General features: G+C 35.5%; 10 protein-coding genes across 15 annotated transcripts; 7 read left to right on the plus strand and 3 right to left on the minus strand.

Annotated features, from left to right (window-relative positions):
* Window positions 1–3,799: 3,799 nt before the first annotated feature.
* Window positions 3,800–8,409, plus strand: LOC125194722 (nuclear matrix constituent protein 1-like). Its single transcript, XM_048092956.1, has 6 exons — window positions 3,800–4,338; window positions 4,772–4,981; window positions 5,061–5,314; window positions 5,402–5,672; window positions 5,756–5,839; window positions 6,415–8,409. The coding sequence occupies exons 1-6, from the start codon at window positions 4,048–4,050 to the stop codon at window positions 8,407–8,409; spliced, it is 3,105 nt and encodes a 1,034-aa protein (XP_047948913.1). The 5' UTR covers window positions 3,800–4,047.
* A 1,028-nt stretch (window positions 8,410–9,437) lies between these two features.
* LOC125193241 (piriformospora indica-insensitive protein 2-like) lies at window positions 9,438–11,969 on the plus strand. Its single transcript, XM_048091004.1, has 2 exons — window positions 9,438–10,273; window positions 10,699–11,969. Exons 1-2 carry the CDS (start codon window positions 10,061–10,063, stop codon window positions 11,884–11,886), a joined length of 1,401 nt encoding a protein of 466 aa, XP_047946961.1. The 5' UTR covers window positions 9,438–10,060; the 3' UTR covers window positions 11,887–11,969.
* An 8,610-nt stretch (window positions 11,970–20,579) lies between these two features.
* On the minus strand, window positions 20,580–21,708 carry LOC125192861 (protein MIZU-KUSSEI 1-like). The gene has a single exon (XM_048090531.1). It carries the CDS (start codon window positions 21,482–21,484, stop codon window positions 20,783–20,785), a length of 702 nt encoding a protein of 233 aa, XP_047946488.1. The 5' UTR covers window positions 21,485–21,708; the 3' UTR covers window positions 20,580–20,782.
* Window positions 21,709–24,310: 2,602 nt separating this feature from the next.
* On the minus strand, window positions 24,311–26,054 carry LOC125197147 (nudix hydrolase 1-like). The gene is made up of 3 exons (XM_048095857.1): window positions 25,968–26,054; window positions 24,738–24,889; window positions 24,311–24,673 (listed from the first exon to the last, which is right to left on the minus strand). Exons 2-3 carry the CDS (start codon window positions 24,847–24,849, stop codon window positions 24,417–24,419), a joined length of 369 nt encoding a protein of 122 aa, XP_047951814.1. The 5' UTR covers window positions 24,850–24,889; window positions 25,968–26,054; the 3' UTR covers window positions 24,311–24,416.
* A 110-nt stretch (window positions 26,055–26,164) lies between these two features.
* On the minus strand, window positions 26,165–30,321 carry LOC125197146 (TVP38/TMEM64 family membrane protein slr0305). Its single transcript, XM_048095856.1, has 5 exons — window positions 30,128–30,321; window positions 28,322–28,567; window positions 27,238–27,474; window positions 26,923–27,140; window positions 26,165–26,642 (listed from the first exon to the last, which is right to left on the minus strand). The coding sequence occupies exons 2-5, from the start codon at window positions 28,559–28,561 to the stop codon at window positions 26,375–26,377; spliced, it is 963 nt and encodes a 320-aa protein (XP_047951813.1). The 5' UTR covers window positions 28,562–28,567; window positions 30,128–30,321; the 3' UTR covers window positions 26,165–26,374.
* Window positions 30,322–38,538: 8,217 nt separating this feature from the next.
* LOC125196578 (endoglucanase 25) lies at window positions 38,539–42,112 on the plus strand. The gene is made up of 6 exons (XM_048095150.1): window positions 38,539–39,110; window positions 39,554–39,864; window positions 40,091–40,543; window positions 40,872–41,007; window positions 41,105–41,277; window positions 41,368–42,112. Exons 1-6 carry the CDS (start codon window positions 38,741–38,743, stop codon window positions 41,767–41,769), a joined length of 1,845 nt encoding a protein of 614 aa, XP_047951107.1. The 5' UTR covers window positions 38,539–38,740; the 3' UTR covers window positions 41,770–42,112.
* A 117-nt stretch (window positions 42,113–42,229) lies between these two features.
* Window positions 42,230–45,721, plus strand: LOC125196579 (phenylacetaldehyde reductase). 5 transcript variants are annotated; one of them, XM_048095155.1, is made up of 5 exons: window positions 42,231–42,888; window positions 43,835–44,059; window positions 44,145–44,184; window positions 44,754–44,791; window positions 45,220–45,255. In XM_048095155.1, exons 1-5 carry the CDS (start codon window positions 42,409–42,411, stop codon window positions 45,238–45,240), a joined length of 804 nt encoding a protein of 267 aa, XP_047951112.1. In that variant the 5' UTR covers window positions 42,231–42,408; the 3' UTR covers window positions 45,241–45,255. The 5 variants fall into 5 exon arrangements, with proteins under 5 accessions (XP_047951110.1, XP_047951112.1, XP_047951109.1 ...); XM_048095153.1 differs by having other exon boundaries at window positions 42,230–42,888; window positions 44,754–45,391; XM_048095152.1 differs by having other exon boundaries at window positions 42,237–42,888; window positions 43,835–44,184; window positions 45,220–45,293.
* A 524-nt stretch (window positions 45,722–46,245) lies between these two features.
* On the plus strand, window positions 46,246–47,266 carry LOC125196580 (START domain-containing protein 10). The gene is made up of 4 exons (XM_048095156.1): window positions 46,246–46,458; window positions 46,536–46,694; window positions 46,780–46,926; window positions 47,044–47,266. The coding sequence occupies exons 1-4, from the start codon at window positions 46,246–46,248 to the stop codon at window positions 47,167–47,169; spliced, it is 645 nt and encodes a 214-aa protein (XP_047951113.1). The 3' UTR covers window positions 47,170–47,266.
* Window positions 47,267–49,656: 2,390 nt separating this feature from the next.
* Window positions 49,657–54,192, plus strand: LOC125196306 (uncharacterized protein YacP). 2 transcript variants are annotated; one of them, XM_048094762.1, is made up of 10 exons: window positions 49,659–50,030; window positions 50,146–50,217; window positions 50,300–50,424; window positions 50,514–50,674; window positions 51,448–51,517; window positions 51,814–51,868; window positions 52,291–52,374; window positions 52,975–53,013; window positions 53,132–53,178; window positions 53,924–54,192. In XM_048094762.1, exons 1-10 carry the CDS (start codon window positions 49,911–49,913, stop codon window positions 54,030–54,032), a joined length of 882 nt encoding a protein of 293 aa, XP_047950719.1. In that variant the 5' UTR covers window positions 49,659–49,910; the 3' UTR covers window positions 54,033–54,192. The 2 variants fall into 2 exon arrangements, with proteins under 2 accessions (XP_047950720.1, XP_047950719.1); XM_048094763.1 differs by lacking the exon at window positions 52,291–52,374 and having other exon boundaries at window positions 49,657–50,030.
* An 11,608-nt stretch (window positions 54,193–65,800) lies between these two features.
* LOC125193263 (NAC domain-containing protein 35) lies at window positions 65,801–67,447 on the plus strand. Its single transcript, XM_048091035.1, has 3 exons — window positions 65,801–66,238; window positions 66,360–66,628; window positions 66,756–67,447. Exons 1-3 carry the CDS (start codon window positions 66,025–66,027, stop codon window positions 67,311–67,313), a joined length of 1,041 nt encoding a protein of 346 aa, XP_047946992.1. The 5' UTR covers window positions 65,801–66,024; the 3' UTR covers window positions 67,314–67,447.
* Window positions 67,448–69,198: the final 1,751 nt, after the last annotated feature.

Consider the following 69,198-nt stretch of genomic DNA (forward strand, 5'->3'; position numbering starts at 1 on the left):
ACATTTTGCTATAGGTTGTTGACATTTGATATGCAGGTTATTGACATGTGTTGTATGATCATGATGCCAGAACTTGTGTCAAATAAAAAAAATTAAGATAAAATATTTGTTATTTTTTATTAAAAGAATTGTTTTTGAGTTGTTGACACTATATACAAGTTGTTGACATTTGATATACAAGTTGTTGACATTTTTATATAAGTTGTTGACATTTGATATGAAAGCTATTGACATGTATTGTATGATCATGATACCAGAACTTGTTTCAAATAAAAAAATTAAGAGAAAATAGTTGTTCTTTTATAATTATATGAATTGTTTTTGCGTTGTTAAAATTTCAATACAAGTTGTTGACATTTCAATACAAGATGTTAATTGACATTTGATATATATTACATACTACTAAGTTCAAAAGTCATAAACTACAATAGTTGTCCATAGTTTGTGTGGGTAGTGCAGGTTTTGGGAAAAAGCCTTCAGCAACCCAAAGTTTGATGAGTTTAGAGTCACGTATCTCACAATCTTCCGGGAATGTACCTAGGTAATAGAAAAAGCCATGAAGTCTAGTGGGCAAGTAAATTTAGCTGAGAGCCTAGATCTCCATGTAGGAACCCTCCCTCATTGCAGCAGCATCAGCAACATCTTCTTCGATCCTTTTCCAGAAATCATTATTTTCTTTCTCCTGAATGAGAAGACCACCAACCAAAACCAGTGACAGAGGAAGACCTTTACATTTCTCGGCGATCGATCTTCCAATTTCCTTCAAATGAGGAGGGCAGAGCAATGTAACATCATCATTATCATTTTTCAGCATATCACCGAAGGTAAGATAACAGAGCAACTGTCAGCTGTGCTCCAGCCCGAGCGGCTGCATCTCATGAAGTAAACTAGATTTTTCAGAAATTTTATCAGTGACCTCCCGGAGCCTAGTGGTGAAAAAAATCTGGTTGCCGTTCTCCTTATCCGGCAAGGCGTGCGCGATCCAATCCCAAGTATTAGTATCCCAGACACCATCCATGACGATTAGAAACTTGAGATTATAAAGCTCTTGATGCAGGCGCTGGAGCAACGTCTGCTCGTCGCCCTGGGTGGCATAGTGGCCTGCTTGGTAGTTTTTGCTTTCCATGATTACTAGCAGTTCATGACCTCAGCTATAATTTATTTACTACTATTGAATATCAAATGAACTTTGTAAATTTGTTAAATTTAGTCATGCATTAAAAACATTATTCCGATATTTCATACTGAGAAGCATGTTTTTACAGCGGGACGAAATTAATTGATATCAAAATCATAAAAAAATAAAAAATAAAAACACTTTGACGAACTTTCAGTAGCCAACTTCATTGATAACTTTCATCAAACGGTTGGCAAAAAGATTCAACACTTACATATGTCAACAGTATACAATATCATGTCAATGACAAATACATGTTGTTTTTAGAAAACACAAATATATTATTATAACCATGTCAATAGCTATTGTATAAAATGTCAATAATCTTAAAAATTTAAACAAATCCTTAACTGGAAGGAGATGATTGTTCTCTTCCTTTTTTATCAGCAGCAATGTTCAATTCCATCTCTTCCGTTCTACCATTGCTAATCAACAAAAAAAAAATCAGCAGAAATCAAATTCATAAGAAAACAAATCTAGATGTGTTTTAATACACTAAAATCAAAGAAATATACTTAAAATATGAATCAATTTCTTACATGTAGAAGTCGCTTCAACGATCGCCGATTTGGAATGCCTTTTTCCGGCGACAATCGGCGCTTCAGCTTCAACCGATTCGCTTACATTTAGTTCTTCGATCCTCATTTTTGGAAATTATTGATGTAGAAAACTGACTTCGTAGGTCTAGGACTAGGAGATGAATAACAATGTTTAATTGATTGAAGATTTGCAGAATTGTATAAGTGATTTTTGAAGTGTTGCATAATTGTTTGGGAGAGAAACTTGGGAGAGAAACGTTCGAGAGTTTTAGAGTGGTTTTGAATATAATTTAAATATTTTAGAACTGAAATGACAATAATACCCCCTTGTTGACATAAACTATATGTTATTGACATTTCATAAATATTTTAGATGAGTGGCTGAGATTGCATCTCAATTCTCAATTATGGCAAAAAAATCTCAACCTAACATGACCCTAATGTATTAAGATGACAACCCTCTTTATTGTAACATCATACCACCATTTTAGGTGGATCTGAAAATCGTGTGCTTGTCATGCTGCCACGTGTAAAAATGCGGAGGGGTAAAATAGGAAATTTCTAATTTTATGTTACCAGATTGCAGTGCTGTTCATTAAATATTGTAGTCTTACCACAAACAATATTGCAGTTTACCACGATCGCAATATCTAGTACATGAGAGACTGCAATATCTAATACCGTACACTCGCAAACCCGTGTTTTTTCACGAAACTTAATCCTAGGCGTCCATAAACGAGATCTAACGGACTATATTGGTGGTATGGTGTTATCCTATCTATGGTGGCACCCTAGTGCACCCATATATATATATATATAGGGATGTATTAAGATGACAACACTCTTTATTGTAACACCATATCACCATTTTAGGTCATTGGATCTGAAAATCGTGTGCTTGTCATGTTGCCACGTGTAAAAACACGGAGGGGTAAAATAGGAAATTTCTAATTTTACGTTACCAGATTTCAGTGTTGTTCATTAAATATTGCAGTCTTACCACAACAATGTTGCAGTTTACCACGACTGCAATATCTAATACAGTAGATTGCAAATCCGTGTTTTTTCACGAAACTTAATCCTAGACGTCCATAAATGAGATCTAACGGACTATATTGGTGGTATGGTGTTATCCTATCTATGGTGGCACCATAGTGCACCCATATATATATATATATTAGTTTTAAATGAAATGCGAGTGAAATGAGTTAGCGGAATGTGAGATCCTATTACCATTTATGGTAAAAGTGAACCGAGACTCTTATTCGTGGACAGAGTAAAATGAAAAACGGGACTTCTATTCACGAACGGAGAGTATATCATGACAAAACAAAAATATTAAAATACACCAAAACTATTTTTTTGATAATGTATATGTTATTGCGGAACATTGGTATCACTAGAAAATGATAATCGCTTCAATCGCACTGTCGCACAATCACATTTGTCGATAACTTTTAGTAACGACTTATTTAATCTCACTACACCACGTTGTTAATGATGTGGCGCCACCTATGAACAAGGGGGTACATCTACCCAAAATATTATGAAATATCATTTATACTCAAGAGAATGAGAGGCGTGAATAAAATGAATTGTAATGAATTTGTATATATAGATGTGAAATTAAAAAAATTAATATCGCACTCAGCCCACTCGACAACCGACCATGCCTTTCCTTGCGGCGACTGACAAGCGTCGTCCAATGGCGCTTTGTGCGCAATAGGCACCACTGGGGGCGTCGCCTTGCAGCGGGATGACACCCCTGTTGTAAATGTTGTAATGCCGTGCGGACGACGCCCCCTGTTGTGAATGCGAGAATATGTAATTTCCATATTTAACTACTCTTATGAAATACCAAAGTTACCCTTTTTAATTAAAATATACACCTTTGAAATTTGTAATGAGAATTAAGAAATTTTCCATATTTAACTTTTCTTTTGAATTACCAAAGTTGCCCTTCTAAATTCCCGATTGGAATAAGGTCATCCGCCAACTGCTAAGGGTATATATGTAATAGTAGCACCGCCAAACAATTCGAATATATTCCCACACTTCAACAGAAAAACTGAGACAGCTTCGCCTTTCCCTTCTCTACCATTTTGTTTCGCAGGCGCATAAATTTTTGAATATTCCGTCGCCGGAGCCCGAATATTCCGTCCATTGATAGCTTATCCGCGTCCCACTCAACTATCAGCACCCTCTAACGTCTACTTTCCGGCCCTATCAATTTTCCGAGCCATTGTTCGAAACATCTGAATTAGGGTTTCGTCCAATTTCTTCAAGAATCGGAACTAAGATTTTGAGCCTTCATCTGAATTGAAAGCCGCAATGTTCACTCCGAAGCGGCAGTGGCAGGGGCCGTCGAGAACGCCCAGGAGTGAAGCGCATAAGCCAAACCCTACAACCGTCAAGGGCAAATTGGTGTCGTTTATTGACGACCCTGCTCCGCCCCCGCCCCCGCCCCCGAGGGGCTTGTTAATTGACAATGAGGATAGAGTTGAGATGGAGAATATGGACGACTGGAGACGCTTTCGAGAGGTGGGGCTGCTGGACGAGGCCGCGATGGAGAGGCGTGATCGGGATGCATTAATGGAGAAAGCGCAGAACCTTGAAAGAGAGGTTAGAAAAGCTTAATTTGTACTTTATATGAGACTACTCTTGTTTATTCGTTTAATTTTATTCCAAATGTTCATTAGGTTGCTACTTGGTTTCGATTTAATTTGTGATAATGGCTAATTGTGTAGTTAGATTTTCATATGCATAAGTATGATGCCTGCTGGAAATTTGCCATCTCATTGAGGAGTAAAGTAGTTGCTATATACTGTCCTGGTGCAATATGAAACTATCTAACAGGAATTAAGCCCTTGTTAATATTGTACCATGCTAAGAGTGATAAATATATCGAGACGAGACGTCGGTGAGGTGAATGAGCTCTTGTTAAAGATGAAAGAATGGATTTTGTTTTGTGATTAGATTTGGTGTATGTTGATCTTGTTAAGATGCATTAGATAGTGGAACTAATTTTAAGCTTATTTAATCTTCTGTCTGGCAGCTTCACGATTATCAGTACAATATGGGGTTACTACTGATTGAGAATAAAGAGTGGACTTCAAAGCACGAAGAAGTTCATCAATCTCTTCTAGAAGTGCAGGAGCTTCTAAAGCGGGAAAAAGCAGCTCACTTGATTGCAGTTACTCAAGTTGAGGAACGAGAAACAAATTTGAGAAAAGCATTGGAGGTTGAGCGACAATGTGTGGCAGAGGTGATTCATTTTTTTTTCATTGTAAATTCAATATGTATGGTTTTTGTCCTCATGAAATACTAAACGTTGCTTTTGGCAGCTTGAGAGATCTCTGCGTGAGATACATGCCGAGCATGATAAAATCAAGATAACGTCTGATACGAAGCTGGCTGATGCCAATCATTTGGTGGCTGGAATTCAAGATAGGTCTTTGGAGGTGCAACAAAGGTTGCTTGCTGCTGATGCAAAGCTTGCTGAGGCCAGCCGGAAGAGTCTAGAGATGGAGAGGAAATTGCAGGAGGTTGATACGCGCGAAAGTGTTCTTAAAAGGGAGCGCATGTCCTTCATATCCGAGTATGATTAATGCGATGACTCACTTGCTTTTCTTATTTGATTGTGGCTCATGTTTTTGTTTATAAATATCTTTGTCTTCTGTTCTAGGCGGGATGCCCACGAAGCAACTTTATTGAAGCATAAAGAAGATATGCGGGAATGGGAGAGGAAGCTGCAAGAAGCTGAAGAGAGACTTTGTCAGAATAGGAGACATATTAATGAGAGAGAGGAGAAGTTAGTTGAACTTAATAGGATGTTGAAGCAGAGAGAAGGTGAATTTGTCGAAGAACAGAAGAAGGCCGAGTTGCTAAATTTAAACCTAAAGAACAAAGAAGACGAGATCAACAAAAAACTTTCCAAGCTGATCCAAAAAGAGGAAGTAAGCTTCTGATTGATTATATCTAGTTTTTAAACTTTACTTAATAACTTCTTATGTCTAACTTTGGTTTGACTTCCCTGCAGAAAGCTGAAGCTTTTAGATCTAATTTAGAGATGAAGGAAAAAGATTTAAGTGCATTGACTGAGAAGCTGAGTGAGCGAGAGAGAGTGAGTTGCCGTGCATATTTATATATTTTGCTGTGTTTTATATATTTATATAAACCTCAGTTTCCGTGCATATTTATATATTTTGCTGGGTTTTATTTGTTTAACCTGCTTTAATAAACCAAATAATTTACAGTTATTAGTAATGGTATCCAATAATAACCCTTGTTCTGCATTTCCTTTCCTCAAGGACGAGATCTGTTTTGCCTAGTGACTTCTCAGTGTTGGAAAATACGTTCTAGATTTTGGAAAATTCGTTTGTGGCTCACATTATTGATTTTGCTTAATCTCAGTGCCATAATATTAGACTTTAAATTGAATTCATATCTGTAACTCAAACTTAGGGAATGTAACAGCTATAATATGCATTCCTTCTATATAATATTTATTGTTGTTCCTGCAATCAAGCTGGCTAACGTGTAACAAATATAGTGGGATTGAAAAAGAGAGATTACTCTATTATAGCTTAATCCCCCTATTCATGCTGTTTCATTTCCTTGTATTTCAGATGTTTCTTTGACTAAATTTAGTTCCTTTCCATTTTATTAAGAGTTGTTAAATGTTGATCCATATTGCAGGTGGAGATTCAGAACCTTGTTGATGAGCACAGAGCTGCATTTGAGATAAAAAAGCATGACCTTGAAGTAGAACTGGAAGATAAAAGAAAGTTGCTTGAGGATGAGCTAAGAGTCAAAACAGATGAATTGGTTAAGAAGTCAAACGAAATTAGCCATATGACGGAAAAATTGAAAAAGCAGGAGCAGGCTCTGGAGAAGAAGTCAGAAAGAGTTAAGGAGAAAGAGAAGGATTGTGATGCAATGTTAAAGGGGCTGAAGGAAAAAGATAAGACCCTCAAATTGGAGGAGAAGAATCTAAACTCAATTAGACAAGAAATAGTTTCTGAGAAAGAAACTTTACAGAGTCTCAAAGATGAGCTTGAGAAGATGAAAGCTGAGATTAGTCAGACAGAATTACAGATTCGTGATGAAACAGAGAAGCTTAGAATTACTGAGGAAGAGAGGGAGAAGCATAACCATTTGATACAGGAACTGAAACAGGAGATACAGAGGTACAATCGTCAGAAGGATTTGCTTTGTAAGGAACGGGATGATTTAAAGCTAGACAGGAAGAGATTTGAGGAAGAGTGGGAGGTACTTGATGAAAAAAGAGCCGAAGTTACTAGAGAGTTGCAACAACTTGATGAAGACAAAAAATCTTTTGATAAATTCAAACACTCATTGGAAAAGAAATTGGAAGAAGATAAAATTGCAACGGAAAACTACATCAAGAGGGAGATGGAAACTCTTAGACTTGAGAAAGAATCATTTGCTGCCACAAAGAAGCATGAGCTGTCAATGTTATCAGAAAAAGCTCGGCATGAGCACGATAAGTTACTTCATGATTTTGAGACTCGTAAGAGGGATCTTGAGGCAGAAATGCGAGATAAGCAAGAGGAGTTTGAGAAATCTCTTCAGGATAGAGAGAGAGCATTTGAGGATAAGATTGAGAAAGAGCGTTGCAATATCAGTCATTTGAAGAACGTTGCTGATAAAGAAATGGAAAATATGAGGTCAGAGAGAAGCAGATTGGAGAAGGACAGAGAAAACATTGCCCTGAATAAGAAGCAGTTGGAAGAGCAGCAGCTGGAAATGCAAAATGACATTAATGACCTTGGTGTTTTAAGTAAAAAACTTAAGTCACAGAGGCAACAATTTATCAATGAGAGAAGCCGTTTCGTTTCTTTTCTTGAAAGGATAAAGAGTTGTCAAAACTGTGGGGGCATGGCAAAGGACTACATGCTAGCTGACATTCTTATAACAGAACTGGATGCAAATGAGGCTTCTCCTCTTCAGGCAATGGGAGAACAAGTTCTGGAAAAAGTTGCTTCATATGAAATGAAGGCTAATAAAACTCCTGGCGAGAATGATGAAAAATCTCCAGATTCTGGTGGGCGTATTTCCTGGCTTCTTAAGAAGTGCACTCCGAGAGTCTTCAAGTTGTCTCCGACCAAGAAAGTTGAAAACATGCCTTCTAAAAACTTGGACCAAGCATTGTCTGATACACTGGTCAGTGCTGCTCAAAATGTTGGTGAACCCAGCATGCCAGTTGGTGCTGCAACTGAATCCGATGCTCCTGAAATATGTCGTGCAGCACCAGAAGTTTCAGAAGACTCCAAGCATTCAGAGATGCCGAATCGTCGACGAAAATCTGCTCGAAAACCAGGGAATGTAATCCATAGAACACGTTCTGTTAAAGCAGTAGTTGAAGATGCAGAAGCTTTCTTGAGAAGGACATCAAAAGATGGTGAGACAAATAATGACACCCCTACTTCCATCAACGAGGAAAGTCGAGGAGATTCTAGCCTTGCTGGTAAAGGAGCCAGTTCTGTTTGGAGAAAGCGAACTCGTGCAACATCCTCTAAAATGAGTGATGGAGATGAAAGTGATGGTCAGTCAGCAAGTGTGAGTGTGGGTGGCCGCAGGAAGAGACAGCAAACGGCTGCTCCAGTGGTACAAGATGCTGGGAAGTCGCGTTATAACCTTCGACGTACCCTCCTAATCAATACAGAGTAGGAAACCTTCATTAATGTCCTAAAGCCGTTTGTTTGACAAATAATTTCCAAGTTGTCTTGAAATTATTCAATCTACCAATGTTAAGGTTGCAATTATGCATCTGCTCCATAATTCTTGAACCATATTTTTGTAGCGGCGAAGTCACACCCTATTCATTGTAATTGAAGCTAATTATTAGTAGTAACAAGTAGGGGGACCTTCTTCATGCACATGGCAAAAAATGGCCTGAAAAAAGAAGCAGGAAAAAGACCCAATTATTTTCATCAATCCCATAACAATTACAAATCCAGAAAAGCAATAGGCAATCACTTTCCCCTATTAAGTGACTAATCATCAAAGAAGAAATAAAATCAAATGCCAAATTTGGGAGCATTAATCTTTTTATCCATTTATAAAATAAACTTAGAGAAAAAAAGCATGAAGTTGAGAAAATGACCTATCACAATGTAAGGTCTGGAAAGGAGAGATTATAGAGTGGGCTAGCTCTCCCTTTCAATAGCCTTTTCTTTTGCCCTTTTCCCCAACACCAAAGCCTCATTAACTACCCATTAAACTGCATTTATATCATTGGTCCCCTCACAAAAAAAACATAGTACAACACACATTCGTGTGTGCTGTGTGTGAATGCATACATCTTGCATACAATATGCAATTATATTTTGGTTCTGCTGTTGTTACTATTGTTCTAACCACATAATTGTGCATGAACAGTTTCAAAAAGCAATAATTTAGCTCTGCCTTTTTGTGTAGTTGGGGTTTAGAATTGACATTACTTTGAAGGCTCTGTAATGAAATGCAACATATTAATTGAAGCCCACTATTAATTACAAGAGATAAAAAGAGTTGTGTCCAAATTTCAAAGACTCTGAATTCTTACCCACTCCTTTTGTCCTCTTTGATTACAGTAAAATCTGTTTTGAACCCAACAGCCCAAAGGTGAGAACTACTAATTCCCTCGAGACAAAAACTACCTTTGCCTTGCATGTATTTAAATGCCCATATTTCACTTTTGATTTCCAACCCCATCTCCCTAGAAACCCTTTTAATCAGAAGCCTAGATGCCTATATCCAACAATAAATCCCCCAACTGTTTATTCATTCATTCATTAAACTACCATCCCATTTGCTAGTTGCATTGGTTAATCACTTTGTTTTGGGTTATGTTAACCATATTATAACGGTTGATATTTTTGGAAGTAGATCTCTTTGTACAAACTAGAAGATGCAACTTTTTTTTGATCAATTTCTTGTTTCTTTGCCACTGTTTAGATCTTAGTATATTATTGAAGTTACCACAATTGCTCTGTATATTGTCTCTTTTTCGAACTGACAACTGTAGTAAGCTGAAAAGATGCCGCAGGCCTCCTCAGACTTCTGCTAACTCTGCCTCTCTTACAGTCTATGCCCCCTTTTCATTACTCCTCATTTACTACCTTAGATCTTCCTATAAACTCTTGCAAGAATCGAACTCTAGCCTCCACTGCTTTCTTGTTGCAATCCCACTTTGAAAAATCCCATCTTTCCACATTTCATTCCTTCCAAATCCCACCTTTTGCAACTCCCGGCATTACTTGATGCCCGAGAAAATCTACCATTTCTTGAAAAGCCCATTTCTTGCTTGCTGGTTTCTGGCTTCCTTTTCATCACAATCATGAAAAAGATTGAGTCTTTGAGCTTCCCAGTTCTTGTTGTGTGGTTGCTTCATTTCACTTCGCCATGCATCGGACAGGAAGACAGCAGCATCGGTGCTCCGATGAAGACAGCCGAGCAAGAAGCTCTGTATAATACAATCCAAGATTTTGTGGGAAAATGGTGGAATGGTTCTGATCTCTATCCAGATCCTTGCGGTTGGACCCCTATTCAGGTCTCCCTCTCTCTCCCCAAAGCTTTCCACACATTTTCTTGAATCTTTTGTCCAGTTTCAAGGTTGTACATGAAGTAGAATGCCCATCTTTTTTGAGTTGCAAGAGTAGTCAAATTTTGGTCAGGGGCTGTGCCACTTTTGTGGAAATTTTACTAACTAAAACTATGTCGTTTCTCATATTTATGGGCAATGCCAACTTTCGCAGAAGCTTTCTTTCATTCAAGACTTCTACTTTCTATTTCTAGTGTTATTCTCTACTACTATGCATTATATTGTGTAAGAGCCTGAAACAAAAAAATATCTTTTGCTTGTGCAAAATCTGTCTGCTGTAGTCAGTTATAAAAAACAAAACTTGCTCCAAATTGTCAATATGTTCATAATCCGCACGAATGAAAAATTTCATCTTTGTGCAACTCTTAATGCAGGGAGTTTCTTGTGATTTGTATGATGGATTTTGGTACGTGACCGATTTGAGCATTGGACCTGTTCATGACAACTCTTTAACCTGTGGTCAAGATGTGGAATTCAGCCCCAATTTGTTTGCACTAAGCCATTTAAAATCATTATCCTTCTTCAATTGCTTTGTCACGCCACGCCGCCGCCCTGTCTCGATCTCGGCCGGGAATTGGGACGCTTTTGCCGGAAGTTTGGAGTCGCTCGAGTTCCGGTTGAATTCCGGCCTAACCGGACCAGTTCCCGAGATTTTCGGGGGTCTAAGGAATCTTCAGTCTTTAGTGATCACTGAAAATGGCTTAATGGGGCAGCTGCCCGAGAGCATTGGCAATTTGGTGGAGTTGAGGCGTTTGAATCTTGCGGGGAATTCGTTCACAGGCAGGGTCCCGGGCAGCATTGGAGGGCTTAACCGTCTCTTGATTCTCGATATGAGTGGGAATTTGCTCTCGGGTACCTTACCCGCAACTCTAGGAGGACTGACGGCCCTATTAAAGCTCGACTTGAGTGGTAATCAACTAGAGGGCGAGATTCCGAAAGAGATTCGGAATCTCAAGAATCTCACCCTATTAGACCTAAGTGACAACAGATTAAGTGGTGGATTGGGTGAAACTATTCGAGGATTGAATTCATTGCAAGAATTAGTCCTCTCAAACAATCCCATTGGTGGTGACATAATAAGTATTGGATGGCAAAATTTGAGGTGTATCACAGCTTTGGAGCTGTCCAATACGAGCATGACAGGTGGCATCCCAGAATCTCTTGCAGATTTGAAAAGTCTAAGGTTCTTGGGTCTGAATGACAACAAGCTAACAGGGGATATACCTTCAAAGATTGAAACTTTGCCTAATGTTAGTTCAATCTATCTCCACGGCAACAATCTAACCGGCAAGCTTAATTTCTCAGAGGCTTTCTACGGGCGGATGGGGCCGCGCTTCGGGGCATGGGGCAACCCGGGCCTTTGCTATCAATCCGAGGAGCTCGGCTCAGCCAGTAATGCACCTTTTGGGGTCAAACCGTGTCGAGTTCAAGTGATCAAGTACGGGACCAGCTTCCGTGATCCTGCGTCGTCGATGCCTTCTTTAGGATTCAATGTGATAGGTGTTAGTAGATTAGTTTTGGTAGTTGAAGCTTTCTTGGTTTTGGCTTTGCAACATTTTTAAAATAGGCCAAATTTCATGGTTGTAAATGTGATGGTAAGTAGGTAATCAAGTTAATTGAAGTCATTACATTTTATCTTTGGAAATGATGAATGAAAACGACAAATAAAAAGGGGAAATTAAAATTGGAATAATCAAGAACAGGTTTGTTGATGGTAGAGATGGGGTTATTAATGTGGTGAAAGTGAAAGGAATGGGAGGAACAGGCTGTAGATATGTTTTGATGATAGGGGTGGATTTCTGAAACAAACACAAGTCACATAAATTTAGGCTGTAATAGAAATGTGGTCCATGAAAGTAGTGTATATAGATTGTGTTGATGATGAGTGGTGGACCATTTCAAGATACAAATTACAAAGTGCAGACTGATTCAAGCTGTCAGAATTCTGGATGAGGTTTTATTTCATTTCAGAATTCCTTGCTCTAGGTTATGTATCATTTCTTGATTTTCAACTTTGATTTTAGTGTTCTGTTTTGGCCTCCATGGTCCCTAGCATACCTGGCAAAACCAGTCTTTCATGCCCAAATCCATGCTCACTCCCACACCTTAAAATAGTCTTGTTTCATTTTTTGTGTCCATAATACTATCTTTATAGTTAGACATAATCGCAATAGTTTAAAGTTAAAATTCGAGCAACTTTCAAACAAGATTATATTTAGAGGTGAACAAGGTTTTGATTTTGATTTGATGATAGTAATATTTAGGGAAAAAGCTACGTGAAGTTAGTGGATATACTAAGTGTTAAAGCAAGATTCATATAGCTTCATTTACTCATTGAACTAAGCCATGGGATCCCATATCTTATGATTGTTACCACTATAATTTAATTTAAGATATGGGCTTAGTACAATTTCTAGCAATTTATGCATTTGATCAATGGTGTACCTCTTTTGTTAACGGAGCCATTAAGGCTGCGTTTGGTAGCTATGTTTCGCCAAGATAAGAGATTAATCTGGGTTTATTTGTGTGTTTGGTAGTTATGTTACCAAACATAGTAGCCCGTGTTTTTTATCCGGCCCGCACAAAACCCAACTAAAATCCTATGTTTTAATCATATTTGTAACCACCCAAAATCCTATATTACTTATCATGGAAGCCTAGTTAATTTTAGCAAAATACATATTTACCCATAACTTAAAAATTTTCAAATCCTAATCAAAACATAAACGCCGTCACTTCACAAAAATTGCGAAAAGAAGTTCTTCCACAATTCTCTCATTCTGCCTCCCTCCATTTCTTCCGGCGAATCCATTTCTGAATCAAGCTCAACAGAGACTGAAATCTCTCCCCCTGCATCCCCAAGTTCCCCACCACACTTTGTATCCTCCCCCCCTATACTCCTCAGTCTATCATACCACATCCTTAATCAATGCTTTCGAAAAACTTGATAAAAATATACACATACAAAAAATTGTCCAAAATAATCAAAGCTTAGTCAATGCTTATGCTTTGATTATTATCCAATTAAATCAAGATTCTGGATTGGCATGTGTCAATACAGAATTGACAATATATGGAGTCAAATTGCTATCCAAAGATCAGCAAAATTTTCGATGGGGAAGGAAGTGCATAGGGAGCAGTAGAAGTATTATGCAAAACAAAACATTTCATAGATGATGAAAACGAAATGACAATATCTAAAGTGCTAAAATAGAGAGAGGCTGCGGCTGTTAATTTTATAGGGAATATTAGGGCAACATAAGGATAATTTAGTAATTAAATTAAATTAATGAAGATAATTTTGGTAATTATAATTTTAATCCTTATTTGTCACTTGTTGCACCAAACACTTGAATAAGATAACTCATAATTTTCTTAATCTACCAAACACCCAAATATATTTTTTAACTAAACTATGATAACTATCATGAATTGTATTATGTCTAGTCAAAACATGACAAAGCTACCAAACGGCCCCTTAGAAGATTTTAATCCTCTCCAATTTTTAAGAAAACATTGAGTATTATAAATGCATGAGGTAAGAGGCTAAGTCTGACTTTTAATAATTCTTGAAATCTCGGGGAAATAAAGTGTGAAAGGATATCCATGAAAGAATCAAATATGTAAGTGAGAAGTGATGGCGCTTCATATATTGAGTCAACTTATAAATTGAAGGAGGTTCCATATGGTCGTACTGGACACAAACGTGATAACTGATAGAGTTGAGACAATATTGTGCTTATTATGTTATTGATTCGGCATATACCAATGAGTAATAGTTCTAGGCATCGCGTTCACTAGCCCACTGGTTTTGCCTGATAGTATTGACTATGTAAGTTTCAAAATCACAAGTTAATTAATAAGTGAAGTGACGTCTACCAAGAACTAAGTGGTTGGGTCTGCATGCTGAATTTGCATTTTCTATGACTGAAATATATATTGGTTTGAGCTCGTAGGGTTTAGGCATACCAACAATGATAATTCTTTATTCTCTTTTTAGCTTTTAACATTTTAGTGTACGCATTAGAAGCGGTGTATTTAGCTTCTACTTAGTAGAAGGAAATTGTTTCATCTTCGAAAATCATATGCCAACCCATAAGTGCTAGTTGAAGCGTATCTCATCTTGCGGAGAGAAGGATATATCAACTCAAATTGATAAAGACAATAAATTTTTTTTAAACCTTTATTATAGTGTTATTATTTATATGTTTCTTGCTAATTTGCTCCATGTACGGCTATACTATGTCCAATGTACATCATATATATACTCTTGATAATTTTAACTAGTGTTGGATGTTCCTATCGAATAGTATTACTTACTAAATGTTGCGACATAATTAGTTGAAAACAATGGAAGGACACCGTTACTTAAATCGACACCTAATCTAAAGGCCGCGTAAGGAAATTTCATCATCTTTAATTATAATTACAGAAGTAAACTGAAATATATATACAAAATGACAACCTTAAATTTAAATTAAGCTAATGATCAAGAAACGTCTTATTAGTCTTTGATACGTATTACATTTTCAAGAAATACTGCTGTGGTTATCATTATAAACGAGAATAGCTCATGAAAATGAAAATTTGGTAGGTTTATTATGTTAAATTCGTGTTACCTAACATTCAATCATTTTTCATGCTATTTGAGTGAATGATGCACATTTTTCAATATTCAAAATATCATTACATATACTATCAAAGTTCAAACTTGACATTATTAATTCCAGTCTAACAACCCCGATTCTTAATTAATAAGTACTATATTTTAACTTACTAGAACTAAATTATTAATTGATGATCCAGTTAATGTCCGTACAACGTATTATGCTAGTAGTATTTATTTTTGCAATCGTTCCTATTTTGTTTTTGCATAAACTGTCAAAATATCTCATTTTTTAAATAAAACTGAAAATAGCACTAACACCTAGTCAACAACTATATATTCGTCAATTCCCCAAAGTATTTTGACTAAAAAAATTTAGTAAAATTCTCACTTCATAAATTAGGTCACTACCTAAAAGAGAAAAAATAATTTATTTTTCTTTTATACTTATGCGCGACAACATGGTATTCGAACTTTAATGTATTTGTGAAATGTGAAGTGACATTTATAATCAAATGTATTGATCAATAGCCACTTTAATTGATATATATTGCCTATAATTCAATTTTATATATGGTACCCTATTTCACACGCAGAATGTCTTGATATGTTAAATTAATAGTACTACTTTATTAAATTTTAGTCCCAAAAAAGAAAGGAATTTGTATGAACATGATTTGGTCAATAAAGCTGCCGCATAACAACAAAACAAAACGATTATTGCAAACCGAACTAAGTTTCTTAGTTAAAATATAATGTAAATGTATACTAAGATTTGAACCAATAATAGCACATGACTATCGTTGTTGATTTTAAAACAATAAAGTAACTGTTAACTGTAATTAGTGGACCACGTGTAGCTTCGTTTTCTTGAGGTAGCTTCTCAAGCAAAAGATTTCTATAAAGTTGTTCATAGTTGAAAATTTTAATCAATCTTTTTCCTTCAAGAATTCATACTAATGCACATTTTAATACACCTAATTTAATACACGTATGAAACATAAATTGATTTGTTACTTTGTGCCTTAATTTGTTCATGCTTATACAATTATTTTGCAATAACTTTTACTACCTATTTATGAATACGGCCGAAGAATTTTGTATTTTGATCAAATTATGGCATCTCTCGACTTTGAAAATCAGCCATATATAGTGCCATAAGTTTTAATATTTTTTTCAATTTTTCCAACAGGTCTAATTTGAGTTAATTGTATAATTGTTCAACGAGGACAATACCACTAGATAAATTTTAGTAGTACTATCATTTTTCTCAATACACTTAGAAAATAGCTGAACTGCGCACCAAATAAGCAACACATTACAAATAGGAAAGAAACCTTTTTGTCAAAGGAAAATTGAGAATTTTTTTAAAATTTATAGTAATTTTTAAGACTGACTTTCAAAACTATGGAATAAACATAATTTTGACTAAAATTCATGATTTTTTTTGACAATTTTGTCAGTGTGATCTATTCCGTTTTTTTGTATTATAGTTGCATTTTCATTGGATATGTTTGCCTGCTTATGTCTTTTTTTAGTATAGTGATTCTATCTTTTATAAATAGTTCATAATCATATTAAAACAGGATCGATAGTTGACCATTTTTGGTAAGATCTCCATGTGTCACGTGATGATAAGAACCAAACCTTTAAAATCCAATAAATAGATGTATAACTAAACCAAATTCCTACATATGACAAACAATTCAGCAATATTTAACGTACAAGGAATATTATCCTTGATTGAAAAACCTATAAATAAAGTAGGAAAAACTCAAGCCGGCATCCAATAGAATTATTCCCCTGCATTGTACAAACCGTTGACAATTGAAAAATAAACACTCTTTTGCGTGTTTAATACTATACTTTAAATTTTTTGATAATTCTCAACTCTTGACATCACATTTCCACCTAACCTATTTTTTGCCTCCCATGCAAAAACAAATCCTCAACAATATAAATGTATGCCCCTCTCTTCTCCATCAAGAAAAGTTATATCATTCCCAAAAATCCTTTTGAAAAGAAAGCAAAAGGAGAGAATTTTAAAGTATTCTTCTCTTCTTCGTCGTCGCCTCCATCTTCATAGTTGTTCAGAACTATACGAAGATCTACTCGGATGAATCCATCAGCGGTCTTCGTTGCTCTCCTTCTTTTTAACACGTGGAGCTCTTGCACCGCGAGTAGGCCGGGGAGATCGATATTGATTGTGAAGGAGGATGATCATTCTTCAATGGCTTTAAATTATTTTCAAGAAAAGGAAAAACTACGCAATGAGGGGTTGTACTTTGCTAAGCTTCCAAAAGGTGTACCTATCCCTCCTTCTGCTCCATCCAAGAGACACAACTCTTTACCTCAAGATTGAAAATGTGTTACACATTTTTTTGGTTATATTTTCTTCTTTAAAAAAAACATATCACATTGGCAATTATAATTTATACATGTATATTTTGCTGTACTGTTAGTATTAAATGAATGTATAGGGTTTTGTGGCCTAACTGGAAATGTATTAAGGCTTGGTTTTGGTATGGAGTAGTAGTATATAATTATTGTAGAGGAGGAGTATTTATTTATTTTTAGTCAACTTGTTCGATCTATATATAGTTTTAGTTTTAAGAGTGTACGTTTAGAAAGTCGGGCGTCATTCATTAGATTTCTGCATATATGCTGCTATTATATAGGTCAAATTGATGTGTGGTTTATATTTAGTTATGATAATTTCAATTTCGTGGTTTCTTGTTGATGAATTCATTTTTTCAGAGATTATTTTATTATTTACTATTAGAACATCGATTCTTTCACCTTGACCAGCCCCAAACATTCCAATACATTAACTGGACCAGACCCAAATATTCCAATATATTAATTGGACAAGGCCCAAACGTTCCAATAATTACTACTCCACTTTTTTTTTCATTAATGCGTATATTGACGAACAAAATTAGGTCCAAATCAACAAAGGCCATTGAAATATTATCATATTTCACTATATTGCTTCAAAACATGCCAATAATTTAACAGAAAAGCTTGTGAAGTAAATGAATATTGCTATTTGTTAGTTAGTAGTATTTCATTCCAATAACACTTGGGACTAATAAACTTACGTGGTGGAATATTTTTAGATATTTTTTAAATAAGAGAAACACAAAATGGTAAGAATATATTGTTATTTTAAGTAGAAATTAATTTGGAAAATATGTTACTATAGTACAGCTCCAAATCATAAATATATGAGATGGTGATAAGATAATAACTCACGAATAAAGCAGACGGCAAAGAAGTACAATAGTAGGGTATGATCGATGTGTAAAGCAAAAATTCAAACTTTGGTGCATAAAAAGACTCGAAAACTTTGAAAAAATTAAAGAAAAAGGAGTATTGGAATTGCTGTGATGAAATAAAAATAAAATATATTAAGACTTGACTAAAATAGTGGATCCAAATAGACATAATTGCCACTGCTGCACCCAACAATCGCAGTTACACACTACATTTTATTACAAGACAAAACAAGCAATAATTCTAATTGACCATTTGTTTCATGTTTCAGATTATGTCATATGAATTGTGACTGTCAAACACATGTCAATCTCTCTCTAACTCTAATTCTAAACGATAGAAATCTAACGGTGGGTCCATGAGACTTATATAGTGATTAAGTTTTTTTAGTATACCGATGTGAGATATTGTTATAGGTGTGCATTAAAATGACAATACTCTTAAAATGACAATGTGACACCACGCTAGACTACAATATTATAAACGCTAGACTGCAATATCCAATACACTAGACTGCAATCTATAGATTGCAGTCCAGCTTATTAGATATTGCAGGCGAGAAAAATTGCAGTCGTGCGTATTGAATATTGCAGTCCGCAAAAATTTACCCTTGATTAATTTTTATGATTGCCACATGGCAGCTGATTATTCGTCCATGTGTATAAATAATTGGCTAGGATTGGTGGTATGGTGTTACCTGAAGGAGTGTTGTCATTTTATTAACACAAACCTATTGTTACATTCATTTTATGTTTCAATTGCCAACACTAAACCATAGTGAATTAATTACTTTATTTGAGACATATTATAACAATCCAACGTTTAATAATATGCAGCCGCCGTGAATAAAAAAGGACGTGTTTTGATTTTCTGTATTTTAATCCAAGATCCGCGTGCTTAAAAGATTTGTTTAATTTCTTGAAAATTGGGAATTGAAGAATTTAAGAAAACAAAATCGAGTGTTGTTTTTCCTTTCAAGATTTTCTTCACTTTCCCATTTCTCTTTTTTACACCATTAAGAGGTTTTATTTTCATATAGTGTGCATTCTTGATACATATGTTCTACTATGTCACAGATAGACTTTCAATTTAATGGCATAATTCTTGTATGACAAATAAATGCGGACCTTTATTATTTATATTAAAAAGCAAAATCAATTTAAGCTAAGTACTAATATGAGAATGGCATATTAAATGAAGTACTTAAAGCATCTCCGATGGAGAGGGTAAATGGAAAGGTAAAGGGAATTAGCTACTGTATTTACCTTTTCTTCAAAAAAATTCATGTTCCAATGAAAATGGTATATAGGGAGGTATTATACCTTCTTTTATTTTGAGAAGGTATTTTTACCTTTTCATGGTAGAAGGGTAAAATGTTAGTTATTTATAGTTGTCTTTTTAATTTACTTTCTTTCCTTGGAGTACATTACTTTTAAGAATGTATAATTATCTTTTTGAAAAGGTAAATGAAAAATATGCTTTCTCAATTTACTTTTCTCCCTTGGAGATGCTCTTACCTTATTACTATAAAATTTTAATGGATACATTGCCAATTAAGTTTAGACCAATTTTGGTATGTGCTACAATTTTTTTGAAATTTGAAAAATAAAATCACGAAAGATGAAATATTTACAGTTGTCTTGTTCACCTCATTTTCAATAAAATATGCAATGATATGACAATCATTTTTAAACATATGAAAGTGTTATACTTATAACTACGTTTGTTCACTTCTTTAGGGTGATACATGTTCATACGAGGGATATTAACAAAAATTTAAACATATTTCATAAGTCGTTTGACCATTTAGCTAATTATATTTAATAGTAGTAGCTTACAAAAGTAAGGTACTGAAGTAAATAAAACACTACAACTCCCTGTTGATTGCTCTTCTTTTAAAGAGATAATTATAAGCTAAAGTAACGACGGCTGTCCATTCATTTTGCCATCTCTTAGACTAGGAAAAATTTCCCAAAACCCATATAAGTGGTTCCTATGATCATGATCATCCAATCATCAGATTCAGTGCTATTTCATTTTAATTTCCCAAAGTTTAATTTACCATTCAAATCATTACATAGGCTGTATAACTTGTATTGACCGTTTAGTATGTAATGAGTTTTCAAGATTTTAGACTTTTATTGATTTGAACATAAGGATTTAATATAATTTCGAGTAGATAGTCGTTGCAAAGTGGAACAGTGATGAACTTGATTCTGTGCTTGTGCTTTTGTATGATAATTAAAGATTAGAACTGGAAAAACATGTTTGCCCATTACTTAAACCAAATCATTGCCATTTCTTATTTCTTTCCTTACTCATGTTTTGTCTTCTGTCGTTCCTTAATCCAAATAGAGGTAAGCACACAAGACGTTCGATAAAATTACTCAACTAAAATCACAAATTACTGCAAATCATAATCTTAAATAAGCAGTAAAACCCCAACATATTAACAAACTATACCATTCCCACCGCTACTATCTTTACCTAATAATTATACCTCCTCCACCACCCACTCCAATTAAACCCTAATACAACAAATTAAGAAAAAACTGCAATTTCCCCCAATTCGATGTTCAAACTCTGAGCAAGTAAATGCTCAGCTCCGGCCCTCCATTTCCATCCGGATTCATCATGTAGAAAGCCTCCGAATCCTTGGACCCCACCACCCTCTCGAATTTCGCCCTCATATACATCATCTCGCCGCCGCCGGGGATGACGCCGGCGCCCATCGAGATGGGGCCCACGGAATTCAGCACCTTCCACTCCTCCGCGCCGCACTCGCGCCGCATCGCGTAGCCGCACTTCTTCCCGTTGCAGTAGGTGCGCCAGACGGGCTCTTCCAGAAGCTTCGCGCCCTTCTTCTCGGCCCGCTTCTCGCACTCCAGCGCGATCCTGACGAGCCCGGACGCCATCTCCTTCACGAGCGCGCTCGTCGGCGTGGCCAGCTCCACCAGGAAGGCCGGCGCCGCCTTGAAATCCTCCTGGAACGCGAAGCGGACGTGGCCGCGCCGCTGCCCGAAGAGGGTCCCCACGACCCGGCCCGACGAGAACGGAGACCGGGCCCGGCCCAGCAGCTTGGAGATGGCCAGGACGGATACCCTTTTCCGGGCCCGGGCGGATTGCTGCTGCATTGGGAAGGTCTTGAGGTCTTCCGATTTGGGGGTGAAGTTGAGGATTTCTTGCATTTCGTCGTCGTCTTTGTTTTTCCAGTGGAAGTATCTGCGGGAGAAGGAGAAGGAGGAGTCTTGGGGGGTTTTGGCCATGATTGTCTTCATCTGGAGTGAGAGAGGGGGAAAGGGATTAAAGTGAGAAAACAAAGGAATAACTTAAAGGGAAAAGAGGGATTCTTTTTGTTTTGAAAATTGAAAGAGAGTAGAAACAATGTGAAAATGATAAAGGAGTTGTTTTGGGATTGATTGCTCTAATTATTTCCGGTTATATATATTGGGTGTTGGAATTGAATTTGATAGTGGGTGAGGGAGTGTGACAGGGAGAATTCTGACAAAAAGAAGGTGATCAGCCCCACCAAACTGAATCACCAAAACATTAGAATGTATTCACACAACAAAACACACTACACACAGTGGAGTGGACCAAGGTTAAAACGTCCCAAATAAAGGGATCAAAAAGTAATAGTGGGAATATGAGAGATAGTATTACACTACTCTTTCATCACCTAAAAATGTACTCCATACACTTTAATAATGTGAAATTGATACATAACTGAGAAAGAGAAAATATGGAGTAGTTAACATAACGTTAATAAAAATAATGACAAAAAATGGACAAGGACTTATAAATCTTTGATCTGTTTAGTATTATACTAAGTAGTATAATTGAATTTGGTAGTTTGAATGGATGGTGGGGGCTGAGTGCAGATAGACAGGAAAGTAATGGAGGAGGATTTCATTGGAAACAGGATAGGCACAATCCAATTCCAAGTGTATCCGCATTGGACCACTGCATTTCTTCATGTTGTTCCACTATCAACTGCACGCTTATTCATCTCTACCATCACCAGTTAACCACCACCGCCACCGCTGCATTTTGGAATGCGAAGGCCATCTTTTGGTCCAAGTTTCTAGTGGCATTAATCGATTCAAAATGTTGCAGTAGTAGTCTAATTACTGGGCCTTAATTAAGAAGCTCCAACAAAGATAACATATGTATGAATGTATCATACTCCGTATCTACTAGTAAGGTGAAGTATTGAATAAATAAGCTAACACAATGACTTTTTAAGGTTTTAGTTGTTGAATTGAAACGAGAGATAGATATGAAGTAAAGAAGTAAGTGAGATTTGGCTCTACCGTTTAAAAATGAGAGTGCCTTTTGTGTTAACATTGTCAAACAATGTTCAACTTTCTCTACATTTTCTACTGTCTAATTGTCATGAACGTTGATTTTAGTCAGTTGTGTTTTGTGGGTTCAAAATTTTATGGACCAACTAATCATGATCTGCTGCCAACGGCTAGAGCTGAAACTCGATCAATTTTTTTGAATAAAAATAAATAGACGTATTGTTCAATCTGTAGTAGCAGAATAAATGAATATGAATTATGAAAATGGATCTGAATTGTGGAGTATTTTTTTTTGGGATGATTTAGATTGGTATAATTACCACATGCATTCGGTAATAGGAGTTTCTTTCTGTCATTTCGGTCCATCCACTAATAAAAATCTCATTCCTATTATAAAATGATAAATATATCTAATACTTTATTCACTAATTTTACTTATAATTTATTATTAAATTAAAATATAAAAGAGATCTACGTTTCACTAATGTTTCTAAATTATAAGTAATTCTTTTCAAACTCATACATAAAAAGGGGAAAATATAATTTAGAGATCAAGAAAAGGATGGTAAGGCCCATATGATCATATTGGCCCAATCTAATTAAGAAAATGCATTCACCACATGTCCACATCCTCTTCTGAACAAGGGGCTCGTTTGATTGGAGGCTGTGGAAATGTAAACATCAATGGATACTGGAAGTAAATTGGACTTTCTGGGTATTAGACCATTTTCAATGTATACTAAATCCTGAAATGAAATAGATATAAGCTCCAAATTCTAATAGTATTCCGAAACAAGTCCCATTTTTAGATTTTTGAGTGAAAAATATTGATCTTTAGGTTTACATTAAACTTAAATCAAAAACTTTTTTAAATTCTACGAGTAAAATAGCATGATATAGAGAATATTCTTTGTTTTTTGAGTTTAGCGTAATGATTACGGTAAAATCATATTTGATGTGACATTCACACTAAAATGGGTAAATGGTTAGAGATGCTCTCCTAGATGCATAATTGGGAGGAAAATGCTATTGACATTGAATGACGTGCCTATCCTCCAATAAGTCTTACTGTCTTAGAACATCTCTAATGGCGGACTTCCCGTTGCCCTTCGGAGAGGCTTCCGGGAAGTCCGTCGGGGAAGGGCGCCACTGTGGCTCGGAGAGGAGGACGCGGACGTCCCGTGAGGACACGGGAAGGGCGCGGCCGTCGCGGGAAGGGCGGGCGGACGTCCGCCATTGTGGCGACACGCGGACGTTCGCTATTTTAGATTGAAATTTTTTTGCCTTTCCTTAGAGAATAAAACAAGCTAAAAAAAAGGTTTTAGAGCCGCCGACAAACAAAAAATAGAGCTTTCCTAGGACAAACATTTGTATGTTCATAATTTTGTCCCCTCGACTATAATTTTCTGACTCTGTCCCCGCTTATGAGTAAAATGAACATAATATAGAGAATATTCTTTATGTTTGAGTTCAAGGTAATGATTAAAGTAAAATCATAGTATTTGATATGACATTTACACTAAAATAGGTTCGAGTTTAGTATAAATGGTTAGAGATGCTCTTATAGACGCATCGCCTATTAACATGAAATGACGTGCCTATCCTGAATTAAGTCTTAATTACCTATATTATCCTCATGGAATGGGTGTCAAAAACATCGCACCAAATGCATCAATGATTCTGTACTTGAATACCAATTTAGCATTGTTTGTCCATCTAAATTTTTGTCACAATTTATTTAGCTTAATTACTCCACTTCTCAAATCTTTCCTTTCCAGTGATCAGCCTTGTTAGCAAGAATAACGCAGCAAAAGATTGGTACTACTAATAAATTGGAAATTGGAGTCCGGCAAATGGACCTTGATTGAGCACAGTAAAGAAAATATTGAATTCCAATTCCAATGAGCTAAAAAAGGCGGGAAAAGGGATCAAATCCGGCGCTAGCCATGGCTTCCAGCGGCCGCGGCAGATCGTTCCAATCGTACCAATCCCAGCCCTCGCACTTCTCCGGCTCCAGATTCTGCGGGATCTGATCCGGATCGGCCAGAACCGCACGCATCATTATCGCGACGTTGCTGGTCGCAGTCAGGAATTCGATATTTTGTATGTGTAGCCCCGTCTCCTCCTTCACCTCTCTCGCCGCACATTCCTCGAAGCTCTCCCCTATAAATCAATTAATTCATTTTTCAAAATTTAGGATTTTCGATACTATGATTAAGAAACTAACCGAACTCGAGGTGGCCGCCGGGAAGAGCGAAGGTGTCGCGGCGCCGCCCTAAAAGCACCTTTTTGTCTCTAAGCAAAAATACCACCACCGCCACTTTAGGCCTCGCCTCCATTGGCTTCTCCGTTGCGACCTTTGGATTCGTCTTCAAAATCCTTTTTAATTGAAATGTTACAGTTTATTAGCTCAACTTATTTAAAAATAAAATTAATAGATTAATGTATATTTAACTTAACCCTCGCCGTCATTGTGGAATCTTTGGGCTTAAGCAAGTAATAGAAACATTCCATTGTTTTGAATATTTATACATTATCACAACTCCAAATAAATTACTCATAATATGTGAAGTTAGAAATAAACAACTGATTTTACAAAGAACCTACAGTTTGATAATCAATCTGACACTAAAAAACATGTGTTTTAATAATTCCCAAATTCACTCTTAGTTGAGATTATCATAAGCACCCAAGTTCCATTTTTCTTGAATTATGTACGATACTCAATAGATTGATTGGACATTGGTACGGAAGAATTTCAATAATGGAGTAGAGTGAACTGAAATTGGGGAAGAACTGAAAGGATAACTTGGGCCCTAGCTTGAAAATTCATAGTGACCAAGAACTTCTCCCATCGATTGATATTTTTAGTTCTATTTGTATATAGTTGGTGTGAATTTCTATGATTTGGTTCATTTTAGGGATTGAAGAATCTGTATCAATGATTTCTTATTCAATTTTTCCATGAGCTGCTTTGGCATTTTCAATCTGGAAATATATTGTTGATAAAATAAATATTTTAATACTACTCCAGTATCTAAAGACTGATCTTTTTAGGATTCATAAATTTAGAACCCCTTTGCTTACCTGTGCAGACCACATATGGATTCAATCCTTGCATCATGGGGGGGTTTGATTACATCATTCCAAGGTTCACTATCTGGCCATTTCACTATCCAGTGATAAACTAAACTCTAACAAACTTGGTCTTCAATTCACAGTGTGATGTGACTACATCTCTGCAGTTACACCACTTTACCTTTATATGCAGGTAAACCAACACAGACTTTTTTCATGCTATACAAGTCAACAACCATTCCCAATAGTCTTTCACCAAAATATGATTCTAAACGCAGACAGGGAGCAAGTCCAAGGAAGCGGTTTTCAGTGACTTTATACAAGAGCTTTTGAGGGGATGGAGAAATTCTGGAGTGAATATGATTATGAATAAACTTACTATTTGCCTTTCCCAACAACCGGTTCTTGATAGGTGGAGCAGAGCATCTGATATCAAACTGCCTCCTTCACACCTATGTCGTTTTCTTGAAACAAAGCACTCAGAAATCGACGTTAGTTTCCATCTTTCAGTTTCTCGACATTGCTGGAATGAGATCATAATGTAATGTTCCTTTAATGGCATTCTAAGATGCTGTAGAAGACAAATACATTTTCCAATGGAATTTGAAGATAAAACAATGATCTGTCTGGCATTTACATCGAGGATATTCAACGATACAGTAAATTTAATCTGGACTCACCTGAAACGGATGTGGCAGATCCACTCACAGATATCATTGAGTACCAGCCTACAAGTAAATTATTTTCCTACGGCACATACTAGGTAAGAGTAAGCCTCTCCCGTCTTCAGCTACTTACAGGCAAAGACAGTGTATAACTATCAGGTTCTTTACTAGGAAATTTATGTAACTCAAAACTGCTAGTGCCAACGGCTGTGCCTTCTTCACCGGCTTCTTCAGTCTCCAGTTCCTTCAACTTCCTCTTGGCATAAACAGTGAATACAATCGTGGAGATTATTGCAATAACGAATGAGATTACATTGTAAATGATCTCTACTGTAGTGAGGTGATGGTTCCCATACTGGACGTTGGCTAATGTCCTTATTAGCTTACCACTGCATAGAAACAACACCAGACCTTAGTACCAAAGGATGTTTATCAAAACATTAGATAATGATGGCAGCATCTCGAGCAGGTTACAAAAATCTACGTGTCTATTTAGTGGAAAACGAACACCTAATAGTGTCATTTGCAATACATGACTAAATGAAAGAATGAGAACTTGCAGAACCAATGGATGTGTGTGCTATTTGAAAATACAGTTATCGAGATGGAATGATGAACAACAGATTTCTGATATGCACAAAAGACAGAGTTTGCGATGGAGAGGGTGACCTGTAGATATAAATGAAGGATTCTGGAATCATTCCTGCAACTGATCCACATACATAGGGCCAGAATCTCATATTTGTTACAACTATGGCATAGTTGAAGATTGTGTAAGGAAAAGGTGATACTCTAAAAAGAGCAACTACTTGAAACTGATGGAACCAACTTCCTTCTGCTGCTAATCTAATCACAGCAATTTTTTCAGGCCATCTCTTCAACCATTGCTGTCAGCACAAAAAGAAAATAAAACAAAGTATAGAGTCGAAAAACAAGGCATGGAAGTCAACACTGTAAAGGCTCCCTATAAGTTCATTTCCTTACATGAATTCGGTCACGAAAGAGTAAACCAACCGAGAAGGGAAGGACCATTCCAATTGTTGTTCCAACCATGATTATGACAAACCCGAGACCGTAACCAAAAATCATCCCAGCCAGCCACATGGAAGGGCCTGAAGGAATTAAAAAAACAGGGAACAGTGCCAACGAACCTACAAGTACAAGTGCGAGCATTGGACGGCCAAATGCAGTGGCTTCCCATTCCAAGGTTGGAAAAAGAACCTATGTAAGATAGCACACATTGTGTCACATTCTTAAGAAGCACAAACAATAGGATTTCCCAAATGCAATAAAACTAGCAAGCACACCTCATAATATAACAAGCTTAATTTTACTCCTAAAATATACTACATTGATTGCAGTCATGGAGCTTCTCTACCAAAAATTCAAAGCTATGTTTGAAACTAGTTGTTGCTGGACTGTAGCCTCAAGCAAAATAAAGTCGCTACAAAATACAAATGCAGTTTTAACTACTTGGGTGTTGAGCCAATATACCTTGGCAAAACCATAACATTTGCAAAATGCAAGACTTAAATCTGATCTTGCAGTTCCGTAATTGGTAAAGTAAGCTAAAAAGAGTGATATAACGTGAGAGGAAAGAAAGCAAATACTTATCAACTTACTTCCAAAAACGAACTATGTAAATCTGGCTTTGCTTGGACTTTATACGATTGAGTCATTTTAAACACAACTCTGAGCACACAAACTGTGACCTGAATCTAATCTATAATCCCAAAACATGTTAAAGCCACAATACCCTTACTCAAATATGAATGGTGTAGTAATGATTGAACAATGGGAGAAACGAAGAAATCATCATTTACAAGCATTTCTCAATTGGGCTCTGTTATTTCACATAACTGGAGCAAACATCTAGCATGTAAGACGAAGAAAAAAAGTTTTTTAAGATTAATTGTTCGGTGTTTCAAGTTCATTCTCTGAGACCTCAAATCTCAGTTCCTCCCTTAGTTAACATGAACAGTTGCAAACCATAGCTCTTTGGAGTTTAGCGGAAAAATATCAAGGAAGTTGGTATGTAATTTTTAAAAGCAAAAGGACTTGTAAATACCTTCTTTACAAAAAAGGGCAATCCCCACTTTGCTAATATGAGAAGAAGAAGTACAGTGATCAAGCACCATATTATGGTCTTCACCCACCACATTCGAGATCCATTTGTCTCCTGCCTTTGAGATTCCAAAATCTCTGGTTCAGGTTTCCTTACTTCACTTGGTTTGACCAATCTCACATACTCACTGTCTTCTCTTCCTTTGGCATGGGTTTCCATCACCTCATCACTCAACTTTGACATCTCCAGCTGATATACCAAATCACAGCCAGAGAAAGAAAAGGATGAATCATAACTTTCAGTATGATAAAGGAGAAATGAGGAAGTGGCGTTCACCTATACTAGATACAATTAACTGATAAATATGCAGCACATATTTACATAAACTTTCCAGCATCCACATTCCACTTTGCATTGTTAACAGAAACTTAGGTATGAGTGACTGGATATTAAAATTGTATGCAGAATGTAACAGATTGGTTCCTGCGGGGATTGTCTATGTCTACTTATTTCATTTCCGTAGTTATCTTTTATTTTCTAAATTGATAAATTTATTAAGGATTAAAAGTTAAAAGATGGATCAATATGTGAGACGTGTTTGAAGGTCCTATGTTATCAAATCATTCATCTGTTAAATAGAGTCCATAGATTCGTTCCAAGAGAGTGGCTTTCGGTTTTTGGTGTCGGCTTTAAACACATGGGCTGGAAAATCTTGATCTAGAGGTATTAATAATAATTTTTTCCAGATAATTTTTGGTGTCGGCTTTAAACACATGGGCTGGAATAATGTTTTCTCCCAGTAGTCATTGAAACATTAGGTTTAAACGTTAATGATAATATTATTATGATAACAAAAAGGTTTTGCAGTCATTTACTTTCTACATTCAACCATCATAGAGGAGGTTTCAGTCTACCTAAATGCCATAAACACTATTTTCCTTGAATTAGCAATTCACTGGCATGGGAACAAAACTGTTTCTTCAGAAACCAATGCACTATATATCAAGTATGCATACCACACCACGACTAGACAAGACTGCTACCAAGATTTAACAATCTATTACCTTTTGAGATATAGGATTGTGGTATCATATGGTTCATTCTAGATTGTAGAATCAAATTAACACGCTGAAGACACGGAAAATAGACCCATTCTACTGGCCGTGTATGTAAATAATGACCACTTAGATAATTAAACAGGAATTAGTACCAAAATTGAATTCCAAGGGGAATCAAAGTTCAAAACTTCAAGCTTGCTAAGTTCAAAGCCTACGTAGATATTAAGTTTAAGCTTGCGATAATTGGTACAAATTCCATTTCAAGGCAACGATCATCCTAGCCACGACACATAACCCAGCAATCAAAGGCAACGATAATCCTAGCCACAACACATATAACAGATTAACCCAATAATTAAAGGCATAAAGAAAAACTATGTGGCCAACACATAATCCAAGCCCTAAACCAGTGGCCTCATTGCTCTGTTCTTAACAAAGTAAAAAACCAAAAGCATCTACATATGTCATTTCCAGTTTTGAGCTAAAAGGTAATGCCAAAATGTACAAAAGACACCATCTTCCCTTCGAACCCTATAATTACAAAAATTGTTTCGGTTCTTCAATTCTTTACTGGAATAGCAAAAAAAATGCCAATTCACAAAGGCATGCTGATATTGAGTACACATAAACAAATAGAGAAAAAGAAAGCGAAAATTCAACAGAGTGCCCCAAAAAGAATCGCCCTTAATAAAAAAGAAGTTAATTGACAAAAAAGAAGGCTAAAAAATTGAACTTGACGCTCAATACTTACTTGGAAAAAGAGGAGTGTTGCTTGGCGAGCGGCGATTGTTTCCCCCTTCCACTCTTTCTCGATTTCAGGTGAAAATGCTGGGGGATTATGAATTTTTCACGTATAAATTTGCAGAAATTGAGATGACAGAAGCGTATAAAAGAATAATCCCATTATGTGGATTGATTGGGTTATGGCGAAAATCAGAAAAAGGAAAAGGAAGTGAATTTAGTCGTAGGTGGAGAGCACTACTTTTTATTTCTCGAGTTTTTGTGAATTTTAATTTTGATAAATCAATAAAAATAATATAAAAATTACTCCATATTACCATTAACCGCATAACTAAATTAAAGTTGCAAAGCAGGTAGCCATTCTCGTATAACAGATGCTAGCATACAAATCTATGTATAGAGAATTTTATATGTTTAATTACTCCGTGATAGATTGACTGAGGAGAACAATTTTATGAGTATGTTTAATTATCGATAGATTGACTAGAATATAGAGATATAAGTATAATGGGATGTGATAATTGATAATTATTTACTAATTGATTCAGAGGGAAGTTATCAATTGTTAACTCATCATTTAATTACTAACTACGACTAATTTAAGGTTATAGGATTTTAGAAAACGTGTGGTCTACAATTTGTCACGTGTAATTTTCGTTTCATTAATAAAATAAAAAAAAACTCCAAATTAGGGTTTTGGATGAAAATGTCAATATAGTGTTTCGAAAATATCAACACTATGCTTTGAGAATGTCAACACAATGCTTTAAGAATGTTAACTCATTATCTTATATTGACATTTTACATGTATTATATTGACGTATTTTATATAGTATAATGACATTTCTACTGTACGAAAAAATTAAAAAATTTGAATTTTTTTTCAAATTTTGACGTCGGAACATATGCATGTAGGATATCGTTGGAATCCTTATGAAATTATCTTTAATTTGATATATGTTATATGAATTTAAAGTTTTGGTATTTCTCTTAAAAGTTAGTTATAGCTAAACATGTAGTTAATTGACATTAATACCCCTATTGATATTTTTTGGAATTAATCATATGGCCTTTGACGTTTTTCGTTTATCGTATTGACATTTAGGGATTGATGATCTAAGCCTTTAATTTGAATATCTAATGGCTATTATTTAGTTGTAGTTAGCAATTAAGTTATGAGTTAACAATATAACACTCCCCTTAATTTAGATTTGTTATCTATTGACACGTAAAACTTTATTTTATAATTAACTAATTTAAAAAGGGTATTTTCATTATTTTTTATACTTCTTTGACATTTTTTGTGATTATCACGATATCAACATAGTATAGTTATAATATTAACTCAATGCCTTGAATCGACTAAATTTGTTGACATTGGACATGCGTATGATTAACATTATATGTACTGTTGTTGACATGAATCTGCCTATTGATAATTCAAAATACTAAATTTGTTGACATTGGACATGTATATGATTAACATTATATGTTTGTTGACATGAATCTGCCTGTTGAAAATATTAAAAATTCAAAATAAATTATCACATTTTATCATCAAAATATACGTAATTAGGATATTGTTAGAATCCTTATAAAATTACTTTAATTTGATATATATTTTATAAAAAAATAGTATAAATCAAAATAGTTTATCAGTGAATTACATTTGAGGGGCACATGAATTTGTATTAAGTTACTCACTTAATATATTTTATGCAATTTCAATTTATTAGTACTAAAAATCTTTTCTCTCTACTTCTTTTTATTCTTTCTTATTCTTCTTATTAGTTAGACAATTATACTCCCTCCATCAACAACAGAATTAGTAAGGGTCAAGTCCTCGCTTTAGCGGAGGCTTGACCGGTGCCAGATGCAGTATCAATATTGTTGCATAGGGTGGAAATGGAAGAAAGTGCTAGTATCAATAGAGATACTGGTACGTAGAAAGAGAAAGAGAAAGAGAAAGAAGAGGGTCAATTAAAATTTGGAAGTGACGCTTAACACAAGCTATTCTCACATGAACAATACTATTATTATCTTACTAGAGCAACAATATTAAATAACTAATTATGGAGTACTACATCATAGAATAATTTTTAAAATATTATTCTTGTTAGAGCATCATTAACCCTGGTCCGGACTCAGGTCCCAAGTCCCTTCCATGTCATCATTTTCCTAAATTTGAGTCTCAGCCCAAAACTCTTCTAACCCTGTAGGCCCTAACCCGTGACTATTAAATTGCACTATTCACCACTTCAACCTATTTTACTTGTAAAAATTGAAAACGTTGAACAATTCAAACTGAAATAATTCATTGTTCAGTCGGAAAAAAGAAAATTACAAATCCTAAAAAAAGAAAATTAAAAATCCTAGAAGAAGAAATTTAAAAATCCTAGAAAAAGAAAATTACAAGTCATAAAAAAATGAAAAAACTACGTCTTCTTCATTTGTGCACGAAAGTAGGCGATCATCTCATGGTGCAACTCGAGATCGAACTCCAACATTGTCGAGGTATCCCTCGATGTCAACCCCGTCAGTAGGCTCATCCGCCAGGTAATACTCATATCCGACATACAGTCGGATATCTTATCCAGAGAAGGATTGGGCGGCGGTGTCGGCATAGCAGAGTAGCTCGCAGATGTCTTCCCCTTCGCTTTCCTCTTTGCCGCCTTTTTGCCCATCGGACGACTTTCAGTACCAGGTGATGAGAGGAAGAGTCGTCGTCTATCACGTTGAGGTCGATTGGCGGACCTCCTTCGCTCGACGAGTAGTGTCCGGCGGCAGAAACTTTGTTTCTCTTCGGCGCCCCCCTTGCCGCCGTTTCAGCTCCACCGGTGTACTTTGGGCTCTTCTCGACAAGATTCCAAACGTCGAAGTACTTGAAATGCTTCTTCCCGTCAGAGAAGAAGTCCGCCTTGGCCTTCTCCACGAGGTCCATCTCGCTATGGCCACTCAGCCACATCCGGACTACGTTCGTCCACTTGTCGTTCCACTTGTTCATCTCCTTCTGGACCCGACCCTTTAGGACGACCAGAGTTGTACTTATCCGCAACCCGCGTCCAGAACACTTTGGTGCTCTGCTGGTTGCCGATGATAGGATCCTCGGAGACATCGATGAAATTCTTGGCCAGCCACATTGTCTCATGCGGACTATACTTCTTCGGCCCCTCATCATCCACAACCTTGCCCTTGCCCCTCCCTTCAGTGGGCTCCATATCACTGATTTCGTACTCATCAATGCTAACTGGCGATGTAACTTCCATGTTGGTAGGCAACCCCGGACTAGGCGTTACATCGGGCGACGACGGCACGTGCTAGTTGCTTGCATTGACGAATTCGTCCATCTCTCGTTGGTCGCTGTTAAACCAAACCATAGAAGCCAGATATATTGGAATACACGAGGATTGAAATTGAGAAGGTGTGGAAAAATTATGCACAAATGGAATATATATAGGCAATAAAACAAAAAAATAAAAAAACAATGGTGGGGCCTTGTGGCCCAGCCCGGAAACCATCCAACGCCGGGCCGGGACGCACGAAGTGGGGCACGGGCATGGTTAACGCTGGGCCGGGACGGACCCCGGGAGCGTTCCCAGTCCGCAACTGCGTTCGGCGGACCGGCCCAGGCCGAAAAGAGGCGTGTTCCATCGCGGCGAGACGGGGGACGGGGGACAGGTCGGAACTGCGGCCCAGCCCCCCGCGTTAATCATGCTCTTACCTCCTTAAAGGAGTGTATAAAATATTTTAGATTAATAGTATATGCATATAGTTACAATTGCTTAAATGCTCAATTCAATCTCATTTTGTTAAAAAAGAATTTAACCTTCCTTATAATATTAAAGTAATAGTATTAATTACTTTGGCAAATTCCATAAACAAATTTATAAACTAAAATACTTAGTAATTTTAATATGCTGATTGGCGCTACTCATGCTAAATTTGCAATAAATATATCACCCACAAGTGTATGGGGTATGTAGCACGTGGCAAGTTGAAATTATCGATCCTCGAAGACTAAATGCCGGCTTGAGTACTACGATGCAACTTTGAACACTATCTAGACTAATAGAAGGGGTTTTTGGGTTTTTTTCTTAACTAAGATCACAGAACAAGTAAACAAATAGCAAATTAGGAAAATAAAGCAAATAAGGGTAGTTTTCCCTCAAATTGGGAAGGTAGGGATATGGATCCGTTGGTATGGATCACGGGTGTTCACCTAGGGATCATGCTCATCTAAATGGTCTTATGTGTGGCTAGGAAGGTCGGGTTAATTGGCTAGACCCCCTCTCGGGTGCACCTAACGCGTTGATCGGCCTCTAATGTCGGAGTCTCCTCCCTACACTTCGAAACCGACTCCTAAAACCTACGGACCCAAGCCCTCTCTCTAGCTATGCCTCTCTCGAGCACATACAACGCACGGAGTTGTTGGTTATTTATCAATCTAATCAAGCATCTCTCAATGGCAATAATTAGAACAAAACATATCCAATTGGTAGCTAATCAATTAGACAATGAAACAAACACAATAACCAACAAAACCACCACAAAAGATATAGATAAGCATAATTCGAGGTTTAACCCATGGATTCCATACAAACTTCACCAATATCCCTAATAAGAACTTAGCTACTCATAATAGAAACTAGGACAAAGGAAAATACAAAAACATCAAAGGAAAACATAGTAAGAAAAGATAATAGAACTCCCTAAGGTAGACTTGATGTTGGGGAGGATCTTTCTTCTTCAATCACTTGAAGATGGAAGCCTCCTTGCCTTCAATCTTCTTGAATCTCTCGATTTTTCTCTCAATTTGCAGTGGGGGAAGTTAGGGTTCTAAATTGAGTTAGAACCCTTTTTATACTCGGAGTGAAAATCAGGACAAATTAGCAAACACCCGGTCGGGTGATTTGTAGGTGATAAAACACCCGACCGGGTTTTCTTCCCGAAGCCCGCTATTTTGCAAAACACCCGACCGGGTTTTCCGAGAAATGGAAAACACCCGGTCGGGTTTTCCTCCTGGAGTCCACAAGGCTACTTCAAAACACCCGACCGGGTGTTCCGAGAGATGGAAAACACCCGGTCGGGTTTTCCTCCTGGAGAACTCCTCGAATTTCAGCTTCGGCTCGTTTCAACCTGTTTTCATCACAAAACTACGACAAACCCATCAACTCACCTAATTAGTGTATATGCGGTGAAAAAACTTGTATTTAACATCTTAAACCATCAAAAGCACTCTTTAATCACCCATAAAACAAGCCTAAAATATGAGTTTGTCACTACCCAATACTTCCTCCATTCCACAAGAATATGCACTTTTGAAATTTGGAAACTTCTTTCTCTCTAATGAGATGAGACCAGGGACAGATCCAATTCATAGTGAGAAGGGGCAAATGCCCCACCTCAATTTTCCACACACATGTACATTTATATAGCAAATTATATTAATTTGTTAACTAAGCACTAAATTGCCCCTCCATATGTTATAATAAAAAAGTATATTGCCCCATCTAATAAGATAAAATGCAGTCAGAATCCAAAATAATAGAAAAGATGGATAAAATATTTTCCTTTTCCTTAGAGAATAGAACATGCAGAAAAAACCTAAGCATTTATAGCTGTCGACGAACAAAAATTAGAACTTCTCTGAAGAAAAATTTGAATGTTTATATTTTTGCCCCCTCTACTATAATTTTCTGGCTCCGTCCCTGGGTGAGACTAATTCTCCACTAATAATACTTTAATTATTTTTTTATTTATACTTTTCTATTACTTCACCAATTGTGCATTAAAACTCGTACCTAACAAAAAATGCATATTCTTATAGGACAGAAGAATATGATATAGTATTGAGTTGCAAAAAACTCACACATATTGACAATTCAAAAAGATCATCACTGAATGCTCAATATTACTTACTCTATCTATCCCATAAAAATAAAAACACTTTCTTTTTCCGTCAGTCCCATAAAAGTAGCCCATTACCATTTATGAAAAGTTCTCATAAACACATTACTCATATACATCAATTTATTTACAATGTAATACCACTGGCGGATCCAGGGGGGCAGGAGGGGTCGGTCGCCCCTCCCTGGCCGTCCGGAGAGCCTAAACTATCTCTTGAATCGAGCCGAAAATAGCATATTCGCCCCGTCCGAGAGTGTAGAAATATATTTATTTTCAGTAAATGTAAAATGTAGTAGTCCAATGGTTTGGATGTTGGGTTTTTAACAAAGAGGTCTAGGGTTTAACCCTCAACAAGAACATATTTTTTTTTAATTTTTTACTTTTTTATTTTATCAATTCATATTATCAAAATAATACCTTTAAATACTTTATGAAATCTAAACTTTTACTAAGTTACATATACTATATTGTTATATTTATTCTTTAGTTTAAATCATTTTGAATCTTGTGTTAATGTTTTTTTTCATAAAGTACTTATAATTTGATCCATGCATCTTAATTACTCCCTCTGTCCCATATTTATAGTCACATTTAGTTAGGGCACGGGTTTTAAGGAATTGGTGGAGTGTGTAATTAATGAAGTGAGATGGAAGAGTGAGATTGTGGAGTGTGTAATAAATGAAGTGAGATGAAGGAATGTGTAATAAATTAAGTGAGTTAGTTGAAGGTGGGTCCCTTGTTGACTTTTTGGTTTTTAATTTCTTGTTTTGGTTTATTTTTATGTTGATAATGACATTTGGGTGTAATTTTAGTTAATAATGAGGTAAAATTTTATGTCCAAATATGGAAAATTCTAAATGTGATTATAAATGTGAGACGGACTTTTATGGCAAAATGTGACTATAAAACTGGGACGGAGGGAGTATTCTCTATGTAACAAAATAAACATTTTAAATATATTTAAAATCTAAATATTTAGTGCTCTACTTATATCATTTTTGTATATAATTTATACGATAATTTTGAATATATATATATATATATATATATTTACAATAATTTTATATTTTTAAATGAATAAAACATATTTACATGCTAAAGTGTGCTTATATTTTATTAACGAAGCTGATGCTATTTAAATATTAATATAATATTATTTATTTTATTATTAAAAATAATAATAAAATAAATATTTAATATTTAAATATAAATTTCGCTCCCGCTACTTTAGGGGTCTGGATCCGCCACTACGTATACCACTAGAGTCCACAATTAAACACTTATTATAATAATATGAGTTCATTATCCAATAATAGTAGTACTCCACTATGTTAACTATATTTCTCGTCTTTCTCTCATTCTTTATCAATTATGCATTAATTATCGTGCCATCACAAATATCTCTATTTATATAAAATAATTCTATAAAATAAAAAATAAATAAAAGTAGAGACCCTCATGCTTAATTTATCTAGTAAACATCAATTTCATCGTGATTGTCATTAAAGATGCATGATGTCATTTTTAATGTATGAGGATTGGAAATGCGCAAATAACAAACTAGTATATGCATATCACTTATATAAATGCCTCGTGACGTGGCAATCGCTGCATCATTAGTTTTCTGTGGATGAATTAAGTGTTATTTTTAGCTCGAATAGTTATTAGTAGAGTAGTACTTATTTAATTTCCACAATTATTCAATTAAATAAATGATCAATGCAGCCTCATAAGAATCTTTCTCTAATTACAAAGAAAAACTCTTAATCAGAAAGTATAATTACTTGGAGTCGGTGGAACGATGGACTAATCAGTCAAAATAGTTCTATTTTGTGGGGCCCAATTTCTTGTTTATGCAATGACAAATCAGACTTTAGGTGTGGGAAATTTTTGTCGGTGTACAATAGAAGAATGTTTTCTTCCGCCACCTTTTAATTAATCATTTAAAATTTAAAATTTATAATTCATTACTTGTTACTTAGTTCAATCACATAGGTTAGGTAAAAATTGTAGTGGAATGTAAGCAAAGCATCAATTTCTATTTTTCTACACTCCACCTTAAAATAACAATATTTCACCTACAATATTTCACCATATAACGTATAATAATGTTGACATGTCACCTTCCATAAAAGCCACAACCGAAATTGATTTTGGCAAATGGATTTTTAAGTCATTTTTGCAAATTAAAACATATTAATTGCGTTATCAGCCTAAATCCCATTCATTTATTACATAAATTTCATCCACTTATGCAATACTATCAATCTAAATGAGTCATTTGGTATAGTTCATTTTTCATCCATAGCTCACATGAAAAAGGAAATGGAGATCACAATGTAGTTAGGTAGTTGTAGAAGAAGTTATTATGTTTAGCAGTAACATTAATGAATTGAGTATTTTTGAGAATTAGACAGACTGTAGCTTTCATAAAAAAAAATTCCATAACTATCCGGTGCAATAATTATATTAATAATAATATATTTAGACATACAAAAATACAGCAACTTGAGAGAGAGCAAGGCAAACCACTACTTCCTTTATTATCTCTCCTTCGTTCACAGCAGAGAGAGAGAGGGAGAGAGCCACACGCCCATTTCCACACCTCTTTACTTTACTTCACCTACATTTTCTCTTTTACATTACCCGATCCGTGATCAATTGATTTCCAAGATCCAAACCCTACATATCTTGAGCTCTTAATTTGATTTTGAGCATGTACGGCAGGGATCCATGGGGAGGGCCGCTGGAGATAGCGGCGGATTCCGCCACCGACGACGACCGCAGCCGGAACTTGCAGGATTACGACAGGGCGGCGCTGTCGCGGCCGCTCGACGAGACGCAGCAGAGCTGGCTGCTGGGCCCCGGCGAGCAGAAGAAGAAGAAGTATGTGGATCTCGGCTGCATTATCGTTAGTAGGAAGATCTTCGTGTGGACTGTGGGGACTATTTTGGCAGCTGGATTACTGGCTGGATTCATCACCTTGATCGTTAAGACGGTGCCGCGCCACCACCACAAACCGCCGCCGCCGGATAATTACACGCTCGCGCTCAACAAGGCACTCATGTTCTTCAATGCTCAGCGTTGTGAGTATACATGTTTATCTTAATTGCTGCTTTGATTTAGTGTTTATTTTTCTGGATCCGATGAATTTATTTGATGGGAATTGGGGGTGATTTCTCTGATGCATTTGATATATTTAAATATGGATGGGTGGATTCGACGGTTTCTTTTCTTTGTTAAACTTTGAATTACTCAATTACTGTGATTTGATTAATTTGTGAAGGTTATTATTATATTGTAGTTTTCATCTATTGGATTGTGATGGATGAATTGGAGAATTTTTTATAATTTGACCTTTAATCTGAAAGAAGGCTCTATCTTGATACTATTATGCAGCTTTGGTAATAGAAAACTGATAAATGAAATCTTTAAGCTTATACAGTTGAATCTCTGATTTTTAGTTTATTATGTGTAGTATATGATTGATCAACTTATGCAAAGTCTAATTCTTGATGCCCCTATACAGCTGGAAAACTACCAAAGCACAATAACGTATCGTGGAGGGGCAACTCTTGTGTGAATGACGGCAAGTCTGATTCTTCAACTTTGTTTAAAGATCTGTCTGGTGGCTATTATGATGCTGGAGATGCAATTAAGTTCAACTTCCCGCAAGCTTTTGCCATGACAATGCTGAGTTGGAGTGTGATCGAGTACAAGGGAAAATTCGAAGCAGCCGGAGAGCTTAACCATGTCAAAGATATAATCAAGTGGGGAACTGATTATTTTCTCAAGACTTTTAATCACACTGCGGATACTATAGACAGAATCGTGTCACAGGTATAACTCTGGCTATAGAAAACCTATCCCATGAAACTTCACTTGTGTAGTGGTACCATGTTCAGAATTTTTTATTGGCTCTCATTAGCTATGTGCGGAAAGGCACACGAGTTGTTCTTTTGCTTGGATATTGCCTCTCTTTGATAGATATGTTTATTTCACCAGACACATTGATTTTTTGGGGGCTTAAGAAAAGTATTGAGCATCTACAGTTTCTTATTTGCAGGTTGGCCAAGGAGATACAACAGGAGGAACGGAGAATGATCATTATTGTTGGATGCGGCCAGAGGACATTGATTATGAGAGACCTGTTACCGAATGTCACAGTTGCTCAGATCTGGCTGCAGAGATGGCTGCTTCTTTGGCTTCTGCGTCTATAGTTTTCAAGGACAACAAGGCATACTCGCAGAAGCTTGTCCATGGCGCCAAGACTCTTTTTAAGTTTTCCAGGGATCAGCGTGGTAGATATAGCAATGGTAACGAGGCAGAAATGTTCTATAACTCTACGGGTTACTATGATGAGTATGTGTGGGGAGCTGCTTGGCTGTACTATGCCACGGGTAACAATTCGTATCTTCAGCTCGCTACAACTCCTGGTATTGCCAAGCATGCTGGTGCGTTTTGGGGAGGCCCCTACTATGGTGTGCTCAATTGGGACAACAAACTTGCCGGTGCCCAAGTAAGCAATATAAGTGTTTTCTTGTTTTCTCTGACTTGGGATTTGGTTACAACTTCAGATTATTGTTTCCTAGTTTATTACTATAACTCAGACTGATTGATCCAAAAAAAGCACTTCTAAAATGCCAAATTCACTTTTCGTTTCTTCTTGTTTTTTTCTCTCTTTCTTTTTGGTTTATATTTTGGGGTTATGATTTGCAAAAATAATCTGATCAACCATCATCTTGGAAAGGATTGTACCTATTCTGCAATGCCTGCTGTCTGGTTCTACTTGTTGTGCGTGGGATTCTTACTAATCAATGCACAACCATCTTTTGATTTCCTCGCAGGTGCTTCTCAGTCGTCTAAGGTTATTCCTTAGCCCTGGCTATCCATATGAAGAGATCTTGAAAACATTCCACAACCAGACCAGCATATTCATGTGCTCGTTCCTGCCATATTACACGTCATTTAACAGAACGAGAGGTAATAATCTACTTTGCTATAAAGCATCTTGTGCAAATTACATGGTTTATCCCTGTTGGATGTTTTAGTTATTGTTCTGATGATCATATATAAACAGGTGGCCTGATCCAGTTGAATCACGGAAACCCTCAGCCTCTTCAATACGCAGTTAATGCAGCTTTCCTCACTACATTGTTCAGTGACTACATGGAAGCTGCCGATACACCTGGCTGGTATTGTGGACCTCGTTTCTTCTCAACAAAAGTCCTCCGTGAATTTGCAGAAACCCAGGTATGATACACTTCACATATATATGATGAATGCTGTTTCGACTAAAATATTGGTGATTGTTTGACAACCAGTATATATCTCTGCTTCCAGATAAATTACATCCTTGGTAAGAATCCCAGAAAGATGAGCTATGTTGTGGGCTTCGGCAATCACTACCCAAAGCATGTGCACCACAGAGGCGCCTCCATTCCGAAGAACAAGGTTAAGTATAACTGCAAGGGGGGATGGAAATGGAGGGACAGTAAGAAGCCGAACCCTAATGTTCTTGTTGGAGCTATGGTTGCTGGTCCTGACAAACACGACGGTTTCCGTGATGTTCGCTCAAACTACAACTACACAGAGCCAACACTTGCAGGCAATGCCGGCTTAGTTGCAGCCCTTGTTGCTCTATCCGGAGAGAAATCTGTGGGGATCGATAAGAATACGATATTCTCAGCTGTGCCGCCCATGTTTCCAACGCCGCCACCACCACCAGCTCCGTGGAAGCCATAGATCCTACTTCCATCATTTTCTTTCTGCTGTGTGACTGGACTAAACAGATCATTGGTGTTTATGCTAATTTTGGGAAGATCTTCAGATTAAAAGTAAGGAACACAAGTAGCTCAAGATGAGAGTTGGAAGATAGCTGAGGGTTGTGCTGGTTCTTGTGAAAACGGTTCAAATCTGGAAAGAGGAATCCTTGCCAACTCAATTTTACTTGGAAATTTGATGTAGTGTGTATGTATATGTATGTATGAACACCAACATATATTCTTTGAACAGTAGAGTTTGAACATGAACATGTTATAGTAATCTACAGCATATAAAAAAAATCAGATTTCAATATTTTTTTCAATTTATACTCCTAATTATTAAAGTACTCGTAAATAGAGGTGGCAACTGGCAATTATCCAATAGAAAATGAGAAATTAGAATAGGATATGACATCAGCACACGTGCACGGGTAAGAAGGGATTTTTTGATGACTCAGTAAAGATTTCTTGTGTGTCGGAATCTATTTTTTGTTTGCCATCAAATGAATTCAAACAATTTAGGAAATCAAACGTTAGGGATCAAATGATGATACTCATATAGATAATAGATATAGTAGTAGTATGTAACAATCTGTGGGTCGAAACCAATCGTAGTAAAATGGCAGCCGCCAAGGAGCCGGTGTGCGTCACCGGAGCTAACGGCTTCATCGGCTCATGGGTGGTCAAAACCCTCCTCCAACACGGCTACACCACCATCCACCTCTCCATCTTCCCCGCCTCCGACCCTTCCCACCTCTTCTCCCTCCCGGGCGCCGCCGCCGCCACTCTCCTCGTGCACGAGGTCGACCTCCTCGACTCCGCCGCAGTCGACAAGGCCGTGGAGGGCTGCGCGGGAGGCGGGGTCTTCCACGTGGCGTCGCCCTGCTCGCTGGAGGACCCCGTGGACCCGCAGGCGGAGCTGCTCGACCCCGCCCTCAAGGGCACCCTCAACGTCCTCGCCGCCGCCAACAAGTTCCGGGTGCGGCGCGTGGTCCTCACCTCCTCCATCTCCGCCATGGTGCCTAACCCGGCCTGGCCCACCGCCACCCTCGTTGATGAGTCTTGCTGGACTCATCTTGACTATTGCCGCCAACGCCAGGTCTCTCAGTTTTGCATTTACAATATCATTTTCAAAGTGTTATGATTAATTGAGAGTTCTTCAAGTTTGATTTAGTGTTAAATTTTGTTAAGTAACTGGTTTCTTGAAAAAGTGGCACAACTTTATGTGAAACTCTCTATTGTTAATACACTAATGCATTTTAATAGCAGTCCACTAAAGTCATGCTTGGGAATGTATTGCTTTTTATTTTTGTATGCCAAACTTTTGAACAAAGAGAAGTTTAAATGTAATGGTTTAAGTTTGGGTTTTGAGATTAAAGAAGTGCCTGAAAGCTTCTTTTTCCTAACTATGGTCATATTTATGGAGAATTCTTTACTTTACTTTAAAGATGAGAGATATAGTTAGATGTATGTGGCAGTCATACTCATGGGAGTGGGGCTTGTACAAGTATGTGAGTGACCATTTCACTTTCGTCTTCAGACAACAGTAGTTGTCGACACCAGGATGCCTCAGTTACCTGGTTTCCAGCTAAAACATGATACAAGTGGGGTATATGTTCTTTGTATAACATGGAGTTAGTTATCAGTGATAGGTATGGTATGGGAAAAGTAGTTTGAGTAATGGATAAAGCAGGACTAGTCTATACGTATAGTGGTCCTCAACCAGTTCGTAAAGAGGTGCTGCTGAGTCAGTGGCTTGAAAGATTATCCATGCCGCCAAACGAACCATAATATCCTAGTTCTCGTTTTTCATAGGATGAGAAACTGTGATGTTGACGCAAACCTGTAAGCTCGTGGGTCATTTAACATAACAGTTAAAGAAGATAAATGAAATTTTTTCCTGAACAAAGATGTTATTAATACAAGATACAAGTGCAAATAAACTAGTAAATGATCCTAATATAACTGATTTGATGTGCAATACTTTAAAATCTAGTTGTGAAATTTGAGTTGTAATACAAAATGCTCTATTGTGTACTTGACAGAAATGGTATCCGGTATCAAAAACTCTAGCCGAGAAAGCTGCATGGGATTTTGCAAAGGAAAATGGTGTGGATGTTGTAGCAATAAATCCCGCTACATGTCTTGGCCAACTTTTGCAACCGGGACTGAATGCTAGCTGTGCAGTCTTGTTGCAGCTACTGCAGGGGTCGAAAGATACGCAGGAGTATCACTGGTTGGGCGCTGTGCATGTCAAAGATGTAGCTAAGGCACAATTATTGCTGTTTGAAACTCCTACTGCTTCGGGTAGATACCTTTGCACCAACGGCATTTATCAATTTGGTGATTTTGCAGAGAAAGTTGCAAGCCTCTTTCCTGAATTTCCAGTTCACAGGTCTGTAAACTCATTCCTTTAAACCCGAGTTTTGCAATCTACACATAGAGATTTCCTTGCTATATGTATCTGTGTTTGCTTGAGTATGTTGCTGGTTGATATAGAAAGTAAGTACTACTACTTCAGATTTATGGTGTAAAATTTACTTTTCCCAAATTACTCGGAGGTCCAAGCTGATGGCCTCGGATTTGATAAAAACAGTAAAATCTTTGAATACAAACTGCATACTTTAATAGGAGGTTTCCCTCATGTAATTAGAGTATCTGTTATAATGAATAATTATTTGCTGCTTAGATGAAAACATGTTGGAAAAAAAATAATCTCAATTCAACTGTTTCCAGTTCTTAAAATTGTAGTTTTTGATCTTTTAGATGTACATATTTAATTCTAGAAGGCAGGAGATTTGAAGAAATGCTTCTGAACTTTGTTGTGTTAGCCATGATCAATGCTGAAAAGTAGAAAAAAATAGAAGATTAACTAAGTCGATGATAGCCATGGCATTCAAAACTTCTGTTGTTTCGGAAAACGTTCATCAGTAGGGTCACAATCTTTTTTCTGTGGACCTGCAGTTTCAAAATATATATGCCTTTCCAGCCCATTGGGACAGGTGCTATCTTCTTCCTTTTTCGATTTCACAGGAAATAATTAAATTTCCAATGTCCGAACTGAATCGCTAGAACTATAGCCTTCTGCAAGCAACTTCAATCTAGCTAAGAATTAGAGCCCCTATAGACTATAAGAAACCAATGATCTCTTTACTTTAAAAAAAGATTCTTGAATCTGTACTTTGATCTCAAAAAGTTCGAGAACTTTATCGAATTATGCAGTCCTAAATAATTTTTTCCCACCCTTTTAGTTACTTTGCCAAACTTCAAAATGTGCAAATATCATCTGTGTTTGGTTTTGAATTATTGCTATTCTTGTAATGATATGGTGATCAATCAAGGTCTCTAATAATGTAACATAAAGGTGTGCACTATATGCTTTTTTCGATGATTTTCCTCTTTCCCGAGACGTGTTTTATTTTGGGCTCAGTCACAAGAGGAAAAGACATAGCAACCATCATTTGTATGTCTCAATTGAGATCAAGATAGGAAGGGGCCAGAAGGGGTAGGGATCTTATCATGTTGGGAATCTCAATATAGTCCTTGCACTATTATTTGATTTTGTCACTGTTTCACATTTTAAATATGGAGGTATCTTTTTTAAGTTGTTGTTTTGTCTAATTAATTGATCCTTTTAATGCATAAATGTGCAGATTTGAGGGCGAAACGCAACCGGGGCTGGTGGCTTGCAAGGACGCTGCGAAGAAATTGATCGATTTAGGATTAAATTTTAGTCCGGTCGAAGATGCTGTGAGGGAGACAGTGCTGAGTCTTAAAGCAAAAGGTTTGCTGGGGCAGGAAAAGCCATCATCTTGAGTCATTGTTGAAGTTAGTGAAAGTTGAGCACCTTTTCATTGTTTATTTGGTGTGATTATGAACCACAATAAATCAATTTTCTTTATCAAGGAGAATATAACTAGACTTTATCTCCATTATCTCTCTGTCTCCCTTATTGTATAGATCCAAAACTGTGGCAAACTTGATCCAATTCACACTGCAATCATATTTTAATATGCAAGGTTACTGTCCACATTAATGAATGACTAGAACAGAGAATGTAGGGCTGAATTAGATGCAAAAAAAAGTACTTTAATAGTAGTAGTAATATTTTGTTTGTGGTGATGTCACCCCTAACCAGGCAAGGTTAGGTAAAATATGAATGTGGTCTGAAATCTATGAGCCTGGCTTGTAGTTGATGCTTAAAAACAAATAGGGAGAGATTGTTAAAAATGATTAAGAAGGGAAGATGAAGCACATGGACTGCTGTTGGCTTTTATTAGTGCAGTTTTAATCATGGAGCTGCCTCTGGCATTCCATGTGCTTCTATCTTCTCACCCCACTTCACATTATTTTTCACTAACTTATGTCCTAACACCAATCCCCCTCTCTCTCTAAAGACATGTATATATTAAATCAATCTCGTTGCCCACATATCACTCTCAACTCCCCCGGAAACATGTTCCACGCGAGCGAGAACTGCATACAGGAGCTGCTCTCGGCCTCTGACTCGGTGAACGATGGGTGGAAGGTGGTGGGAGTGGATGGCAACGGGGTCGAGATCTCCAAGCGCAGATCGGGATCGCTCCACACCTTCCGCAGCCGCTGGGTGATCCACTCGGTCTCGCCCCAGCAGTTCATCACGGTCGCTAATGCAATCGATGCTGCCAAGGTCTGAATCATTCCTACATCCATTCCATTCCTCGTTCCGTTGCATGACTGATTAATTAATGTTTCGATTTTTGGCAGGAGTGGGATGGGGATTTAGTGCAAGGGAAGTACATTAAAGACCTTGAAGAAAACTTGAGCATTGTGTGGTTGAGGTATGGAGAGAGATCGAAGCCGTTGTTTAGAAACCGAGAGTTCATCGTGTACGAGCGACGCGAAACCATGGACGATGGCACTCTGGTAAAATTCGAAATCATAGTAATAATTAAAGTTGATAGTTATATGGAAAAAGGAGATGAATTTGGAATTGGAATTGGAATTGCAGGTTGTCGCAGTGGCGTCTCTACCTAAAGAGATAGCAGCTGGACTACAACCAAAGCAAAACAACTCCATAAGAGGGCTGTTGCTGCAGTCTGGATGGGTTGTTGAGAAGCTACAAAATGATTCTTGCATTGTCACTTACATAGCTCAAGTAAGACTCTTTTTTATTTATTTTCAATACTTCAATAATGTTACAAATTATATGAAAATTAAAGCTCAAATTTGTTGTTTTGCATACATTAATATATGGGTTTGGTGTGATGTGCAGTTGGATCCTGCAGGGTGGCTGCCAAAATGCTTTGTGAATAGATTAAATACAAAATTGGTGATGATAATTGAAAACCTTAAAAAGCAGGTGGTGGCATGTCCCACTAGAGGGAGAGGGCCTACATGAGTATTACTTTTATGTAAACCAATCCAAATACAGAGATTAAAGTTAATTATCTTAATTATCATACACTCAGATATTGATGAATCCAAGTTATGATTAACCTACTATATTCATCATTATCTCCATTACTCATTGTTATTATTCTTTATCTTGGATTTTTGCTTAGCTACTACTACTATTTAGTATAACTTTCGGATATTCTAACTCCAAAATGATGCCAGATGCGATGACAAACTTTTAGCCACCATAATAAATATGACTACACATATACATTCATGTCGATTATTTTATTTAAATTGAATTATGACAAATTGAAATAATAATTATATAGTATGTTCAAATAAGTTGTCAATATGATAAACTATGACCTCCCAAAAAAAAAAAACAAATATACACTTTTATATATAATGCATAAAAGTAATCAACGATGACCTAAGATCATAAATTCAAATTGTAAAAATGTTCCAATGCAAATAAAAGTGAATTACAATTAAATATCAAGTAATTTAAATATCATTTCCTATATTCAGAAGTAATTTTGAATGTACTATGTATATATGAATTACTTTTGCAGGTATCTCAAAGATAATTTAAAATGTTAGATGAAATTACACATTACTTGTCTATGCGACAATAAACATACGACGTGTAATACGCAGAAGTATGAGTGTATTTAATTTTTGCCTCATCATTTGAGGTGTTTACTCGATTTTATACCACCATTTAATGCGTTTTGTCGATTTTGTCCAATCGTTTAGGACGTTTACTCGATTTTTTACCATAAAAAATTAAAATTAAAAGAAGTTTCATACTCCCTCGATTTTTTAAAAATAACAAATATTTTCATTTTGGGTTGTTCCTTAAAAATGAAAACTTTAAAATCTTTCTATTTTAGGACATGGACCCCACACTTCGCTAATTCTACTTTCATAATTTTTTCACTTCCTCTCTTTTACTTTACTCATTTTTCTTTTTCTTTCTCTTACTTTACCAATTTTTCTCACTTGCTTTACCAATTGTGTATTAAAATCCGTGTCGTTTCAAATGATTCTATTTTTTGAATACGGAGGGAGTAAAAAAAAAGTTGTCGTGTCTAATAAATTATTGACATTATAGAGTTTTGATAACATTTATTTATTATTTTGGAGAAGAGTTTTGAGAGTAACATTTATTAGTCTCTTGTAACTAGACCTGCTCAAGATTTATCGAACCGATGGTTAAAATCGAAATCGCAACCGCTGGTTATGGTTCTGAACCGAAACTGTGTGAATTTACTCGAACCAAAACCGTTGATTTTTAAACCATAGTTTAGTTCAGGTTCAAAAATTTTCGAACCGAAACCGTGTCGGAACCTCTGGTTTCGGACGATTGCAAACCGAAACCACGAAAAACAGCCGGAAAACCGTGAAACCAAGTCGGAACAGCAAAAAATCGGCGGTTCAGAACCGTAAAAAATCGCTGCAAAACCGCCGGTTCGGAACCAAAACCGAAACCGGCAGTTTGGAACCAGAACCGTAATTGCGAAACACCCCCGCGGTTCGTTCCGGTTTGGCAAATTCCAAAACTGGAACCGGCAGTTCCGATCGTAACCGCCGATTCCAGAACCGTGAACATCTCTCCTTGTAACTGAGCCTTGCTTTAAAATATAATGCATTAACTAATGATGAGAAAGCCATGTAAACATTCTAAACGATGGGACATAAACGAATATTTGTCTCAAAAAATGACGTAAAATCAAGTAAGCATACACTTTAACAAATTACACATCAGATTCATAAAAAAGAACGTTCATATTTTCACCCATCGAGATTTTTCTTTGCATAACGCAAAATACTAGTACTACACTAAACTGTTCAAATAAAAAAAGTATGGACTCAAAGCTTCGTCGTCTATATGCTAAAACTTGCGAGTACTTTCAACTATGCAATGGACTTATACAGAATCGTAACACTCAAGCATATTACTCTTATAAAAACCAGTCAATGGATTCATTTGTAGCCATGAATTTCGCTTTGATTTGCATATAACATTAACGATTGTGATAAAATCGAGTAAGACGCCATAACTTATGTGGTAAAAATTAAGTAACTACATTATTACACATCGAATGTCCGCATGGATAATTAACTACTTCCTCCGTCCCAAAAAAGTTGAGTTGTATTCCTTTTTAGTCCGTCCCAAAAAAAAGTTGAGTCATTTTATTTTTTAACAAAAACAAAACATCTAATATTTTTTTTATTTCATCAATTACTTTACTCTCTTTTATCTTTTCTACTTTTTTCATCTTTCCTATTTATTTAATATAAATTCTTAATTTTTATGTCTAAAAGTTTTATCTCAACTTTTATGGGACATTGAATGTCCACATGGATAATTAATGTGTAATTTTACCTTTCACGTCGGTATTTTGATCGCTAGTTTTTTGGGGGATATATTTAATTCCGAAAATTGATTTGGGCAACTAGGAGTACTAAAAAGCGACTCCCTATCCCTTTGCGTTTTAGTCAGAAACATGAGTACGCAGTTAGTATAAGTTTGTATTGTTTATGTTTGTGGCGGATTGTGCACCACGGCCTCAGCCTCAGCCTCAGCAATCCACAACTCCATCCGCAGCGGAAGGTGTAATCGCTAAGCAGTGAAAAGTTCGTATTTTTCTGACATGATCACTCAATCATGATGGAGATGAATAACTCTGCGTAAATGGAACACAAAAACAAGAGTATTGCTAATATATCTGCAGTCCCATGAACCCTATAGCACCACCCACTTCATCATCAACATCTCTGCCTTTATATAGATTCCGCTGTTATTCATCCAATATTGTGGCCAAGAAGGGTAAGGCATCACAAACACCTTCCCCTCAGGTATAATTTTTAATGCACAAGCTCTTGATTTCATTTTTACTTTTTAGGTCAATTTGATTTATTGTGGAAGAGATTTGGGTTTATAATTGAGTTAAGGTTCTGTTTCTTTTCATAGGGTTCAGAGCCAACCCCTCCAAGAATTACATCCAATGTGAAGCAGAATTTGCAGTTCATAAAATTATGGAAGGTTAAAATTTTGGCTTGAAAATTTGGGGGTTTTGCATATATTCTCTACTGTTAGATATTAATTGTTTGATCAAAGATTTTAGGAGTTCCAAAAGAGAAGTTCAAGTACTCCCAAGCCGGCGACTAGTTACCGGAGGAAGAGAGTCGAGAAGGATGTAATGCCGGAAGATACAGAGCTTTATCGTGATCCTACTTTGAGCTTATATTAGTAATGCTCGGCACCATAAGTTTTTATTAGTATCTGAATTCCAGTTGAGTTAAAAACAAAACTTATAGGGCTATTAATATCTTCAACAGCACAAATCAGGGTCTAGAGACTGCAATACCGGTCTTGCTCGTTGATGGTTATAATGTATGTGGCTATTGGGCCAAGTTGAAAAAGCATTTCATGAATGGTAGACTTGACATTGCTCGACAAAAGCTTGTAGATGAACTGGTAACGTTTAGTTCGTTGAGAGGTTTGTGCTTTACATTATTTCTTGCCTATGGTAGTTTAGTTTGAACTCTGACTTAATTACTCTACCAATTTTTAAATAACACAAGCCCAAGTTGAAGGAGTTTGTTGAAGGAATTACATGCATTGTGCTTGTATCTGGAGAATGATTAAAACTTATGTTAAAATTGAACTAAGAACAATTTCCAATGCCCTGAACAGCTCTTCTCTTGTACTAGATGAGTAGATGCATAACATTTACTTGTTGTAGCAATTTCTATTCTCTGCCATTCACTCACCACATTGGCCAATTTGTAATAAAATTTTGCTGATCTACATTTGTTATCATTTGCAATGGAGCTATTTATAATAGGGCAGCTGAGCAATTTGTCTGCCTTGTACTTGTTCCACTTCTATCTGATCATGAAATCTATGTTCTCTTTTCAAGACAGTATATCATGTACTCTTTTAGATGGGAGGTGAAGAATATAGTTTAATGGTAAAATTCGGTGAAAGCAAACTGGAGTGCTGTTGTGACCCAATCCTATCTCTGGATAGTTATTGCTGCCTAAGGAGTTTTATTTATCTAGCTAACTTGGAGCTATGTCCGTGACTTGCAAGTCATAGTAGCACATTCAGTATCTCTGGTGTTTTGATAGTAATAATGATTAATGAAAGATTTTGCCATGTTTTATGCGCTGGTTTAGCATATTATAAACTACTACTACTATTTTAGTTATCTTAAATTAGGCTATAGTATTTTAAGAATGCTTATGTAATGTACTATTTCATCTACAGAGGTGAAAGTGGTGGTTGTGTTTGATGCTATGATGTCTGGCCAGTCAACACATAGAGAAAATTTTGCTGGGTACTATTTTCTGTGACCCTATTTTTCATGAGATCATAATTTTATTCATCTATAAACATCACGTGTCTGCTTGCTTAGTTTAGTGATTTGCTTAGTAGATGATTTCAACTGAGTCGCTGAGAATTCTTTGTTCACGGTAGAAATATTTTTATCCTTAATGAAAACACAACCTTCTTTCTTATGGCTGTTCTTTGACTGATTTAATTCTAAATATAAAATACGATTCCGTCTCTTGATGACATCACTTAATAATTTTTCTTACTGTTTTGTTGATTTCATTTTAATGTTTGTTGCAGAATTGATATAGTATTCTCTGCTGAAACCTGCGCAGATATATGGATTGAGAAAGAGGTCAGTAAAGTAGTTGATGTATTATACTCAGCTTCTAACTTCTGGATTGTGAGTGCATTACTATGAAACCTGAGACAAGTAAAAATAGTTAATTATCAATGAAATAAAGAAGTTACATCTCTCGATGATGCCGGTAACTGCAGCTGCTTCATCTTTTTCAAAACTGTTTATTGAATGTAAACTTGCCTTATTATGTTATAATCCAATTTCTTTACCTATTTTGTTTTTCACCCAATGCTATGCTTTGCATTTGAAAAATCACTCAGAGGCTGTTTTATTTTCCCCATTTGTACTGAACTTTGATTGTTTAAGCCTTCAAGTATGATATATTCATTTGGTGCTAAAAGTTTTGTAATTGTGTTATGTTTGACAGCTTCTAATTTTCCTACTTCTTTCTTCCTTTTACAAATACCTATGATCAGGTTGTAGCTTTAAGGGATGATGGCTGTCCAAAAGTTTGGGTTGCAACTTCTGATCATTGTGTCCAAAATGGAGCTCATGGAGCAGTATGCAGTCCTTTAATATTTTGAATTTCATTGACTTCTAATAAGTATATAAATGATTTATAATCATTGCTAAAAAGAATGAGACCATCATCATTATGTTTTTATAGTCAAATAGCGAATAGGCCATTGCTGTTAATTGAGGATTAATGTCTCACGTCGGCTGTTATAACTTGCATACTGCCAGATCCTTCTTTAATGTTCCATTTGTGTTAGACAATCCCTAACTGTTTTTAAGTAAATCTACTCGGTCCACACTCTATTATCTTTTGGAGCATGCTTTTTAGAGGGAAAAAGAACCTTAACAATGTTTTTTTAGGAAGTATTGTTGCTTGTACAATCTCTCTTCAATAATAACCAAAGTGTTTCGGCCTTCATCTGAATATAAGTCCATCTGCAGCGCATGGTTGTCCAACTAGATGAAGGCTCTTGCTCATGTCATTTAGTAAAAATTTAAGTCCAACAGTCGCATTCTTGCTTTTGTCAATTGAAAAGAATTAACAACACTGCATGTATCTGATAGCGGACCATTTTATGGATTATTGGTCTGCACATTTTTGCTAGATAATTAATAGACTCTCCTTCTGCGACCATTCCTTGCAGGGTGCATTTGTGTGGAGTTCGAAGGCATTGGTCACCGAGGTAAAGTGCTTTTAACTAAACAGTGCTACCAATTGTATACTTTCAAAGCCTTGCCTATTTTATTTTATCATTTGTACAATATTTCCTCCCAGTTTCTGATGCTATGATAGCAATACAGATCAAAGCTTCTCACAAGGAACTAGAGGAGATGCTGATAGAACATAGGTATGCTCTAGACCTCTGAACTTATTTTGCTTTGCTTTTTCCTATTGTTTATTTGTTTATTTTAAATGGATAAATAATAAACAAAACTTGCTGAAGTCCTCGTCATGGTCGACTCGAACACGAGACCTTTGGCCTCGGGTATTAACCACTCTACCACTAGTCCACACATTGTTTTTATTTAAGAGTGTCTGGCATGCGACTAGTGGAGATAATAACAAGCAACTAAGGATAAAATTGAGTAAAAATTAAACTAATAAATGGCGCATCTTTTCTCCCTGTTAATTTCCAGCCATGTGCTGCCGATAAATAACCTCATCTCTATGAAGAGTTCAGTTTTCATGATTGATAATAGTATTTAGTATTTTTATCCTCATTACAAGGATCCCTTCAACCTTCCCCTTTCAATTGGATGAAAATCAAACAAATTTGCACAAATTAAAGAAACCATCAATAATCTTGGTAGATGTTGAGAAACTTTATTTTTGAAGTGCTCCTAAACCACTTATAAGCAACAACCAGTTTACAAATATATCCCTACTATGGTTTGTTATACAGAGTATCTAAACTCTTACTCTTCCAATTTCATCTCTAACTAAGATATTATCTCTCACTCACATGTATCTGTCTAGATTTATAAGCTTAATGATTTAAATACTTGGACAATTTATAAGTCTTTGAAACATGTTATAAGCTCTCGGTCCGTCATGTTTGTGGGAAGCCAGTTATGCAGTTTCTGTTTGTGCAGATCGACATCGATGCAGGGTAAATTGTTGAAGCACAATCTTGATTCAGAAGTGGTGGATGCTCTCAAAGATCTCAGAGATAAGCTGTCTGAAAATGCATCGTCTCGCTGAGTTCATTTCTCATAGTGCTTTAAGGATGAATTTTTCTATTTGTCTAATCTTAAGAGGCAGCTCTTACTTAGGTCATCCAACATTTTATATTTTTTTAATCTCTTCAAACATTGAGTATTGTTATGGGTGCATTTGTAAATGGACTTGTTTTTTGCTCTCATTAAACTGTGCAGTTGAATTTGTCCAAATGTTAGTTTCATGGGTGAATATTACTACTCCCCATACCCTAACAAAAATTAGAGATTTTGGGAATGAAAAAGTTTTAATGCAAAATTTGCAGAGTATAAAATAAAGAAAAAAAAGTAGTTAAATTAATGTTAGTAAATAATAGAACTCATATCATTAGTGGTATAATGTTTGATGAAAAAAATAAAAAAACCTTAAAAGAAAGAGAAAAAATAGTTGAATTAATCTGATTTGCCTCTATTCCTAGAAATGTGCTTATAGTAATTGCGAATTTTGTAGATGAAACGTTGACGTTATTTTGCACCCGTTTTTTTTTTTTTTTAATTAATTTCATAATTTTACAGACTTTGTTGTCAATTTCATTTGAGATTACAAATATTGTTGCTTAATTAGTCAGAGAAGTTGTTGTCTAGTCAAGATTGGGACGACTCTAGACTAGAAGGGGTTGGAAAGTTCGTCGTTTTTATTTGTATATTAATATCAGTGATCCGAACAACAATCATAGCATGCATGGCTGCCCAGGCTTTTTATATTATTTTATAGATTTCAAGATATAAATTTTTAATAATTAGCCCAATTTTAAATAAAACAATTACATAATATTTGAATATTAATTATAATTGTTAATTTATAGTAGTGGCCATGACGTGACTATATGGAGTATATGTAACAAGCTGAGGAACAATCAGATTAAATTCATGTCTGACAGTCAGAGGGTCAACGTTGATATTGAATGAATGATGTTTAATGTAAACTAACTACCACACGCTTAATAACTCATAACGGTGGAATTGGTAGCGTTTATTCCCTTTCACAAACCTCTTTATCCAATCTACTACTTGTCCCATGAAGTTGTCCACTAGCACCATCAATGGCAGCATATGCACTATAACATGGAATTTTGTAATTGTAGCATACAGTGAAATAATGGGCATCGTGAACCTTTTTCTTGACTCCTTGTTTTTAAAAACTTCATTAAATTCAGTTTTTGCAGCAATGGCACAGTACAGTAACCTCGGCCTAATTCTTCAGAATTGAGTTCACTTTCATTCTGTATCTTGTCATCCATACCAATAACGGGCTTCTTTTCTTTTTCTGTCTAACCTTAGTAATTTCATTTTATAGACACACCATCGCATACTTCTTTTAAATCATGAAACATGATAAATTCAGTTGTAACATTTTCTTCCCCATTCGGTTTTTTGGTTCAACGCAAAGACAAAGAGTCAAGACATTAATGTTGACTACTTTTAATGAGAAAAGACATACATATATACACCAATAATTAGCATAAATACAATAATAAATCAACGGTGGTGTTGGTACAAATAAATGTGGTGGGTTACCATGTAAAATTGGCCCATACATAAGTAATAGTACTCTTTTTCTCTTTATCTTTTTTTGTTCTTTCTTTTATTGTAAAATCATATATATTGATCAATCAAAACTATTTCTAGAGCACGCCCTTCTTTTTTCGAGTTCATTGTAGAAATAGTACACAGAATTGACATTTACCTTAGTGCCCATCCTTCCATTACTAGCTACTCCTACTATTAATTGTTACCCATGAATCCATGATGTCTTAACTCTTTTAGTTATTATTGTTCAAATAATATTAGCATTAATTCAAATAAAATTATACGTGGGATATAAATAGCAATATGTCAAAATAACAATAGTTATACCCGAATTTGGAAGGATTGTGTTATCGTAACTATTTTTATGTGAACTAAAATGCTTACATTAAACGATACATAAGTATGACATTCATAAATCATAATGAAATTAAATGCAACTGCCGTGTTTTTACTGTTACTTATTTGTTTGTGATTTAGATATCTAACAATCAGTCAAGATATAAGCTACTGAGACCAATCAAATCGAATGTATAAAAAATAATTCGGGCTCCACGCAATTTATGAAAAAATATAACTTTGACCAAACTTTGACCAAAAATTAAATGCACCAAAATATCAAACCTCTAAAATTAATTGATTGGTTACTTGGATAAGGTGCCCTTATTGGAAAGTAATTTGAAGTCGCAATAAATTCGGATATACGAAGAAAGAATGAGACTGGCAAGCTTACAAATCACACCAGTGAGCAGTGTGAACTGAATTCACCAGAATTCCTCCATTTTTTATACATATTTGAAGGTTTCTAAACTATTTTTGATATACAAAAATGGGATGATCGAGAATGTAGTAGTGATTCCCACTCACATGACTTATTTTATAGTAATTTAATGTCCATTCACGAATCAATACAATTTTTCAACATAATGAATTTTTGTTTTGGAAAAATATAATCTCCTATAGTTAATAATAGTTGTATGGGTGTAATACACATGTATAAAACATTTCCTAGCTTCAAAATAAACACAGAATTGCCACACTGTTCATACTCGCTCTGGTGGTTTAGAAATGAATATATTTATCAAAGATAAAACATGTTGAAATATCATGAAAGAGATACAAATTAAGCATATGCAAGATCAAGATTGCAATTGTTTGCAAAGATATTATTTTGCCTCAATCGGTGATCGATATTCATTAGAGAAAACCCTAATTGATTAGAGCTGCGCAAAAACAAAACTCGTTTTGATTTTGTTTTGAAGAGGAGAGGGTCATAATCAGCCTATCTAGAAGATCTTCTCATAATATAGTTCCTGCTGGTTCTGATACAAACTTAAACCCAATAATGATTTTTCTACCCCATTTTCGGGTTCTGAATCCGTCACTGCTTGTGGTACTAGTAGGGTGCCGAGGACACTAGCCAGTGTGTATGAACCACATTGAGCAGCCTATCCTAGGATTTTGCCAAGGCTTGGACCTCCCTAATTAACTATTACTTGCTTCTGAGCTATAACAGTGCACCATCTACTTGAAAATTAGTACTACTATTTACATTCCTACTATTCTCAAGAAGTGAGATTTGTGTAAAGGAGTACACTTTAACAAAAGATCGAGTGAACTTTTACTATAACCAATTTATCACTATTTTGTTTCAAAAGATAGGGTTCATCCTTAATAACTCAAATGAGCATTGATTTGTCCACTGACTGTGGAGTACTTGAATTTTGAATGATATGGGTCGAGAGTGTTCATTGAGTCCGAGAAATCGCATAGCTCAATAAATACAAAGAAATATAGGGTATGTTGATCGATTAAAGATACATTACAAAAAAAAGAACGACTTAAGGGCACTTTTTATTCAATTAACAATGCTAATTTGTGTTTCTATGGACACACTTTTGCTTAAGAAGTTGTAGTAAAATTTAGGGACATAAACGAAAGTGTCTTAGAAAAGCAAAAGATTAAGATGACATTAACAAATTTGTCCTCAAATTCGATACTTATAATACTCTCTGATCATCAGTACTAGTAAATGATGAGTTAAAAGTACAAAATTAGTATCTAGTGAATGCATATTTGTTGTAGCTTATGAAAGTAAATAGCATCAGAGGTCTCTAAACAAAGATTTAATTTTGTAAATAGCTTATGAAAGTAATAACCTCAAGGTACTTATTCTTGGACTTCAAATTAAGTAGAAGAGATAAAAGAGAGTAAAATATGGACTTCAAATTAAGTAGAAGAGATAAAAGAGAGAAAAATATGAGAACGAATAAAGTAAGAATGATTAGATGTTTTATTTTTTAGTACTAAAAAGGAAATGATTCAACTTAGTCAGGATATCCCAGAAAAGAAACTCAACATATTTGGGAAAAGGGAGCACGTTTTTCAATTTTGGTCCATCAAACAAATTTAGTTCCTATCTATTTATAGTAGGTTTATCTTTCTAATGAGATTGTTAAATTTTCATTAACAATATTTGAACCATTTTCTTTTCACTCTCATATTTTCATAGTTTTGTATTACAATTTATGTAACTGCTTAATATTCCCTCCGTCCGCCATTAGGAGTTCCGGTTACTATTGCGTACTCGTTTATAAAAATGACCATAAATAGTTAAAGCGGATAAATAGTAAAGTAAGAGACAAAATAATGTTGAGAAGACTTTACTATTTCTCCACTTTAACTACATATTTATTATCATTTTTATAAAATCAGTGCGCAAAAGTGATCGTGACTCCTAATGGCGGACGGAGGGAGTATCTATTTATATGTAATTACATGGAGTACATGTTATGCAATTATGTGACAAATTAATGTTTTACATATTTGGTTCAGATCAATAAAATACAAGGAATATATGAAGTTGTACCTCGAGTAGTACAAGGAACATTGGTATAGAGGAGATACATGAGATATTTGGAGTTCAAGACGAAATGATTACCTAGAGTTGTGGGTTGATTACTCGTACTAACAATTGGAGTACAAATTTTATAGTAGTAATTGCTTTACTAATATTTATTGACAGATTTTCTCTTAATTAAGGCTGAAACTGTATATTTGAGAAGAAATATGTTAAAAAGTGAAAACAATACTTCAAACGAAATAAAGTATTATCCAAATATTTCCGGTAGTATTATTTATTTTCATGAGATACGTACTGTAAATATGCAATTTAGATTTTTCAGATACTAATTTTACAGTTCACTTATAAAATAATTATCGGGTGAAAATATCGATGGATTAGGTATAAAGGGGATCCAATGCAAGGGTTTGCCGACTCATCAATATCAAAAGTTGCAATTTGTTTGGTATTACAATTGTGAGGCTCCAAATTTACAACCACAACTATAGTCGGTTTTATATCCATTAATTTCTTGACAATTATTGAAAAGTGACTCTTTACAAAAATATATGCTATTAATATAAAGGTTTAATGTAGTCCTTTTCTAACTCCAATAATATTAGAATTGTTGAATCATCCAGTTCGAAAATATATATACCGTTCCGTTCATGTTTCCAACATACTGTATAAATTAATTAGCAATTCAAATTTCTACTTGCTTCACTTCTATTTCCACACATAAATACATCGTGAACATTAAAAACACTTATTGTAAAAGTAGTTTTAAAACCATTCAAATTTCAAAAATGGACTAAACATTTTGAGCCATTTCAACAAGGATTAGACGATCAATTTCGTGAAGTATATGCCATTATAAAATAAAGAAGAAACAACTTATAGAGTGAAAGTGAAATTAAATGTTTCGTTCCAACCATTGTTTCCTCTGGCGTCGAAATTATAACACGTAGTAATTTACAATGTTCGCAGACAAATAGAAAGGAGGCCAAAACCAACAATTAATTTGCTTCGGAAATATCTTTAAAATAGGAAAATAAGTAAGGGTCAATTTAGGGGTTGCCGTCTAATTAATAGCAAAAGTTGCAAGTTGATTATTTTGTATTTGTAAGTTGTAACATATATGAGGCTAAAATTAAATTGGAATAAAGATGTATAACCTAAATACAACTACTCTTGAAAAGTGACATTTTTCAAATACATGATCCGAAATTAAATCCCTCCTATTTAGCTTATACATAAACGTACAACTACTCTAGGCATGATGAAAGTGCCAACAATTCGTGTGGAGACAAAAAAAATGCGTCGTTATTACTTTCTACGGTTGCTAACATTCCATGTTAATGTAATTAAATATATTTAATTAATGTATATAGATAGATTGATGTGACGTAATAAATATCTAAGTAATAATGACAACTTAACAAGGGAATTGGTCGGTCTAGTTATGACGCAGAGTCGGTTAAGTCTGGTTAAGGTCGGCTTGTCTGAAGATGTCTTGCATTCATTACACTCATTCATCCTTGTGTAGTTTTCTAAATTCTTCCGCAACAAACTTCGTTCATATTCTACTATCCTCGTCTCATAAAAATTAATAACAAGTTTTATAACAGCACAAATTTTGATACAATTAATAAATAAAATTAATAATATAAAGAAATAATAGTACTCTCTTTATGTCAACTAAGTCCAGTTATATTCTTTTTGAGATGTCACAATTAAGTTAAGTCATTTTATTTTTTTAAAAAAAATAAAACATCCAATTACTCTTACTTTATTACATGATCACCTATTTTACCCCATCTTTATCTTTTCAACTTTATTCCTCTTTTCTACTTTTCAGCACAATTTCTTAATTTTCATGTCTAAAAGTTTTGCCTCAACTTAATTACGACGGAGGGAGTACTATTGAATTTAGGGGTGAGCAAAATAACCGAAAACCGAATATCCGAACCGAACCAAACCGAAATTTTGAAATTCGGTTCGGTTTTTTCGGTTTTTCGGTTCGGTTCGGTTTTAAAAATACAAAAATTTCGGTTTTTCGGTTCGGTTCGGTTTGGGCGAAAAAAAACCGAAAAACCGAATTATATTTTAAATATATTATTATATATTTTTATCTTATTAATTTAGTATATTATATCATATATATAATATATATTCTTCTAATATATTTTTATATAATAAATATTATATATATTATATTAATTTTATATTATATATATTTATATTCTATTAGTATATATAAAATAAAATAAATTAGATATATTAAAATATACTATTTTTTTCGGTTTTTCGGTTTTTCGGTTTTTTCGGTTTGGTTCGGTTTTTTAAGTTCGGTTTTCGGTTTTTCAGTTTTCGGTTTTTCGGTTCGGTTCGGTTTGGACAAAAAACGGAACCGAAACCCGAATGCACACCCCTAATTGAATTATAGGTTCCATATTATTAGTGGTATTTATCTAAGTGGTACTGTTAGTCGACAGTGAGATTCATAAATTATTAATTACAATTATATAAGTTATCAATAAAATAATACTCATGTAGGAGTAATATGTTATTCACAAAATTCCTAAATTAGAATTGCATAATTTTAAGGGACATAACAAAATAAAAATACTTTTACTTTTTATAGAAATATATTTTAGAATTGAAAATGACTTTATAATTACATTAACATTTCTAGTGAAATCCTTAACTGAATCAGTTGAAAGTAGCGTCGTGTGTTTTTGTGTTTCGAGTTGAAAATTCATATATTTACTATGATTCTCGAATGTCTTGCATAAAATTCAACCACAATAATGTTGAAAATATGGTGACAAAATCTTGATGTCACACCCAAAATAGAGGGAACTCGAAAATAGCTTTAGTGAATAAGGAAACGAATTTATACCTATCTCAAAATCACTGGCATATTCTACTTAGTGTGCACATAAACGGATAGTCAAAAATATTTGATTTACTTTAATTAATTAATTAATTTTGATTTTTGAACTTGACCGAGAGTCCGAGACATTAATCCATTTATTTACTCATTCTGTAGGAAATATTCGAGACGCCTTTGATAATCGCAGGTGAAAGTAGGACACCAACTGCCGGGTCGTTTGATGAAAAAACAACATGCATATACATATGATGAGTGTGCCAATTTTATTTAAGTATTATTTTCTCTTTCTTTTATTTTACCGCGACCTCTTATTACTGGATAAAAAAAATGGGCGTGGTACGTACACATATAAGAAGATAAAAACACAGCAAAAAAGCAAAAATAAAAAGACTCCCTATGTTTCTTAGAAATATGGACTTTGTAGAAGGAAAAAAAAGAAATGATTGGAGAATTGTTAGTGGAGAGAAGTAGTAAAACCCACGCCTCATAAAAGAAAAAAATTATTAAAAAAAATGTAGAAGATTATTTTTGTGGGACGGACTAAAATAGAAAAAAATATGATGAAAGCTCTAGCAAGTTTTGTTGATGAGTGAATTGGTCTCGAGATCAAATATTTATGGTCTCTGGTTTGTTAGTTCAATTTTTGTGTTTCAATATATTTTTTGTTTGGTGAAACGATTTAGTTAATTTCTTTTATGTTTTGTGTGTGTCTTATGTACTTTTGTTCTATTGTTAGTTTGTTACATTTCCTGTATTTCGTGAAATAGTTTTTTTATTATTGACAAAATTATATTCAATAAATGTTTAGTATGTGTAATATAAACTTAGGTATATGGTAAATAAGGTATTATATAGGATTATCATCTAAGTAACAATTGTAAAAAATTAATACAATATTTGTCTTTTAAAATAGAAATATTTGAAACGACGTGAGTTTTAATGCACAATTAGTAAGTAAAAAAGAAATAGAAAAAAAATGATTAAAATATTATTAGTGCAGAAATAGTCACACCTTATTAGAGTGATCGGAGTTTTTAAAATAAAATTTTAATATTTTTAAGAGACAGACCAAAATAAAAATAATTTTTTTTAAGGGTGGAGGTAGTGGTCCAAAAATCTCAAGCAAAAGGTAAAAAAATGCTAGCACATCAAACGTAAAGCAAACTAGAAAAATCGCAGAAAAAAAAAATAATCAAGAGAAAACACACAGCTAACAATACGAACATCAACCAAGAGCCACCCAAGACTAAGGCAGATGACATCAAGCAAGAATGAAGAGAAGAAGCAAACATTCCCTCAATAATGTGGTCATCTTCTGCGTGAGTTCGTTGCCCTCGCCGCCCACATTCTGATAGCATTGAAATATTTCATTATATGTCCCGGTCCCGGTGAGAATGGAAACTTTAGGCACCATCCTCTTATCCAAATTCCAAGGCACCAAAAAATTATTTTTTTCTGAAAATTCCAATTGGGCTTGAAATCTTGAACAATGATCTTATTGCAGATATCTCATATTGACCATAAAATAACGTAGAATAAAGAAATTCAAATTTGCTAGTCAATCTTGCTAATTAGGGGAGTACCTGCTAGGATATGAGGCAAGCTCTTGACAGATTGAAATATTCGATCGATTACAACAAAAATACCGAAAAATGCTTGAAATTTTGCTACTGAATATTTTGTTTATTTCACTCTAGAAAGTATTATCTATGATTAAAAATGTATTCCCTCCGTCTTTAATAATTTGTTACCATTTCTTTCAACATGAGTTTTAAAAAATGTAATAGAAAATGGATGTATGCGAGTCATACTTTTATATATTAGTTTTATAATAAAATGTGAGTGAGAATGAATTAGTGGAATGTGGGGTCCACTACCACAAATTGGAAGAGTGAAAGGTGACAAATTTTTAGGGACGAACCAACGTAAAAATAAGTGAGAAATTTTTAGGGACAAAATGAGTATTTATTTTTTCATCATTTGCATTGACTTTTATTATGAAGTTCTCATATTAAAACTTCCTTGATATCTATCAAAATAATATTATAAGAGTTCGAATCATTAGTAGCAATTATAGATAGAAAAAAAAATATTACTACTACTAAGTAGAAGTAGTTTATTTAGTTACGATCAGTGGCGATATTCATATCGACATTACTGTTAACAACAATCCCTGTACAAATCTCTTGTTTTTTTCATCCATTATCTAATTCGTTTTTATCATCATTTATTTTAGATGACGCCATTCGCCAACATCGAAAATTATTATAAATTTAGGTCCCAATATCAAAATCGGAATTTTGCCATTGACTATATGAAGCATTCCATAAATGAGGCGGCGAATAAGGTGACAAAAAATCGCACATCATTTTACAAACGCTGTATGCCGGTCCATACTGCTCGGTGAATAAAAGTTGTAAATAAAGTAGTAGTATAGTCCAATTGTCATATCATATGGTAATAAAAAGGTGTTTAAATTTTAGTGCAAATTAAATTAAAATCATTTCCATATGCAATAAAAATAAAAGTGGAAGATGCTGTTGTTTTTTGTCATCATATATATATAGAGAGGGAGAGAGAGATAGTACTCACGGGGTTCTCTTGACCAGGCAGTTCCCCCCCACCCCCACCCCATCCTACCCCAACCCCACCCCCACTCATACAGTAGACCCCAAAGTCTACCCCCCAATATATGTATATATTTATATGCATGCTTTTGGGCTAGAGAAATTCGTTTACCTTTTTCCACCACCCCCAACCCTATTCTAAGCCAGTAAATGCACAATCTATACCTATATGTATGCTCATTAATCCCACATTATTTATCTCAATTAGCTCTGTAATTATTCAAAATTACAGTAATCCCAATAATTTCTCTCCAAAACTATCACATAATTTATCGTTAGCTAATTCCACAACCATACAACCCCCTTCCCCGGAGTAAGAGTAATTAACACTGAAGCCATATATGGATTAATCCGATATATTAATACATATATAAATACATCATCTGTTAGAATTAATTTTGAAAATAATTGTAACGTGATTAACATTTTCACTCACATATAATTATAGCCGACGAAGCTGAAAAAATCACGATCTCAGAATGATTTAGAATTTGCGCATGACTTGTAAAACGGGCTAATGAATCAAACTCAGAACTACATTGGAGGAGTGCTTATGCATGATGGATTTTGGCCATCGGAGATCGGTTAAAGGGTAAAATTGGCATTTTACTATTTTTCAAAATTTATTTTAATTTTCATAATTTCCTTTTCAATTGTTGGGGTTTCTAGATCTCATATTAGGAGTACAAAAAACTATTTTGCAATCAGTTTATGATTTTTATACGTAATAAATTTTGTTCTCAAGAGACTAGGGTTTCTTAAAATATTATCGGTTCGGTGATTTTTGTAAGGCGTTTTGCATAACTAACAAAATACATAGATATAGCATCCTATACAACACAATTACGCATAAACTCTTAAGTACCTAGCTAGTGTATAATTAGACTCTACAGTTGATTGCACATAATTGAAAATTAAATTATTAGCAAAAACATACTTAGTATCTTCAAAAAAGTTGAGAAGGGTATTTCTAGTGTATGTGGATAAGGAGAAGATGTACATTTCCCACCCTCATTTACTTAAAAATTTCTGAAGAAGTAAACAAATCAAACCTTAATAATTAGGTTGTGAAGAGCATCATTCCTAGGTTTGTTGAGTAGCCAATCCCCTTGTGAGATATTCTTCTCTGGGAATATAATAATCTTTTGCTTGTAGCATGCATTTCTATTTTATCTTACTCCTTATCACACAAAAATCCTTAATGTATATGTATATAATCAATTGAAATACTATTCTATCGACTATCATGGAAAAGATAAGCTAGTAATTATGACATTAATTATAGGTATATCAAAATAATTATAACAAATTGACTAGTAAAATTTCTAATTAATTAGAATTGGTTTCTATCATGACTTAATTATACATTTTGAATTCATTTCATGTAAGTAGCGCGAATTCATTAATATTGTAGAAGTTGCAAAAATATTCATGCCTCGTAGCAACTTTAAGAGCTACAGTGGACAAAATAAATGTAACATTTAAATTTATTTAAATGGTTTGAAATTAATGGCACGAATGCGTGATGTCATTTATTCTAAGGAATTAAAAATAATAAAACCTGTAGTGAAAAGAATAATCGGAAAGGGGTGCAGTACTAGCTAGTTGTAGTTGCAGCTAGCATGGATCACTTATTATTTCACCAAAGAGCTAAAATATTGAAATATAATGCATGATTTTGGAAAAGTAACAAAATTAATTGTGGAATAAAGGGAGGTCCAAACTCACCGCACTTGGCCTCCCTGTCCTTATTTGTGATGTCCCTTTCTCATCTTAATTTCATCATCTCTCCCAAGTAGGCCCTCAATAGTTATGTAGATCTTTCTATTAATTCATTCCTCTCTCCCCATTTTCTTCTTCACCATTTCCATTTCCTTAGAGAGAGAGAAAGAGAAAAGAAAGATATTATACCTATTCTTGAAATCCTACAATTTTTCACTCTCTTAATCCTTTCAAAGACCTACACCTTAAATAAGACAACTTTGCACAATCCAAATTGTGTGTGTAAAGATTGTATTATACACTCAAAAACAAGAAAAACATCATAATCATTGAGCAAAGATGCATAGGGTTTGGGCATAGTTTTATGGCCATTGGCGCAGTCATGAACAATCAAGAAGACAATAGAAGCAAGCAAGATGAGCACGAAAACGACGTCGTGATGCCGGGCTTCCGCTTCCACCCGACCGAGGAAGAGCTCGTGGAGTTCTACCTCCGCCGTAAGGTGGAGGGCAAGCGCTTCAACGTCGAACTCATCACTTTTCTTGACCTCTACCGCTACGACCCTTGGGAACTTCCCGGTATGTATATACACATTTTTTCCTAAATTTCATTTCTTTTAGGTACAGTAATTCAAGATTTGGCTATGGCCATTTATTTAATTTGACTTTGAAATAACTATTAAATTGTGTGGAATGACAGCGCTGGCGGCTATAGGGGAGAAAGAGTGGTACTTCTATGTGCCGAGGGATAGGAAGTATAGGAACGGAGACCGGCCCAATCGCGTGACGACATCTGGCTACTGGAAGGCCACCGGCGCAGATCGCATGATCCGAAGCGAGAATCTCCGATCCATCGGCCTCAAGAAAACCCTCGTTTTCTACTCCGGGAAAGCCCCAAAAGGCATCCGTACAAGCTGGATCATGAACGAATACCGCCTTCCCCATCACGACACCGAGCGTCTACAGAAGGTTTGAATTTTCAATTCTATTTTATGCAATTCATCTCTCCAAAACTGACACATCTCAATTAATATGCTCACAAGATCTTCATGACGCGGTTTTTTCAATTTCATTAATTAATTTCAAATATTTGCAGGCGGAGATTTCGCTTTGCCGCGTGTACAAAAGGGCGGGAGTGGAAGACCACCCATCCCTGCCGCGATGCCTCCCTACGAAGGCGGCGGCGTCGTCTTCGTCGTCGAGAGGATCGCGGAAGCAGCAGCCGGAGACGTCGAGGTACATCTTCCAAGCGAACGCGGATGGAAAATTGGGGGAAACGAGCCCTACGAGCAGCACGGACATCGGCACCTCGCTCGCGCTCTCGCACTACACAATCAATCATCCGTTGCCTCCGATCGCCGTCGACGGCCGATCGAAGCAGCCTTGCCCGACGGAGATCTTCGCCGCGGCGTCCAACTCCAACGCGATCGACGATCTCCACAAACTCGTTCATAATTACTCATCGTCGATCGGCCACTACAATCCGGCTAGTGCGCCGAATCTGGTCGCGGATTTCACGGCTCTGCAGCCGCAGGCGGCGGCGCATGGCGTGGTTCCGGCGGCGGCGGCGTATTCGGATCGGTTGTGGGAGTGGGGTGCGATATCGGAATCGGAATCGGAGGCGGGGAAGGACTTGAGCAATCTGTTCAAGTAACTTTAACTGTTATGATTAGTATGCACATATAAATATGACTGCTGATGCTGATTTTATGTGGATTGAGTTCTTCGTTTCCATGAAACCTACTTACTTATTTGCAGTGGTAATATATATATTTATGATTTCGTTTTTGTTCTAAGTTAGGGTTTTCAGCTTTTGTATTTAGTTATTGGAAATCCAATTATATATATAGGCTTTCCACTACTGGTTAATATATCTTCTCCCATTATAAACACATAATGTGTATTGTCTAAAGAATTTTCTATGTGGATTTAGGTTTCTTAATTCCTATAACCACACTGTGTTTTGTCTCATTTTTCAAATTTTGAATTAAAGTTATAAGTAGTACATTAATTACCATTTTCTAGTTTCAATAAAACTGAAAAATTACTGTACAAACCTGGATTTTATCATTGTGCTTACCCATAATATAGCTATTGTTTTAAAAAGTAAAGTCAAATCTTCAAAATAGGGTGAAATCATGATTTATGAACTATATGTCTAACGAGCTTATATGGTATGTAATTTAGATTTGGAATCATCCGGCATGACTCCAAGTTTTAACACCAAGTGTTATTCTTGTGGCTAATAATTTATGGTGATTGTTAATTAAAAATCTTATATACTTTTGTGACGACATAAAATGGTTTACCAACTGAGTTGCAATTCATTGTCACGGTTGTGTGTATATGTTCAAATAAAGGGTAAATAAACACTACTATAAGTAATTGAATAATGAAACATATAGAGATAGGTAAAAATGTTGAGAATGAAAATGTGTCTGGTGCGCAGCTGTTAGGCACGAGAGGGGAGAATAATAATGTGATGATTGATTAGTTACAGCCAAATCATGACTTGCAGACGACTGATCAGAGACAATATTTACAAGTGTTGTTGGACCCCATTTTCTTCACAAGACAAAGTTTGCTTGTCGGAATTCCCCGCTGTTTCATAGCCCCGCATTTTTGAGATCCAAATATATCAGGTATAAATAATTATTTTTGCGATGAAACTTCATTAATTTTGAGACTGTATTTAATCCCCATAAAATCTGACTTAACTATACCCATTATCTCCTCCAGTAAAAACAAGCCTATGCCAAATTTTTCCTCACCAATTATACACAACTAATTCTTCATATTTTTGTAATCAAATAGTAGTATGCATTAATAAATGAGTAACAGTGTGCATGCAAAACCACACAACTCTGTATAATATTTTTGGACTATTGGTTTATAAAGAACCATAGCCCATAGGTGTAATAAATGTATCCTTAAATGGAAAATAATGATGGATAGCTAGTAAAATTCGACTAAATTTCGTTATATTAAACTTCATAAACGTGATTTTGATATAGTGTAGCTCGTTAATTCTCGCCAAACATCAATAACAACTATCAGATTAGGGTTGGGCTCCATGCACACGATTTATTGTGTTACAGTTTTACTGCTATAATAATCTTTTTCATAAAAATATATTTCATTATAATATTATGAATCATAGTCCTAAAGCTAAATTTATTTATACCTTAACTTTAAATTTAGGGCAAACCGCGAAAAAAAATTCACAAAATTTGGTCAAATTATGGTCTAGACGTAACTTTCAAAATTGCCAATGATTATTGTCTCATGGAATTAAATTTGGGGAGAATTGAGTATGACATGGACACCGTAATTGAGCATGACATGAACATAATACATCAATATTATTCCAAAAGCTCAAAAGGCATGCTCAATTCCAGCTTCCACGCCATGCTCATTTCTCCCCAAATTCAGTTCTATGGGACAATTCAGAAAATTGTCAAAGTTATGATTTAATTGACCATTTTTTAAAGTCATGGGATAAACCAGAATTTGACCAAATGGTTTTTGAGCTTCAAATT

This window comes from Salvia hispanica, chromosome 6, assembly GCF_023119035.1.
Source record: "Salvia hispanica cultivar TCC Black 2014 chromosome 6, UniMelb_Shisp_WGS_1.0, whole genome shotgun sequence".
NCBI lineage: Eukaryota > Viridiplantae > Streptophyta > Magnoliopsida > Lamiales > Lamiaceae > Salvia > Salvia hispanica.

Bases quoted from the DNA above. Each gene is read 5' to 3' on its own strand.
- LOC125194722 (XM_048092956.1), top strand. From the start codon at position 4,048: ATGTTCACTCCGAAGCGGCAGTGGCAGGGGCCGTCGAGAACGCCCAGG. The intron at 5,315-5,401 runs GTATGATTAATG...CTTCTGTTCTAG, and splicing joins CGCATGTCCTTCATATCCGA to GCGGGATGCCCACGAAGCAA. The intron at 5,673-5,755 runs GTAAGCTTCTGA...ACTTCCCTGCAG, and splicing joins AGCTGATCCAAAAAGAGGAA to AAAGCTGAAGCTTTTAGATC.
- LOC125193241 (XM_048091004.1), top strand. From the start codon at position 10,061: ATGAAAAAGATTGAGTCTTTGAGCTTCCCAGTTCTTGTTGTGTGGTTG. The intron at 10,274-10,698 runs GTCTCCCTCTCT...CTCTTAATGCAG, and splicing joins GCGGTTGGACCCCTATTCAG to GGAGTTTCTTGTGATTTGTA.
- LOC125192861 (XM_048090531.1), bottom strand. From the start codon at position 21,484: ATGAAGACAATCATGGCCAAAACCCCCCAAGACTCCTCCTTCTCCTTC.
- LOC125197147 (XM_048095857.1), bottom strand. From the start codon at position 24,849: ATGGAGGCGAGGCCTAAAGTGGCGGTGGTGGTATTTTTGCTTAGAGAC. The intron at 24,674-24,737 runs GTTAGTTTCTTA...ATTGATTTATAG, and splicing joins CGGCGGCCACCTCGAGTTCG to GGGAGAGCTTCGAGGAATGT.
- LOC125197146 (XM_048095856.1), bottom strand. From the start codon at position 28,561: ATGTCAAAGTTGAGTGATGAGGTGATGGAAACCCATGCCAAAGGAAGA. The intron at 27,141-27,237 runs GTAAGGAAATGA...TTGTGCTGACAG, and splicing joins TCTTTCGTGACCGAATTCAT to CAATGGTTGAAGAGATGGCC. The intron at 26,643-26,922 runs GTCACCCTCTCC...GTTTCTATGCAG, and splicing joins TCCTTCATTTATATCTACAG to TGGTAAGCTAATAAGGACAT.
- LOC125196578 (XM_048095150.1), top strand. From the start codon at position 38,741: ATGTACGGCAGGGATCCATGGGGAGGGCCGCTGGAGATAGCGGCGGAT. The intron at 39,865-40,090 runs GTATAACTCTGG...TCTTATTTGCAG, and splicing joins TAGACAGAATCGTGTCACAG to GTTGGCCAAGGAGATACAAC. The intron at 41,278-41,367 runs GTATGATACACT...CTCTGCTTCCAG, and splicing joins GTGAATTTGCAGAAACCCAG to ATAAATTACATCCTTGGTAA.
- LOC125196579 (XM_048095151.1), top strand. From the start codon at position 42,409: ATGGCAGCCGCCAAGGAGCCGGTGTGCGTCACCGGAGCTAACGGCTTC. The intron at 42,889-43,834 runs GTCTCTCAGTTT...TGTACTTGACAG, and splicing joins ACTATTGCCGCCAACGCCAG to AAATGGTATCCGGTATCAAA. The intron at 44,185-45,442 runs GTCTGTAAACTC...ATAAATGTGCAG, and splicing joins CCTGAATTTCCAGTTCACAG to ATTTGAGGGCGAAACGCAAC.
- LOC125196580 (XM_048095156.1), top strand. From the start codon at position 46,246: ATGTTCCACGCGAGCGAGAACTGCATACAGGAGCTGCTCTCGGCCTCT. The intron at 46,459-46,535 runs GTCTGAATCATT...GATTTTTGGCAG, and splicing joins ATGCAATCGATGCTGCCAAG to GAGTGGGATGGGGATTTAGT. The intron at 46,695-46,779 runs GTAAAATTCGAA...TTGGAATTGCAG, and splicing joins CCATGGACGATGGCACTCTG to GTTGTCGCAGTGGCGTCTCT.
- LOC125196306 (XM_048094762.1), top strand. From the start codon at position 49,911: ATGAACCCTATAGCACCACCCACTTCATCATCAACATCTCTGCCTTTA. The intron at 50,031-50,145 runs GTATAATTTTTA...TTCTTTTCATAG, and splicing joins CACAAACACCTTCCCCTCAG to GGTTCAGAGCCAACCCCTCC. The intron at 50,425-50,513 runs GTAATGCTCGGC...TATCTTCAACAG, and splicing joins CCTACTTTGAGCTTATATTA to CACAAATCAGGGTCTAGAGA.
- LOC125193263 (XM_048091035.1), top strand. From the start codon at position 66,025: ATGGCCATTGGCGCAGTCATGAACAATCAAGAAGACAATAGAAGCAAG. The intron at 66,239-66,359 runs GTATGTATATAC...GTGGAATGACAG, and splicing joins CGACCCTTGGGAACTTCCCG to CGCTGGCGGCTATAGGGGAG. The intron at 66,629-66,755 runs GTTTGAATTTTC...AAATATTTGCAG, and splicing joins ACACCGAGCGTCTACAGAAG to GCGGAGATTTCGCTTTGCCG.